This window comes from Heterodontus francisci, unplaced genomic scaffold (assembly GCF_036365525.1).
Source record: "Heterodontus francisci isolate sHetFra1 unplaced genomic scaffold, sHetFra1.hap1 HAP1_SCAFFOLD_157, whole genome shotgun sequence".
In the NCBI taxonomy this organism is placed as follows: domain Eukaryota; kingdom Metazoa; phylum Chordata; class Chondrichthyes; order Heterodontiformes; family Heterodontidae; genus Heterodontus; species Heterodontus francisci.
This window is the reverse complement of record NW_027140118.1, coordinates 3,630,526-3,702,614: the sequence shown is the minus strand read 5'-3', so window position 1 is coordinate 3,702,614 and position 72,089 is coordinate 3,630,526. Positions and strand designations below refer to the sequence as shown.

The following is a 72,089-nucleotide window of genomic DNA, read 5'->3' as shown; positions in this document are numbered from 1 at the left end:
ACTCTACATTTATCATCATGCCCAATTTAACAATTAACCAGAATATTACACCCTGTGTATTCGCGATGACAACTAATGTAACAAATGCCTGGACGTTCTATACTCCGTATTCATCATCATGCCCCATTTAGCAATTAACCAGAATTTTATACCCTTTGTATTCGGGATGACATCTAATTCAACACCTAATGGGAACATTTTGCACTCTGTATTAGATATGATGTCTAATTTAACAATTAACCAAAATATTATCCACTACTTAATATGAATTACATCTGATTTAACAATGCCCGGAACGTTTTCGTCTCTATATTATTTTGTATGTCCATTCAAACAATTAACATTAATATTATCCCCTGTGTGTTATGGATGGCATCTAATATAACAAATGCCTGGAACGTTTTACGCTCTATATTAGTTATCATGTCCATTTTAACAATGAACCTTAATATTATCCCCTGTGTGTTATGGATGACATCTAATATAATAAATGCCTGGAAAGTTTTACGCTCTATATTAATTATTATGTCCATTTTAATAATTAACCAGAATATTATCCCCTGTGTATTATGGATGACATTTAATTTCGCTATTAATTGGAACATTTGCACTCTCTATCGGTTATTTTGATTTGATTTAGAGATACAGCATTGAAACAGACCATTCGGCCCACCGAGTCTGTGCAGACCATTAACCACCCATTTATACTAATCATACACTAATCCCATATTCCTACCACATCCTCACCTGTCCCTATATTTCCCTACCACCTACCTATACTAGAGGCAATTTATAATGGCCACTTTACCTATCAACCTGCAAGACTTTTGGCTGTGGGAGGAAACCGGAGCACCCGGAGGAAACCCACGCAGACACAGGGAGAACTTACAAACTCCACACAGGCAGTACCCAAAATTGAACCCGGGTCGCTGGAGCTGTGAGGCTGCAGTGCTAACTACTGTGCCACTATGTGGAGTTTGCAAGTTCCCCCTGTGTCTGTGTGGGTTTTCTCTGGGTGCTCCGGTTACCTCCCACAAGCCAAAAGACTTGAAGGTTGGTAGTTAAATTTTCCATTATAAATTGCCCCTAGTATAGGTAGGTGGTAAGGAAATATAGGGACAGGTGGAGATGTGGTAGGAATATGGGATTAGTGTAGGATTAGTATAAATGGGTGGTTGATGGTCGGCATCTCGAAACTAAACTAAACTAATGTAACAATTAACCAGATTATCCCCTGTGTATTAGAGATGATATCTAATTTAAAAATTAACTGGAAAGTTTTACACTCTGTATTAGTTAGCTTGTCGAAGTTAACAATTAATCAGAATATTTTACACTGTGTATTAGACATGACATCAAATTTAACAATTAACTGGAACATTTTACACACTCTATTAGTTGTAATGTCTAATTTAACAATGAACAAGAATATCATCACCTGTGTCTTAGGGATGACATTAAATTTGACAATATATTAGAATTTTAAGCACTCTACACTAGTTATCCTGTGTAATTTAACAATTAACCAGAATATTACAACTTGTGAATTAGGGATGATATCAAATTTAACAATTAGCTGGAACATTTTACACTTTATATTTGTTATGATGCCTAATTTAACAGTTAACAGGAATATTCTACCCTGTGTATTAGGGATGGTGTCCTATCTAACAATTAACAGGAACAATTCATGTCCTATATTAGTTAACATTCCTCCTTTGACAACTAACGAGGATATTCACCCTCTGTATTAGGGATGACATCTAATTTAACAATTAGCTGCGACGTTGTACTCTCTAAATTAGATATCATGCATAATTTAACACTTAATCAGAATATTATAGCCTGTGTATTAGTGATGGCATTTAATCTAACAATTAACTGGAACAATTTATGCTCTATATTAGTTGTATTTCCCATTTGAGAATTAACCAGACTATAAGCTGTGTAATGGTAAGTTCATGTTGTTTAACAATTTGCTGACATGTTTTATACTCTATATTAATCATGTCTCTGTTGGAAGCTGCAGACGGAAGATCTCCAGAGGAGATGAGGTCAGTGACAGTCCCGGGGGAATCGGAAGAAGTGTCTGAGTGTTGGCACTGAGCGTCTGCAAGTTAGAGGTCAGTACACCGGACAATAACAGCACCAACATTATCTGCAGGCTTGATGACAATGTCGGGGTTAGAACTGAGACCGGCATGTTCAGAGCAGGGATAGTTTAGAGTGAGTGTGGGAGGCAGAGAAATTATGATGACGCGCTGACAGTTTTCAATGAAAAGATAAAGAGCTGTTAAGAGGCCAGAGGGAAGGGTCCAGGTAGAAGGTGCATGCTGGAGGCGGGTGAATGGGTCTTCTGGCCGGGGAAGGACTCCTGTGCAAAGAAGTGAGCATGGACGTCAAGGCAATGGAAGAAGAAGTTAATGTCGTGCCAAGCACGGAATTCATTGATGTGGGGGTGTAAGGTGATTAAACTGAATCCTTTGCTGAGTACCAAAAGTTCAGCACCAGAGAGGGGAAGGTCAGAGGGTATAGTGAATCCATGGAAAGGGGTCAGATCAGAAGGGGTTGGGTCAGAGGGAAGAGAAACGGAAGGAGGATCTGCAGGGGCATTAGTTCCCATCAGCTGTTGGAACTTGCGTTCCATAGCACATGAAAGGAAGAAAAAAGACTAATATTAATGCGTAGGATAAAACGAAGGATGAAATGAAACTGAGGAATAGAACAGCTTTGAGATAACGTGAGGTGGTGCTTCTGGAGAGAGAGGTCCAGTGTGTACATGCGGCGGGCACATGCAGAAATCCAGTGTGGATCTCAGGATGCGGCAAGAACAGCTGTCCGACGAACGTTGTATTTCTTAGAGATGCCTGTAATCCTGCTGGATTAAAAAAAAGGATGAAAATTCAGTTGGAATCCACGTGGAATAAGTCGGAGTTGGAGACAGTCACTGAGGAAGGAAATGTTAATGTGAAAACATGTTTTGGTAGACACTTTAGCAAGCAGCACGACGGAAATAGAAAGCAATGAAAGTGAACAAGGTAAAAGAGGCAAACGAAAATCCCGTCGGAGAGAAGAGCAGAACTTCTTCAATGTAATTCCTGGAAGAGAAGTGGCAGTGAATTAAACACTAAGTTAAAAGCAAAATGCATCAGATGCTGGAAATCTGAAATAAAAACAAGAAATTCTGGAAATACTCAGTGGGCCTGACAGCAGTGAGAAGCAGCGTTATTGTTTCAGGTCAGTGACCGATTTTCAGAACTGACAGATATTAGAAATGTAAAAGGTTTTAAGCAACTAAAACGGGGTGGGCAAGAGATAACAAAGGAGAAGGTGTTGATAGGACAGGGTCAGAGGCTAACTGACCATATTGTCATGGAACAAAGGCAAATAATGTGCTAATGGTGTGCTGACATACAAAGCGTGAGGACAAAGAGGGTGAAAATTGACTGTTGAGCAGAACGCACTCCAATCACTCACATTAAAAAAACAGTAGGTAAGCTTGGTAGAAACAAACTGAAAAACCTAAAATAAAGTAAACAAATAAAAAAGGAAAAAGAAAACAAAAGAAAATATAACCAAAAATACAAAGGGGGGCGTCATGCTCTGAAATGATTTAACTCCGTGTTCAAGCCGTCAGGCTGCAGTGTGCCGAATAGGTAAATGAGATGTTGTTCCACGATGTTCTTGTGTTGATGTTCGCTGGAACACTGCAGCAATCCCAGGACAGAGATGTGAGCATGAGGACAGGGGTGGTGTACTGAAATGACCAGCAACCGGAAGGTCGGGGTCATTCTTATGGACTGACTGGAGATGATCACCATGCCGAGCTGGTACAATGTGAATATGCTTGAACGAGCTCAGGATGCTGATCGCCCAGTCAAGCTGGGGCAGTGTGAATATGGGTCAACCAACCCAGGATACTGTTCACCATGTCGAGCTGGTGCAGTGTGAATATGGGTCAACCAGCTCAGGATATTGATCACTATGCCGAGCTGGTACAGTGTGAATATTGGTCAACCATCCCAGCATACTGATCACCATGCTGAGCTGGTACAGTGTGCATATGGGTCAACCAGCCCAGGATACTGATCACCATGTCGAGCTGGTGCAGTGTGAATATGGGTCAACCAGCCCAGCATACTGATCACTATGCCGACCTGGTACAGTGTGAATATTGGTGAACCATCCCAGCATACTGATCACCATGCTGAGCTGGTACAGTGTTTATATGGGTCACCCAGCCCAGGATACTGATCACCATGTCGAGCTGGTGCAGTGTGAATATGGCTCAACCAGCGCAGCATACTGATCACCATGCCGAGCTGGTACAGTGTGAATATGGGTCAACCATCCCAGCATACTGATCACCATGCTGAGCTGGTACAGTGTGTATATGGGTCAACCAGCCCAGGATACTGATCACCATGCTGCGCTAGTACAGTGTGTACATGGGTCAACCAGTATTGGATACTGATCACCATGCCGAGCTGGTACAGTGTGAATATGGGTCAACCAGCCCAGGATACTGATCACCATGCTGAGCTGGTACAGTGTTAACATGGGTCAACCAGCCCAGGATACTGATCACATGCAGAGCTGGTACAATGTGAATATGGGTCAACCATACCCAGGATACTGATCACTTTGCCGAGCTGGTACAGTGTGAATATGGGTCAACCAGCCCAGGATACTGATCACTATGCCGAGCTGGTACAGTGTGAATATGGGTCAACCAGCCCAGGATACTGATCACTATGCCGAGCTGGTACAGTGTGAATATGGGTCAACCAGCCCAGGATACTGATCACATGCCGAACTGGTACAATGTGAATATGGGTCAGCCATCCCAGGATATTGAGCACCATGTCGAGCTAGTGCAGTGTGGATATGGGTCAAACAGCCCAGCATTCTGATCACTATGCCGAGCTGGTACAGTGTGAATGTTGGTCAACCATCCCAGAATACTGATCACCATGCCGAGCTGGTTCAGTGTGAAGAAGCATCAACAAGCCCAGGATATGGCACTGATACCTTCCTTTATTAACAAACTTCCACTTTTGCCTTTTTTCCCCGAATGTCAGATATCCTTGAATTTTGAATTCCAAGTCTTGGTCAGTCTGCAAGCATCTCTCTGTGATTTCTCTCAAATCACATTCATTTATTTCTATTTGTGCTGTCAAATCATCTATCTTGTTGTAGATGCTGCGTCCATTCAGATAAAGAGCCTTAAGCTTAGACCTTTATCCCATTACTACTCATTTTGGTTCTAATCTCTGCTGCAATATTCTGCTGATATTTTCTGCTCCTTCCTGTCACACTTTGATTACTGTTCACCTCTTCACTACCCTGCATCTCTGATCTCTCATTTCCTTTTGATTGTTTTTAAAACTTCCCTTGAATTGAAACCCACCACCCCCGTCCCCCGCACTAATTAGTTTGAAATCGAATCTACAACCCTAGTTATACGTATGGGCATATGGGCAGGACACTGGTCCCAGCATTGTTCAAATGAACCCCGTCCCAACGGAACAACTCTCTCCTTCCCTAGAACTGGTACCAGAGCACCATGAATCGGAACCCATTTCTTCCACACCAATCTTTGAGCCATGCATTTACCTCTCTAATCTTATTTACCCTGCGCTATTTTCCACGTTGCTCAGGTAGTATTGAGGAGATTATTGCCTTTGTGGTTCTGCTTTTTAATTTAGCACGAGCTGCTCATAGTCCCTCAGCGGAACCTCTTTCCGAATCCTTCCTCTGTCGTTGGTACCTACATGGGCTACAATAACTGGATCCTTCCCCTTCCATTCCAAGTTCGTCTGAAGCCAAGAAGAGGTCTCCTCAACCTTGGCACCAGGTAGGCAACACAGCCTTCGGGACTCTCTATCTTTGCTGCAGAGAACAGTCCCTATTCCCCTAACCATCCTAACCCCTATTAGTACATTTCTCTTTTCTTACCCACTTGAATGGCGCTCTGAACCATGGTGCTGTGGTCAGTTCGCTCATCCTCCCGTCAGCCTGTGCCCTCGTCCACACTGGGAGCAGGAGCCTCATAACTATTGGATATGTCTCCTCCAAAGCTAAATTCTAGATCCCCATACTTGCCTCACTCGCAGTCACACCCTCCTGTCCCTAACTGCAGTCCAAAGTTGATGTAATTAATATAAGGGGCGCGACTGTCTCCGGAAGCACAGTGTCCAGGTAACTCTAACCCTCCCTGCTGTGTCACATTGTCCGCAACTCGGACTCCAGCTCATCAACTCTGAGCCGAATGTCCTCGACCAACACTTGTTACAGATGTGGTCACCGTGGATCGCACTAGTGTCCACCAGCTCCCACATAATACAGCTACAACACATCGCCTCCCCAGCTATCTCTATTCTAATTAATTAATTTGGATGTTAAATACTTTAAATGTGAATTTCTTAACTGTACTCATCATCTGTAATCACGTCTCATCATTTAAACCACTTGGCTAATCAAAACAGGCACGGATGAGATACCCACCAATCACCTACCTGTTTTTCTGAGATGACACACCTCAGCTCTGACAGGTGGAGAGAGGTAGAAGGGATTCTCTGCCACAGCTTTTTATCTCATGCCGCCGCTGCCCTTCTCACGCAGGTCCACTCTCCATGTGCAGTGAAAGCATGCGAAAGGATGACTTGATGTTCGCTGGTGTGATCATGGTCCAGGGAAATTGGGAAGATACGCCAGAGAGTTCGAGCTTAGGCGCCCCAAGGTTCTTTTCAGAAAACAACAACAGAGATTCCATTGTCAGCAGGTTTAATGACAATGTCATGGTTGAGAGAATGAAGTGTTGCAGATCACAGGGACATCGATCAGAGAGAGTAAAGGCGACGGGATTCATTTAATCATACCTGCCTCCATATTAACATAAACCTTAACTATTTTATTCCCTCCATGCCTCCTTAGATTAGATTTAGATTAGAGATGCAGCACTGAAACAGGCCCTTCGGCCCACCGAGTCTGTGCCGAACATCAACGACCTATTTATACTAATCCTACACGAATAGCATATTCCTACCAACCATCCCCACCTGTCCCGACATTTCCCTACCACCTACCTGTCCTAGTGACAATTTATAATGGCCAATTTACCTATCAACCTGCAAGTCTTTTGGCTTGTGGGAGGAAACCGGAGCACCCGGAGGAAACCCACGCAGACACAGGGAGAACTTGCAAACTCCGCTCAGGCAGTACCCGGAATCGAACCCGGGTCCCTGGAGCTGTGAGGCTGCGGTGCTCACCACTGCGCCACTATGCCGCTTTTCCCTGGTTCTGCCTTTGCTAAAAGTAATAATCTCAATCATTACATGGTTCTGAAGAAATCGCATTAACGTGCAAAGCTGGTGCTGTTTCTCTCTCCACAGATGATACCAGACCTGCTCAGTGTTTCCAGCATTATCTGATTTCAAGTCTGATAATGCTCGCCTTCTGCTGGTGGTTACAGGTGTTTCAGTCAGCCGACCAAAAACAAAAATCACCATCAGCTGGAGAGTCAGCACGATGTAGTCGTTCTCCCGACTGAGTAACAATTGCACACCACTGGTGACGAACTAAAATACTTAGAATTAAATTGCAAAAACACATTAATTTCTGATCAGATTCTCCTGCTCTACCGCCATACTCCGGGATAGTGCAGCACAGTAAAACAACATTGTATTGTATCTAGGAATTGGTGTATATTTAGAACTTGAATCATAATATTGGAATTAATATTGACAAAGACACACATTACAGCTAAAACATGGAATCAATGTTTTTATTAATTTTGCATTATTTCCATTGTACATCAACACTTACATTATAAACTGCAGTAATTTGTCCACATCGAGTAGATGGCGGTGGAGGAAGCCGATACAATAAATGCAGATAAAAGAGACAGACCATTTATTCTTCGACAGACGTATTCTAAACATTCTTTAATAGGATATGAACATGTGAAACGGTTACAGAACGAATTTCATACCAACTCTTTATTAATAAGCAATGGATTTAATCTCTGTATCAGTGTTGGTAATTACATGCGGAGGAATGTATCTCAGTATTTGTACAGACAGAGAAATGATCCGAAATCAATTCTGTTTGGTATTTTAATTAAACAGATTACACACACTTTCAGAGAAAATATGGAGAAAAGCCAAATTTGTTATTCCAACACCAAATAATCTGGTGACTGATGAACGCAAAGTGATGCTTTTATCGTGAAGTAAAGCACATTCAGCATGTTCACACTGTTGGAAATGTTCATGCCAATGTTTCAGATTTAACACAGAGTATTTTCCACCAGTCTGTGAGACACCTTTAGACATCATTTGCTGGATTTGAGGCTGACCTTTTAGCTGAAAGGATAACAGAAACGACTTGAGAGGGTTACAGCAATGCCAACCATCAAATAAACACATCAAATACAGTACATGTTCTCTGCTCAGAATATTTCAGTTTCAATAATCCTCCTATTTCAATAGTAAGTACACAGAATGTTCTCTGCGATACTTTAGAATCACTGACTGCTGAAAACACCAATCATTATCATATTAATATAAGAACCAGCCGGGACTGTACACTGTCAGCACAAATAAATGGAACAAATAATACAGCATTGGTCTTACCGGGTTTATGCAGATGTAAGATGTTGAACCGCACAGTCACTGCCCGTCATTGGTGGAATGTCTGCTGCTGTGAACGTGTCACAGTGAATATCCTCATTGTTTTCAGGATTGGAGGGAACCAGCAAAGCTGTTTCAGTGCGGGTCTGGGAGTTGCATACTATGGAGAGAAAGATGATGGATTAATTATTGAACTAAAAGTGAGTTCAGTGCGGGTCATCTGTATAAGTGTCAATGAGGTGATGGGGACTGGAATTTGAATGGTTTCCAGCTCCATTCACCGTGTTGTTATTTTCCCGCTGGGTGATAGCAGATGAAGTGGATCTGCTGAGCCCGAATCAGGGTGTTTAGATTGCGCACCTGAAGGATTTCCAGTGAATGTGTTCATAACAGAGATAACGTCAGGATGTATTTTCTAAAATAAGTCCAGCATTTACTTTTGTTCAGAGATACAGCACTGAAACAGGCCCTTTGGCCCACCCATTTTCGACTAATCCTACACTAATCCCATATTTCTACCACATCCCCACTTGTCCCTATATTTCCCTACCACCTACCCATACTAGGAGCAATTTATAATGGCCAATTTACCGACCAGCCTGCAAGTCTTTTGGCTGTGGGAGGAAACCGGAGCACCCGGAGAAAACCCACGCAGACACAAGGAAAACTTGCAAACGCCACACAGACAGTACCCAGAATTGAACCCGGGTTGTTGGAGCTGTGGCTGCGGTGCTAACCACTGCATCACTGTGCCGCCCCATTGAGGAGACTAATTTGCTTTAATCACAACATGAATTTAAATTAACCAGCAGTCTGTGAGATCGCCGATTGGAATGAAATTCAAAGTAGAAACAGAGAGATGGTGACTGTGGGAGTTTAACTCACTGAGAGTGGAGAGATCACCGCCGGCACTTGTCAGTGTGAAGAGATCATCAGGAACACTGTCCAGCAACAAGTGACCATCCTGAGTGTCAATGGCTCCAGTCTGAACATCATCATAATCACCGGGGACCAGACCTGAGAGGAAATAATGATTTTCACAAAAATCACATGGTAACACTGAATATTTAGAATGATATTGTTAGACGCCAATCTACTCAGGCTTGCCAGGTTTGACTGTGATCTTCAGCTGGAATGAGATTTGAGGCTGACGAATGGTAGGACCATGTCGTGCCGCGGCAGTTGAGTCATCATAGGCCCGTCATATATTTTAAACGGCAGCCAGCAATCGATTGAAAGACAGGAGCACTGTAGGACATTGGGTGGGAGGACTGACAACTGGTGTGTTTGTAAGATGGCAGCAGTCAGAGCAAGGGTGGAGCCCAGGTTTTCTCATGTCTCCCTGTACGTGTTCCTCCAAGCGGCAATGGCAGGAGGGAAGCGCTTTTCCCATCGGAACGGGTGGAGGAGGCCGGCTAGGCTGGCAGGCAGGGCCTGGCAGGAGATTGAGGAGGAGTTGAGCAGACGTGAGGTAGTCCCATGTAAGAGGCTTCAGTGCAGGAACAGGATCAATGCCCTGATGTAGTATGGCAAGGTGAGTGCAGTGCCTTACATTAAGCTGACAGCCTTAAATGTCACACAACATTAAAATGAAATTGGAGGAGGGGTGCCCCCACTCATTGGTTCAGATCCTCCTCCATCAGATCCTCCTCCAGCTCAGTGACCACCTCCCTGATATGGCACAATCTTCAGTGACACTGCTGCTCTGACATTTGCAGGAAGCAGAGCCTCTGATGGTAAACCCACTCGTGGGTAGCATCATCTGCACTCAAGAAGCTGCTTGCGTGCTACTGTGCTGCCCTGCTAATCCACACTCTGTTCCAGCCTCACGATTACTGTCCCTCTCTGGGTGCAGCAGACCAACCCTTGGGGACTGCTGTTCTCTCCATCTCTGATGCTCCTCCACAATGGGAGATCTCAAAACAGGAGTGGATGACACCTATTGTAAATTGCTGCACTCACTTCTCAAACCCTTCATTGTTTTCATTTTTTATACCTATCTTATAAGTCAGAGAGGATGCTCATTCTGAATACCTCTGTTGTGATCGCCAAGATCGGTCAGCCTCCAGATTGCCAATACCGTGATTCAATATCTCTCCCCCTCCCTCCAGTGCCACAATGCTTTTCACAGCCAAAACTGACCTTCCTCTGAACTTCCCCTTGGTTATCGATGGCGAGTCTCTGAAACTGTTAGTCTCGCCCGCCTTTCACTAAATTGTGAATAGTTTGGAAAATTGCCATGAATTTCCTGTTTTCTTTGCTCCGTTATCTGCCCAGTGTCTTAAAGTGGAGCCTCCACCCACGAGCTCGGTCGACTCGGGGAATATCACCTAACTGTGTAAGGACGTCAGGTTTCCTTTGCACCGCTATCCAGCGGCATTTTCACTCCCAGACTGTGGTCACTGTGTAACAAAATTCTGCCCTCCATTTAAAAGTCACGTGTATCCCATTGAATCACCCATCCAACATACACGCAAATTTCACATTGCACCGCCAAGACAACAGTGTCAGAAAACATCATGAACTGAAAGTTTCATTCCATTATACTACTGGATACAATCGGGATGATTTTGTAGAAATCCAAATTATTTCTCCATTTTTTTAAGCTAAACTCACTCAGCAAATCTCCATGTCTTCAGCAGCATCATTTTCGGGCGAGTGAGTTCTGATTGATTTAATTGTTGATTTTAGATATCAGACAGAGTGATGGATTAAAAAACGTGATGGTAACAAGTAAAAATGTACCCACCCCGAATTCTAGAGATGTTCCCTTCAGGATATTCTGATCCAGGATCCGTGTCACCCAAACTGTAACTGGTGTAATATTCAATCTGATTGAGGGACTCAATGGAATCAGTAACTGTTAAACACAAACATGGATGGTTATTGGAGAGATTGATTGGCACGTTCGAATAAATAACATAATACCGTCATCATCTGGTGACAATGTCCTGGGACTTTGTATCTGACGTGATTGTGGAAAATTCATCACAGGGACTGCAGTGGTTCAAGAGCAACTAGGGTTGGACCTTAAATGTTGGCTCATACAGCGAGCCGTTAAAACAATACGCAGTACAGCCGGTCGGTCAGATTTCAGACATCAGAGCAGAGACAATAGTGTAAAACATAGTCAGTGAGCACAGTTTCTTAATCCAAAATCCCTCCACCCTGTCTCTTTCCCTTTCAGAGTCTCAAACGGCAGGTGGTGGGGCTCCAAAACCGAGCCCCACCCCGGATAATGGGGTAGAAAAGTGTGCAAGGAGGGCAATAACGGATTTGAAATTCGAGTCATAGAGTCGCACAGCATAGAAACAGGCCCTTCGGCCCACAGCGTCCATGCCCACCATAATGCCTATCTATACTATTCCCCCTGCCTGTATTAATTCCACATCCCTCTATGCCTTGCTCATTCAAGTACCTGTCCAGATGCCTCTTAAATGTTACTACTGTTACACTCTCCACCACCTCCTCTGGCAGCTCATTCCAGATAAACACTATTCCTTGTGTGAAAAATTTTATCCCCTTTAAACCTCCTCCCTCTCACCTTAAATTAATGCCCTATAGTTTTAGTCACCCTTAACATGGGAAACAGACTCTGGCCAGTTAACCTATCTATGCCTCTCATCATTTTATATACCTCTATCATGTCCCCTCTCAGTCCCCTTCGGTCCAGGGAAAACAGACCCAGCCTATCCAATCTCTCTTTATTAATCAAGCGCTCCAAGCCAGGCAACAGCTTTGTGAATCTGTTCTGAACCCTCTCTAGCTTAATCACATCTTCCCTGTAGTGCAGCGACCAGAACTGCACACAGTACTCCTAGTGCAGCCTAACCAACGTTATGTGCAACTGTAACATGACGTCCCAACTTTTGTACTCAATGCCTCGGCCGATGAAGGCAAGCATGCCATTCGCCTTTTTCACCACCCTGTCTAACTGTATTGCTACTTTCAGAGAACTATGTACATGCACCCCAAGGTCTCTCTGCTCAACAACACTCCCAGGGCCCTGCCATTCACTGTTTATCTCCTTCCCTGGTTTAACTTTCCAAAATGCATCATTTCGCACTTGCCTGCGTTAAATATACCATTTGCCAATCACTTGCCCACTTTCCCAGTTGATCTATATCCTGTTGTAGCTTTAGATAACCTTCTTCACTGTCCACTATACCACCAATTTTGGTATCATCTGCAAACTTACTAATCATGCCCCCTGCATTCTCATCCAAGTCACCAATATGTATGACAGACAACAGAAGGCCCAGCACCGATCCCTGCGGCGCACCACTGGTCACAGGCCTCCAATCTGAAGAACAACAATCCACTACCACCCTCTGCCTCCGATCACTAAGCCAATTTTGTATCCAATGTGCTACCACACCCTGGATCCCATGTGTTCGAACCTTCCGGAACAACCTACCATGCAGGACCTTGTCAAAAGCCTTGCTAAAGTCCATGTAGACAACGTCCACCGCCCTGCCCTCGTCAATCCTCTTGGTCACCTCCTCAAAAAACTCAATCAAATTCGTAAGATATGTTTTCCCACGCAGAAAGCCATGGTGACTATCCCTAATCAGACCTTGCCTTTCCAAATGCATATAAATTCTGTCTCTCAGAATCCCTTCCAATAAATTCCTCACCACTGATGTAATGCTCACCGGCCTGTAGTTCCCTGGCTTATTCCTGCTACCCTTCTTAAATAAAGGCACAACATTAGCTCTCCTCCAGTCTTCCGGTACCTCACCCGTTGCTAATGATGATACAAAACTCTCTGCCAGGTCCCAGCAATCTCCTCCCATAGCCTCCTAGGATACACCTGGTCAGGCCCCGGAGATTTATCCAACTTAATGTGCTTCAAAACCTCCAACACCTCCTCCCTTGTAATGTTGATATGCTCCAGGATATCGCTGGTCCCTCCCTTGAACGCATTAGCTTCCGTGACGTTCTGCACGGTAAATACAGACGAAAAGTATTCATTTACGACCTACCCCATTTCCCGTGGCTCCACACATCGATTACCACACTGATCCTTATGGGGACCTACTCTCTCCCTAGCTACCCATTTACTCTTAATATACTTATTGAATCGTTTAGGATTCTCATTTATCTACCAAGGAAATCGTCTTTGTGTGTTTTGTTGTAACCTCAGAAATTTATCTCAATGGTTAAATCGCTCCTTAAATATATCACAGGACAAAGCTTTCATCGATTTTCTAGTGTTGTTGCCCCAGTATCATGAAGTGGAATTTGTAGATATTATGTTAAGCTTCAGAATACAAAGTGTCAGAATAAGTTTTTTTGTAGAAACCACTGATTTCAGGTAAGGAGTTCCTGATGGGAACGTGTTTCTGATCCAGAAATCCAGTCACCTCGAGAAATAAAATCTGAGTCAATGTGACTGTCTCCTCCTGAGAGCAGTGATGATTTATGGTCTAGTTTAAATGGAATAGAATTACATGAAAGTTACAAACAAACTGAAATCACGTTCTTTAACCATTCGCGATGGGTGGGAATCTTCCCAAACCCATTGCTCATCTTACTATACACACTGATATAGACACACTCGCACTGTGATAGGCCACCTTCACAGGGTGATAGTGAACGGATTTCTGGCAGTGTTCAGTCAGTAAACTGACCATTAAAATGGGGTATTTAAGTGGAAGTGACATTTGTTTAGACAAAATTCGGTATGAAATATAAAACACAGACCTGAACGCCGGATCTGATAGGAATCCTTGCCAGGTGGAATATTCTCAATCTCTTCATAAATTGCTTGGTATAAACCAGCCGGTGAACCCTTGCCACCAGTGACAGAACCTGTCAGATGAAGGGTAGGGAGATTAAAGTTTAGTTGCAAACCACGAGCGTTTAACAGTAAATTATCTGCGAACACATCCAAATCACAGAGATGCCGATAGTAAAGAGACAAAGCCAGGTATTGTGAATGCGGAGTAGTTTTGTTGTGCTTATTTTCGGATAAGTCTATGTATCTATTTTTTTTGCATTCTCATATATTTACCTGCAGCAGACTGGGGATAAATTCAATCAAGTTTGTTAGAAACGATCTCCCCCTGACAAAGCCATGCTGAGTTCCCCGATTAATGCCTGCCTGTCCAAGTGGAGATTAATCTTGTTCCTCAGGATTTTTTCCAATAGTTTCCGTACCACTGATGTTGGATTCACCAACCAGTAATTATCTGGTTTATCCCTTCTACCCCTCTTGAATAATGGTACCACATTCACTGTCCTCAGTCCTCTGGTACATCTCCTGTGATCAGACAGGATTTGAAAATCTGTGTCAAAGCCCCTGCTATCTCTTCCCTTGTCTCACGTAACAGTATGTGGCACATCCTCCCAGGGCGGTACTGTGGCGCAGTGGTTAGCACCGCAGCAACCCGGGTTCAATTAGATTAGATTAGAGATACAGCACTGAAACAGGCCCTTCGGCCCACCGAGTCTGTGCCGAACATCAACCACCCATCCACACTAATCCTACACTAATCCCATATTCCTACCAAACATCCCCACCTGTCCCTATATTTCCCTACCACCTACCTATACTAGTGACAATTTATAATGGCCAATTTACCTATCAACCTGCAAGTCTTTTGGCTTGTGGGAGAAAACCGGAGCACCCGGAGAAAACCCACGCAGACACAGGGAGAACTTGCAAACTCCACACAGGCAGTACCCGGAATCGAACCCGGGTCCCTGGAGCTGTGAGGCTGCGGTGCTAACCACTGCGCCACTGTGCCGCCCTTACCTGCGTACTGCCTGCGTGGAGTTTGCAAGTGCTCCCTGTGTCAGCGTGTGATTCCTCTGGGTGCTCCGGTTTCCTCCCACATGCCAAAGAATTTCAGGTTGACAGGTAAATTGGCCATTGTAAATTGCTCCTAGTTTAGGTAGGTGGCAGGGTAATATAGGGACAGGTGGGTATGTGGTAGGAATATGAAATTAGTGTAGGATTAGTATAAATGGGTGGTTGATGGTCGGCACAGACTTGGTGGGCCGAAGGGCCTGTTTCAGTGCTGTATTTCTAAACTAAGCTATCTCATCTGGGCCTGAGGATTTATCCATTTTAAGCCCACTAAAACATCTAATACTTCCTACCTTTCAATGTTAATTTATTCAAGTATATCACAATTCCCTTCCCTGATCTCTACACCAACATCATCCATCTCCATGGTGAACACAGATGAAAAGTAATAATTTAAAACCTAATCTATGTCATCCGGCTCCACACAGATGGCTACTTTGGTCCCTAATCGGCCCTACTCTTTCCCTGGTTATCCTCTTTCCATGAATATACTTTAAAAACTCCTTGGTATTGTCCTTTATCTTGCTCACAAGTGTTTTTGCATGCCCCCTCTTCGCTCTCCAAAGTCATTTTTTAAGTACGGCCTGTGCTTTCTATACTTTTTTAGGGCTTGCGCTATTTTCAGCGCTCTGAATCTGTCATAAACCTCCTTTTTATTCCTTATCTAATCCTCCATAACCCTTGACATCCAGGGTTCCCTTGGACTTGTTGCTCCTACCCTTCAACTTTACGGGAATATGTTGGCCCTGATCTCTCCTATTTCCTTTTTGAAGGTAAGAGCCCATGGGATCCAGGGCAATTTGGAAAATTGGATCCAAAGTTGGCTTAGTGCCGGAGGCAGAGGGTGACGGTCAAGGGTTATTTTTGCGATTGGAAGCCAGGGACCAGTGGTGTACTGCAGGGATCGGTGCTGGGGCCATTACTGTTTGTAATGTACATTAATGATTTAGACGTGGATATAGGAGGTATGTCAGTAAGACCGCAGATGACACGAACACTACTGGTGTCATAAACAGTGAGGAGGAAAGCCTTAGATTGCAGGACGATATAGATGGGCTGGTAAGATGGGCGAGGGAGTAGCAAATGGACTTTAATCCTAAGAAGTGTGAGGTGATACACTTTCGGAGGACCAACAAGGCAAGGGAGTATACAATGGATGGTAGGACCCTAGGAAGTACAAAGGGTCAGAGGGACCTTGGCGTACTTGTCCATAGATCACTTAAGGCAGCAGCACAGGGAGATAAGTTGGTTAGGAAGGCATATGGGATACTTGTATGTATTAGCTGAGTCATATAATATAAGAGCGGGGAGGTTATGATGGAGCTGTATAAAATTATAGTTAAGCCACAGCTGGAGTACTGTGTACAGTTCTGGTCACCACTCCAAAGGAAGGATGTGATTGCACTGGAGAGAGTGCAGAGGCGATTCACCAGGATGTTGCCTGGGCTGGAGCATTTCAGCTATGAAGAGTGACTGGATAGGCTAGAGTTGTTTTCTTTAGAGCAGAGAAGGCTGAGGTGGGACCTGATTGAGGTATACAAAATTGTGAAGGGCATTGATATGATAGATCGGAAGAAACATGCTCCCTTAGCGGCGGGGTCAGTAACCAGGGGGGATAGATTTCATGTAAGGGGCAGGTGTTTGAGAGGGGTATTGAGGAAGAAACTATTCACAAAGAGGATGATTGGAGACTGGAACACACTGCCAGAAGGGGTGGTAGAGGCAGTACCCCTCACAAAATTTAAGGTATTTAGATGAGCATTTGAAATGGGATAGCATGCAAAGCTAAGGGCCAAGTGCTGGGTAACGGGATTAGAATAGATAGGTGCTTGATGGCTGGCACAGACACGTTGGGCCGAAGGGAGTGTTTCTCTGCTGCATAACTCTATGACTCCATGACCTGATCTCGTGCTTGTGATCGTTTGCAAACTACTTCCAGTCTAGTCAAGTTACAAGGCTCGATCTTTTCAGCTTTATGATTGTCTTGTTACAGAGGCTGTTCTGGCCGGGTCCTTGGCAGAGATAACAGGTCTATGCTGTCCTAGCTATGGACTCTTTCTTATTCAGAGAGAGAAAGAGAGATTTTTCTATAAGAACTCTATATTATTATGAAAAGTGCTTTTTATTAAGAGGTCCATTTCTTATAATAAATCAGGAGTGGGTTAGATGGGTGAAATATGAGTGCAAGCGTTGTTTTGGAATGTCGAATCACCGCTGGTGAATACAGGAGGTCCTATACAAGTATCACTTGTCAAAATAACTGACAGGCCCGGTTAGACAACTCGCGATTGGATGCCCAGAGCCCGAATCTGAAGGGCAGGAATTGATACCCAATGGATGAAGGAAGATGAACAGTCAAATAAATAGCTGAATGCACAGCCCAAAAAATCAAATTATCTTCCTGATCCATTGTTACAATAAGTAAATTCTTCCAGAGTTTCATGTATTATGTGATGAACTCTCACAGTGAATGTGAACACTTCAAATCACTCTCCGTTTTGAATGTCACATTTTATTCATTCTGGAGCACCTTGAATGGAGAAAACCAGCAAAAACGACTGCAATGTATTTCTAACAAGGTCACCTGACAGTCCATAGAAAGCTGCATTGACCGAAAGTCTTGCAAGTATATGACATGAAATCTGCGATTTTCTGTTTGTTCCACGGTAAGATATGAGCCTCACCTCTTCTGATTGACTTTTTCTGTATAACCACCATCAGTGAGACCAACACACAGATTAGCAGGACTCCGAAGCAGACTGCAACTAGGATGGAAGTAGTTTTATATCCCTGTTCTTAATGACAAAAATAAAGAAAGGTTTAGCACAGACACAGTCCATCTTGTGTGATAAAATATTTGCAAGAAGTATTTAATAATTATATCCACTGCTTCCAGGCAATGAGTTGGGCTGAACATTCCCCATTATGTGGTGCACATTGCACCAGAGGAAAGTGTGAAACAATCTAAATTACAGAGACAGTGCCCCCATGTTTCTGATCAGTGCAGGACAGTTCAGGTACAGCCAGAAACTGGGATTAGCGGAATTTAAACTGGACCATTTGAAATATGCGGTGAGGCAACAAAATGTTCCAGTCAATGAAAACGTGCACATAGCATCTTCAGAAAATGACAACAATACCAATTCAACTAATACAAACTCCAATGCTAGCTGGACTATTAATAATGGTAAGTACCTGCAGATGTGGATGGGAAAGCAATTGGAGGCACATCGAACCCTATGGAATATATTGTACAAAAAGTTCAGGAGGATGAAATTTCAGCACTTTCCATTTAAACGATAAATACTGTTCTTAATTTCCCGAACTAATGAGTCAATTTAACAAAACAAGGTACCCTAACCCCACTCTCCAAACCCTGCCACCCTCACCGGAACAAATCACACTGGCATCTTCCTTGTGATCACAGTCAGATTGAGCCGGCGATGAGGAAGGACAGTCGGCCAGAGAAGATTCGCTTCCAGTGCACTTCACCTCATCCAGCCAGATAACACCGTCACCCTGAGAAAAAGTAGCTCCTCCGGGGGCCAATAGAGCGTGACCACAACCCAGCTGTCTGCAGACAACATTGGCATCGGACAAATCCCAGGAGTCATCACAAACCGTGCCCCAGCTGTTATTGCACAATATCTCCACTCTCCCAGAGCAGTTGGTGTTACCTCCAAACAGGCGCAACCAATGTCCAGAATCTGGCAAAGAGAATCAATTATTATTATTGATGTAGTATAAGACAGGAGTACAAGTCAGATAGTTGGTATAATAAAGAGGAAGTAGCACCTGGTGAAAGTACATGTTTACAATCATATTCTCTAATGCAGTCCTCTGATCGATGGAGCTGCTCCTCAGTTACTTTTGCTTCTGTTGTGAAGAGAAACATGCTGACTGTATCAGCCACCAATGTTTGAAATGACACTCACAGATTGAGACGTTTGTTGTGTTACCTGAACAAATAACACCAGCATCCTCCCTGTGTTCACAGTTGTGTTTCCCCCACGGTTCTGTTTGACACTGCCAAAGGAACGATTCGTGTGAAATACACTCCATCCCATCGAGCCAAATGGGTCCAGATCCTTCTCCGAATGACAGAGTGTAATAATCGATAGAACTGAGGGGACCGCACTGTAACTGTTTACAGATCACTTCTGCATCAGGTCCATCAAGTCTATCCGAGCACACTGTTCCCCAGGTGCCATTGTAGAACACTTCCACTCTCCCCTCACAGCGATGCTTCCCATTCACCAGCCGCAGCTCTTTGTGCTCTGTCAATGACACAATTGATATCCAGGTGTTTGGATTGATAACTCGTTGTATGTTCATACTGCACAGCTCAACACATGCTGCACCAGTTGTGTTCACTGATTTCCGGTAATTATTCAAGAAAAGCGAGAGAAAAACACCGGCAGCCCATAATGTATTAAAGAATAATCAACACGGATTGAACAACAGAAAGACAAACAACGTTACTGAATTGTTTTCAGACGTTACAGAAAGATAACGGGGATAATGCAGTCGATGCAACATGCACGTTTTTTTCAGAAGGCCTCCGACAAGGAACCACATCGTGAGATCATGACTGGGGTCAGAGCATGTGAAGTCAAGAGATCAGTGGAAGAATAGTATAAGACGAGCTACAAAGCACACTGTCGGGTTTAAATGTGGTAACCCAGAATGGCGGAAGGTGGGAAGTCGTGTTCCACAGGTCTGGGGTCACTGCTGCTCAATATTTACATAAACGATTTTGACTTAGACAAGGGAGACATGATTTCAAAATTTCAGATGACAGCAATTTGGGGATATAGTTAACACTAAGAACAACAAATACGAAATACGGAAGACGTTAGTAAAAGAGCCGAATGGGCAAACAATTGCCAAATGAGTTGAATACAGATAAGTCTAAGGTGGTCAGTGTTGACAGGAAGAATAAAGAGGCAACGTACTTCTTGTAAAATAAGGATTAAAATGATGTATAACAGCAAAGAGACCTCGGGATACAGGGGCACTAATCACTTATAAAGTGACAGAGACCGAAGCTAGTGATCATAAATATAGGATGATCATGAACAAATCTAATAAGATATTCAGGAGAATTATTTTTTTTAGCTCGGAGTGGTTTGAATTTTGAATTCCGAACACATGCAATTGTTGAAGTGATGAGCGTCGATGCCTTCAAGGTAAAGCTGTATAGGTACATGAAGAAGAAAGAAGTAGGCGGATATGCAAAGAGGGTTAGATGCAGTGATATGGGGCGATACTCGTGGGCAACATAAACACCACATTGACCAGTAAGGCCGAATGGCCAGATTCTGTGCTGTCCATTGTATGTAATTCGATGTCATATCTTCCCTGTGAAGCCATGTGCACAACACTACGGAAAATGGGCACATGGAAGCACCCTTACCTGAACACAAGATCCTCACATCTTCTTTATGAGAACAGTCGTGGTTACCCCACGATGCTGAGGGACATTCCCAGAGAAATGATTCGTTACCGAAACACTTCAGTTCATCCAACCAAACTGGCCCTGAGCCTCGTTCACAAGATGCCGGAAGTGCCAGGTCCAAGGCCTTTCCACAACCCAGCTGTTTGCAAACCACGTCAGCGTCCGCCAGATCCCAGGAATCATCACAGACTGAACCCCATATCCCATTGTCATAAATCTCCACTCGGCCAGTACATGGGCTTCCACCGTCAGACAGCCTTACCTGCACGTGGTCTGTTGGACAACAGTACAGGAGGATTATACTTTCAATAGACATTCACCTCATCACTCAATGCAACTCATTGCACCATCACCAGCTTTAAAACAAGACATGTTAAATGCGCCTGCGACAGGTAAATAAAGCTATAAAACAGAATATCTGTTTACACATGCTTCTTACACAGAATGTAATGAACAGAAATGTTTCAGATATCCTACTACATCTGGCTTTGACATGTTATGTTCTCCAGTTCCCATTTTATGTTTTGAATGCTGTGTACGTTGTTGTACAGGCGATCACTCACACGATTAACAATTAATTTATACCCATGTTATATTACTGTGTATGTTCGTTGTCCATGTATGTTACCCTTATCTGTTATCTTGGTCAAACATTTACTGTCATCTCCTATTGCCTTTATCTTGAATTGCAAGTGACTTGCATTTATCTAGCGCCATTAACGTAATGCAACATCCCAAGGCGCAGTACAGGAGTGATATCAAAGAAAATTTAACACAGAGCACCTAAGAATATATTAGGTCACATGACCAAAAGCTAAGTCAAAGAGTTTGTTTGTTATGGAGTATCTTGAAGCAGGGAAGAGAGGTTGACAGGCAGAGAGATTTAAGGAAGCAATTCTGGAGCGTGTGACCTTTGCAGCTAAAGGTACGGCCGCCATGGTGCGCAATTGAAATCAGGAATGCTCAAGAAGCCAGAACTGGGAGCTGCCAGTCTGGAGCCGATTGCAAAGAGAGGAGCTGCGAGGCCAGGAAGGGATTTGAAAACAAGGATGAGAAATTTAAAACCGCGCATTGCTGGGAAAAGTAGGTCAGTGAGCAGAGGGCAGATGCCTGAGTGGCAATTGGTCGAGACAGCAGAATTTGCAGAGGTTGGAACTAAGGAAGCCAGCCAGGAGTACATTAGAATTATCGAGTCTGGAGGGAAAAGGGCAATCGACAAGAATAGATCACGGCAAATTCGGGTGATGTCATGGAGGTGAAAATAGACAGTGTTAATGAAGATATGGAGATTTGGTAGGAGGCTCACCCCGGGATCAAATGTAACACCAAGATTACAAGCAGTCTGCCTGAGTCACAGACAGTTGGTGTGGCGAGAAATGGAGTTGGCAGCAAGGAAACATGCGATGGGCTCTGATGGTTTCTATCTTTTCAATACTGAGTTGGAGGAATTTTATGCTGATGCAGTACTGAATGTCAGACTGGAATTCTGACAGTGTACAGGCTGCGGAGGGCTCAAGAGAGCTGAATGTGAGGTAGAGTTGGATACAGTGAGATACATGTGGAAACTAAGGCTCAGTTTGTGGATATCACTGAAAGGCCGCATGTAAATGAGAAATGAGGTATCAATGGATAGATCCTTTGGTGACACTGTAGGTGACTTTGCAGGAGCGGGAAGAGAAGACATTGCCGGTAACTTTCTGACTATGACTGCACAGATAAGACTAGAACGAGCTGAGTGCAGTCCCACCCAGCCAGGGGATAATGGAGAGGGGTTGGAGAGGAATTTCATGATCAATCATATCAACATTTGTAGACAAGTCAAGAAATAGGAGGAGGAAACGTTTAGATTTGTTACAATCACTTAGGATGACATTTGTGACTTTGATAAGAGTTATTCTGGTCTTGTGGTGTGGATAGAAATCGGATTTGAGGAATTGGAACATGCAGTCCATAAAAGATGAGCATGGATTTGGGAGGCGACAACACATTCAAGGACGTTGGCGAGCAACGAACAGTTGGAGCTGGGGCAATAATTTGCATGGACAGGTGGTCAATGGTTTCTTTCTGAGGAGAGGCATGATGACTGCTGATTTGAAGGAGAGGGGGCTGAACATGAAGAGAGAAAGAGAGAATCGTTAATATTGTCAGCTGTCATGGGACCCAGGAAGGGAATGTCTCTGTTCAGTATCTTAGTAGAAATAAGGCGCACACAGCAAGACGTGGATTTCATCAACAGCATAGGTTCAGAGAGAGCGTGAAGGACTCTAGGAGAGAAACAAGAAAAGCGAATTCAGGGTGATGGTGCGGGGTGGGGTTGAACAACTGATAGGAAGTTAGGCCCGGTGGATTGGGGAAGAAAGGTAAGTTGTGGAGGCGACTGAACAGATATTTTTGAACTTTGTGACAAAAAGTCTAGGAGTCCTCTCATTTATTTTTGGAGTTCAGGGTGGACGAGGCAGGGGAGTGGTTCAGGGGGAAGATTTATGATGGAGAAGATATGCTGCGCGTTTCCTTTGCCTTCCTGGATGATCATTGTCTAACGGGTGGTTTTAGCAAAGAAGAGCAGGACCCGATGATGCTTTATGTGATTGATCCATTCAGGATTATATTACCAGATTGTTGGCCAGATGTCACCCAGCCTTTCTGTTTTTTTTTAAATTCTTTCATGGGGTGTGGGTGTTACTGGCAAGGCCAGAATTTCTTTTATCCACCCTATATATTACTTCCAATTCATACTGGAGAATGTAACGTCCACAAGTTCTACCCTTGAACATCAGTCTTGCAATATGCAGTATCTTCGTGTAGAACTATGTTCCAGGGTCGTGTTGATTATAACATTATCATAAATCGATGTAATATTAATTGCATAACAGAATCACTTACTTTTGTAAGGATGGGACTCTGTCTTTGACAATGAAGACATTTGAGTAATTTTAGAGATAAACCATACGTCTGAACAGGGAATATGCAGACCTCTCTGTCCAGACAGGCTGCTGCTATTATGTTCAATGAGCAGACGAAACTTGTGAGGCATATTATCAATTGCTATTGTCTGTAAAATATCAATGATCTAAACTAACAATTATATCAATATATGACTGTTGGAGTGAACAAAGAGGGCAGAAAACAGGATCTCTCTGCAAAATGTTGGACAGGATCAGGAAGTGTCATTGGACAATTGAACTCCAGATGTGTAGACCTCCTGGCTGAGCAGGAAACCAGTATTTAATCTGGACGAGACAAAAATGATTGGACTAATTGCGTCAGGCACTTTGGGGAATAAGAATCAGGATGTGACCCATCAGATGGAGAAGTAGAAGACACGGAGAAGACACATGGCTTCTGTAGGCGGACATAAATGTTGGGTGGAGCTGGACATCTACCTAACTAAAGAACAAGATGACATACTCTACTCTGTCCAGTGACTGAGTGTGTAGTAACCATTCGGCACTGTAAACTTCTGACGTGAAACGATGGAATGTATTGAATGCCGCTGTGTCCGAAAAAAATACTTACTGTAACCAATCGGTATTAAATCTGAATCATTAACTATCTCATATGTTGTAAGTTCCACTCTGTCATATTTAAATAAATGTTCGTTGGAACAACCCCAAACTATCATTAGCGAAATATCAGCACGGTTTTGTGAAGGGTAGGTCGTGCCTCACAAACCTTATTGAGTTTTTCTCGAAGGTGACCAAACAGGTGGATGAGGGTAAAGCAGTGGATGTGGTGTATATGGATTTCAGTAAGGCGTTTGATAAGGTTCCCCATGGTAGGCTATTGCAGAAAATACGGAAGTATGGGGTTGAAGGTGATTCAGAGCTTTCGATCAGAAATTGGCTAGCTGAAAGAAGACAGAGTGTGGTGGTTGATGGCAAATGTTCATCCTGGAGTTTAGTTACTAGTGGTGTACCGCAAGGATCTGTTTTGGTGCCACTGTTGTTTGTCATTTTTATAAATGACCTGGAAGAGGGTGTAGAAGGGTGGGTTAGTAAATTTCCGGATGACACGAAGGTCGGTGGAGTTGTGGATAGTGCCGAAGGATGTTGTAGGGTACAGAGGGACATAGATAGGCTGCAGAGCTGGGCTGAGAGATGGCAAATGGAGTTTAATGCGGAAAAGTGTGAGGTGATTCACTTTGGAAGGAGTAACAGGAATGCAGAGTACTGGGCTAATGGGAAGATTCTTGGTAGTGTAGATGAACAGAGAGATCTTGGTGTCCAGGTACATAATTCCCTGAAGGTTGCTACCCAGGTTAATAGGGCTGTTAAGAAGGCATATGGTGTGTTAGCTTTTATTAGTAGGGGGATCGAATTTCGGAGCCACGAGGTCATGCTGCAGCTGTACAAAACTCTGGTGAGACCGCACCTGGAGTATTGCGTGCAGTTCTGGTCACCGCATTATAGGAAGGATGTGGAAGCTTTGGAAAGTGTGCAGAGGAGATTTACTAGGATGTTGCCTGGTATGGAGGGAAGGTCTTACGAGGAAAGGCTGAGGGACTTGAGGTTGTTTTCGTTGGAGAGAAGGAGGAGGAGAGGTGACTTAATAGAGACATATAAGATAATCAGAGGGTTAGAGAGGGTGGATAGTGAGAGTCGTTTTCCTCAGATGGTGATGGCAAACACGAGGGGACATAGCTTTAAGTTGAGGGGTGATAGATATAGGACAGATGCCAGAGGTAGTTTCTTTACTCAGAGAGTAGTATGGGCGTGGAACGCTCTGCCTGCATCAGTAGTAGACTCGCCAACTTTAAGGGCATTTAAGTGGTCATTGGATAGACATTTGGATGAAAATGGAATAGTGTAGGTCAGATGGTTTCACAGGTCGGCGCAACATCGAGGGCCGAAGGGCCTGTATTGCGCTGAAATATTCTGATTCTAATTCTAAAAAAAAAACATCGGTCGAGGCTTTCATTCTGCACAATACAACTTCCCCAGAACATATGCCTGCATTGACATGCTGCACAATGGAACTTTCAAGCATCTGGTCCAAAACATCTGTCTACTTTTATACAGAGCCTAATGAAACTTACACCAGAACAACTCCCACACAGCTACCTGCACTTATATACTGCACAATGGAACTGATTGCAAGCTCGACGCCGGATTTGATACCACAGCTGAGAGTCCAATTCTGTATTCTATTTATCACAAAATAGAGATCTTTCACCTCTATCATCATTCACCTCCCTTCCTGCCGCAGCCCATCTGCTGCTGAAATGCTCACCCATGCTTTGTTGTCTGTGGAACAGCATATTTCAATGTTCTCCCGGGTGATAACCCATCCTGCATCCTCCAGAAACATCAGCTCATCCAAAGCTTTGTCGCCTGCCCTCCATTAAGCCCCTCTCAGGAACGTCACTGCACTCACTGGTATCCCTGCTGCCAATGCATCGAGTTTTCAATTATGATCTTCATGTTCAGACACCTTCATGCTCTCCCCCTGCCATCAGTATAACCTCCTCCAGCCTGAATCATTTCGAGAGCTCTGCATTTATCTGAATCCAGCTTCTTGTACATCTCCAACTTCCATCCCCCACAACTTTCAGTCTAGCCTTTAACCATCTTACCACCCAGATGAGAATTTCCACCCCAAACATCTCTGTGTCTCCGCCTCTTCAAATCCAACCATCTGACTAAAGATTTAGTCACCCACTCTAACATCTCTTTGTCTGGCTCTGTGTCAGTTTTCTGTCCGATTACATTCCTGATAAACTCTTTGTGATGGATGTGTTTATTGAAAGCTCTGTAAGAAAAAAGTTCTTGTTGTTTAATTGTGTCCGTGTTCTCTCTCCCTGCACACCACCCCATCCATCCCCAGCTCCCCCACCGCCCACCATCCTCATCCCCTGACCCCAAATGAAATTACTGGTTTGAGACACCCAGGAACAAGTAACCTGTATTATCACTTTTCTCAGCAGATTAGACATTTCACTTCTTTGTTATTGTAAAAGCAGTGAAGAATTTGTTTACCTGAACACAGGACCCCAACATCCATACAGTCAGTGAGAGACGAATTCAATGTGAACAAACTGCAGTTCTGGAGCTGCAATTCATTTCCTCCACATTGGACATCATTCACCCAGATGGGTCCTTCACTCTTTCCGTCCTTTGAATAGTTATAAGCGGCTGTCGCTTCACCACAGCCCAGCTGTGTACAGACCACGTTGGCATCATTCAGGGTCCAGAGTCTGTCCTGTAATCTCCTCCAGCTGCCGGTGTAGTAAATCTCCACTCGCCCATCACACCAGCTTCCCCCGTTAGTCAGCCTTAGTGACCAATTTTCATCTACAATATGAAACACAATGGTGAAATTGAAGCATAATTCACTGCCACCAGAAAAGATATTAATTTTGATGGTTACTATTTCTGTCATCATTGTTCAGAAGGCTTGTCGGCAGATGTTGTTCACCATTACCTTTTCTCAGTAAATACATTTTGGAGACATACCAAGTAGCTTCCGCTGACTAAACTGGGGGCCAAGGGTAAAATGAACTGGGGTTGAGCGCGGCACATTCCGGCAATGGATAAGTGATGAGACCGAAGGGTGGTGCAGGGGCTTTAAATAGCTCCTGACAGATGACAGTTCCTTTCATCCCATATAGAGAGAAACAGACAAGTTTACGTTGCCACAATGCTTCCGATGACATCTCAAGTCGCCTCACAGGCAATGAAGCACTTTTGATTTGTAGTCACTAATGCTGACAGGTGACTGACCTGAGGGACTGAAGGTTGTCCTCCTGTCCACATGTACTGTTATGTCCTGCTCTCGCCCTGTACTTGAAGCATCATCAACGTTTCTTCCAATTTCTCCCCCTCATTTTCACATAGTCCATCTTCAACTCTTCCATTCCCTTCCACAACATCTCTGTCTCTGATTCTGGGGACTCTCACAGTTATCTTGTCTATGATTCCTCACACCACGAATACTAGAATGACTCTATCACATTCTTCCACTTTCTCCATCTGCATTGTATCTGTCTGGTGATGCAACCGATCATACCAGTGCTTCCAGATATGTCTTCCTTTTTCCACATCCGAGGACTATCCTCACCTCCTCATCCACCCACCATGGTTGACAGGGCCCCATCACGTCCATTCCATTTCCCATACTTCTGCTTTAACCCTTTCCCCCCTCGCAGAACCATGATAGGATTCTGCTTCTCCTCATCTTCCACTCCATCAGCTTCCATATTCAACAGATGATCTTCCACCATTTACACCACCTTTAATGTGATACCACTACCAAGCACATCTTCCCCTTCCCTCAACATTTTTCATTCTAAAGGGACCATTCCCTCTGTGACACTCTTCGCACTCTTCAATCATTCTCAGCAACCCTTCCCACAGGAACTTCCCAGGCAAGCGCAGAAGATGCAACCACTGCCTTGTTACCTCCACCTTTCTCACCGTCCAAGTCGACAAACATTGCTTCCAAGTTAAACAACGATTTGCTCGTACTGCTTTCTCTTTTGTATACTGTATTTACTGTATTGACTGATTATGATGCTTCTCCTTTACATTGGCACAGCAAACACAGTTGAGTGATTACTTTGCAGAACACCTTTGTTTAGTCTGCAAGCTTTACCTTTATCTTCCAGTTGCCTGTCATTTTCATTGTATACTCCACTCCCACTCTGACCTCTCCCTCCTTTTTCTCCTACACAGTTCCAATGAAGGCTAACATAAGTTTGAGAAATAGCAAATTAAAAGCAAAATACTGCAGATGCTGGAAATCTGAAATAAAAACAAGAAATGCTGGAAATACTCCGCAGGTCTGGCAGCATCTGTGGAGAGAGAAGCAGAGTTAACGTTTCAGATCAGTGACCCGCCTTCACAACTGACAAATATTAGAAACGTAAAAGGTTATAAGCAAGTTAAGTGGGGGTGGGGCAAGAGATAACAAAGGAGAAGGTTTAGATAGGATGAGGTTACAGAATAGCTGACCAGAATGACATCGAGCAAAGATGTGTTAATGGTGTGTTGAAAGACAAAGCATTAGTACAGAAAGGGTTTTAACGGAATGAAAATTGAACAGCCACAAGTACAAACATAAAAAAACAGTGGGTAAACCAACTGAACAAACTAAGATGAAATAATATAAAAACAAAAAAAAAATAAAAAGGGAAAAGAAAAAACAACTAAAAATAAAAGTAAAATGGAGGGCCCGTCATGCTCTGAAATTATTGAACTCAATGTTCAGTCCGGCAGGCTGTGGAGTGCCTGATCAGTAAATGAGATGCTGTTCCTCGAGCTTGCGTTGATGTTCACTGGAACATTGCAGTAATCCCAGGACAGAGATGTGAGCATGGGAGCAGGGGGAGTGATGAAATGGCAAGCAACTTGAAGCTCAGGGTCCTGCTTGAGGACTGTTGGAGGTGTTCACAAATCAGTCACGCAGTCTGCGTTTGGTCTCCCCAGTGTCGAGGAAACCACATTGTGAGCAGCGAAGACATTATAGTACATTGAAATAAGTACAAGTAAATCGCTGTTTCATATGTAAGGGGTGTTTGGGGCCTGGAATAGTGAGGAGAGAGGAGGTAAATGGGCAGGCATTACACCTTCTGCGATTGCAGGGGCAGGTGCCGTGGGAAGGGGATGAGGTGGTGGGGTAGCGGAGGAGTGGACCAGGGTGTCACGGAGGGAACGATCCCTTCAGAATGCTGACAGGGGAAGGGAGGGGAAGATGCATTTGTTAGTGGCATCACGCTGGAGGTGGCGGAAATGGCGGAAGATGATCCTTTGGATATGGTGGCTGATGGAGTGGAAAGTGAGGACAAGGGGAACCCTGTCACGGTTCTGGGAGGGATGGAAAGGGGAGAGGGTAAAGGTGCAGGAAACGGGCCAGACACGGTTGAGGGCCCTGAAAGCCACAGTGGTTGTAAGGACCTCCTATCAGGACTCCATTCCATTCTCCCAGTTTCTCCGTCTCCGTCGCATCTGCTCTGATGATGCTACCTTCCATGACAGCGTTTCTGATGTGTCTTCCTTTTTCCTCAACCGAGGATTCCACCCCCACCCCCCCCCCACTGCGATTTGCTTGTACTTCTTTCAATGTCATATACTGCATTCGCAAAAAAAAACGACTTGAGAGGGTTACAGCAATGCTAACCATCAAACAAATACTCCAAATGTATGATCTCTTCAGAATATTCCTGCTTTAATAAGCCTCCTATTTCTTTATTAAGTATAGAAAATGTACCCTGATACTCTCTTCAATCATTCTCAACATCCCTTCCCACAGGAACTTCCCATGAAAGCGCAGGAGTTCCAACCACTGCCCTGTTACCTCCACCTTTCTCACCATCCAAGCCCCAAAACACTGCTTCCAAGTGAAACAACGATTTACTTGTACTGCTTACTCTTTCGTATACTGTATTTACTGTATTGACGGATCATGATGCGTCTCCTTTACATTGGCAGACCAAACACAGTGGAGTGATTACTTTGCAGAACACCTTTGTTCAGTCTGCAAGCTTTACCTTTAGCTTCCAGTTGCCTGTCATTTTCATTGTGTACCACACTCCCACTCTGACCTCTCTCTCCTCTTTCTCCTACACAGTTCCAATGCAGGATAACATAAGTTTGAGAAACAGCACTTCCTCTTTCCACTAGACTCTTTACAGCATTTTAGAATGAACACTGAGTTCAGCAATTTCAGATCATATTCCCTCCCCCTTTTTTCTTTATTGGACGATATTTGTCTTCCAATTTGCACCTCCTCTAGAAATGTGCTTTTTACTTGGCCCATTCCAACATATTTTTGTTGTGCATTGTCCGTTTTACCATTTCATCTCTCCTGTCTTTCACCACACCACGGAGCGTTCCTTTCATTCTTTCCTTGTTTTCCCCTTTCTTTAAAAAAACTGCTAAATCTCGAAGTTCTGATGAAAGATCCACAAACTGAAAGGTTGATACTCTTTCTCTCACCATAGATGCTGCCGGAACTGCTGAGTATTTCCAGCACTTACTGTTTTTATTACCTATATTTTAAGTTGTGAAACGTGGGAGCACTTTTGCATTGAGCAATGTCCCACATACAGTGATCAGATAACTGAGCAGATATTCTGTTATATGAGGGTGCTGGCTGAGAGATAAATGTAATCCCGGAAACTGGGCGAATTTAAATTTACATCATGTTTGTGACATTTTCAAAGACATAGCACATTGGTGAAATAACGAATTACGTCATTCAATATCATTTTATTGCAATCGGTGTTGTGGAACTTAAAATATATCTCACACTATGTATCTTGCAACAAGTTCACAGTGTTTTCTATTGAACAGCTGATCTTTGCAGAGAATTCCATGATCATTCATATTTGAACTGCCTACATTGATAACAGTTTCAATGCTCGAGCAACATATCCATTCCATGGCAGTGGTCCTGGGAGCATCTTGCTGATTCTATAGCCCATGAAAAATGCCCCAGATTTACCCAGAAATAGATATTATATGACGCGAAGTACTACCAACTTTTCATTGTATGTATTAAATGTTTACTGGAGTGAAGCTTTGATTCATTTGTAATTTAATTCAGACCAATAAACCCACAAACACATCTCAGAATCTTAGTGACAAAGGAAGCATGGGATCAGCAAAACTAGTGAATCAGAGACTTGTGGAAATAGTCAATGATGCTTGAAAGCAGAATTGACTGAGATGACTCACCCGCACAGATGACACTTGCATCGTTTTCATGTGAGAAGCTAAACTGTTCCCAGGATGAAACAGGACAATCCCACAATCGCGTCTCGTTCCCCAGACACCTGTAATTTTCCTTCCACACTGCACCAGTACCCTTTCCAAAGCGGGCTCCTCCTGGGATTGAGTTTACTGTCCCACACTGTAAGTGCTCACAGACCACTTTGGCGTCTTCCATATCAAAGTAAAGGTCACACAGCGTCCCCCACTGGTGTCCATGTAGCACCTCCACCCGACCGGAGCATCTGTCCATCCCACCAACCAATCGAAGTTCAGATTTTCCTGTATTGAAAACAAATACAAATCCAAATAATTTCTAAATCATCCTCTGCACAGAAACAGCAAAATAGAAAATGGGTAAAAAAAAAAAGTAGAATTTTATCTACACGATTATCCAGCCATACTTTACACAAATTATCGATCAAATTGCAATTAGAATTACTACAGCAACACAAAAGTAAAATACTGCGGCTGTTGGAGATCTGAAATGAAATAGAAAATGCTGGAAATACTGAGCAGGGCTAGCAGCAACTGTGGCGAGAACAAGAGAGTTATGTTTCAGGTCTGTGTCCTTTCCTCACAAAAATTACTACAGGACCTCTTTAAGAAGTTTGCTGAATACTCAAAAGTTAACAATTCTTCTTTCAAACGCTGATCAATTCTTGGTCTTTATCTCTTGGTGCTTTGAATATAAAACTCAGAAGGATGTGATGTTTCTGTTGTATCTGTTGTCGCTTTTGTGCACCGCACTTCACAAAACCATTGGCTTTGGAGGTGGTGCTGGACAGAGTCACTGGAATGACAACAATGCTTAAAGCATTACATTATGAAGACAAGTTGCATAAACTTTGTTTACAGTAGATTGCGTTTAGAATGATTAGACATTATCGAGTTGACGTGTATAAAATGTTTAAGGGGTTTGATAGATGCGCTGGAGAAGATCAGGAGAACAAATACAAAACAAGGCCATTTAGGAGCTGCTTTTCTTCATGAGGGATGTGGACATCACTGGCAGTTTTTGTTCAAGTTTATTTGCCATTGAAACCGTTGTCAGAACCTTCTTCTTGAACTGAAATTGACTGCCTGGGCAATGTTCTTCTGCAAGTTCTGAGGTCGGTCGAGTTAAGTCAAAGGTTTTAGGCATAGTGTGTACCTTTAGCTGCATGTGTTATAAACAGAGTGGGAAGTGTAGAATTTGGTAATTAGTGTGTAAGACTGAAATCTAGCCTTAACATTTAGAATTTAACTTGTAATATAAAAAAGCTGCAAGGCAGTTCATGTTAGCAGTTAATCGTGCAAGTCAAGTTCGCAGTAAGCAGTCAATCAGCTGTGATTGTCTGATCTGGGGTAATTACTGTCAGCTGGAAACGGTCTAAACTGTTGCAACTTGAATGAGCCTGCAAAGGCATATAACATTAGACTTCATTGCAAGTGGGTTTGAGTGCAGGAACAGGGATGTCTTACTTCAGGGCCTTGGTGAGACCACATCTGGAGTACTGTGTGCAGTTTTGTTCTCCTTATCTGAGAAAGGATGCCCTTGCCATGGACAGAGTGCAAAGAAGATTTACTAGGCTGGTTTCCAGGATGGCAGGATTTACGTATGAGGAGAGATTGGGTCCACTGGGCCTATATTCACTAGAGTTTAGAAGAACGAGATAGAGCCACATAGAAACCTATAAAATTCGAACAGGACGAGGCAGGCTCGATGCAGGGAAGATGTTCCCGATGGCTGGAGAGTCCAGAACCAGGTGTCACAGTCTCAGGATATGGGGTATGCTATTTAGAACCGAGATGAGGAGAAATGTCTTCACTCAGTGGGTGGTGAACCTGCGGAATTCTCTACCGCAGAAGGCAGGGGAGGCCAAACAATTACATATTTTCAAGAAGGAGATGGATATCTATCTTAATGCCAAAGGGATCAAGGGGTATGGGGACGAAACGAAACAGGGTAATGATTTTGATGATCAAACATGTTTTTTAATGGCTTGGCAGGCCCGAAGGGCCGACTGGCCTATGCCAACTCCTAGTCCTATTTTCTGTGTTTCTATTTTTAGTCTTCTAGTAAGGCAGAGTGTTACCACAGATTGCAATGTTAACTGAATACATTATGAAAATAGTGGGAAGTTAGAGTTTGCTCAGAGTAAGAATTCGGTGTACAGGGGGAAAAGGAGTTTTTTTTTCATTCGTTCACAGGGAGTGGAGGTTTTTGGCTAGGCCAGCATTTATTACCCAACCCGAATTGCCCTTGCAACGATGGTGCTGAGCCGCCTTCTTGTACTGCTGCAGTGCATGCGCTGTCAGTACACCCACAGTGCTGTTAGGAAGGGAGTTCCAGGATTTGACCCAGCTACGGTGATGAAACGTTGATATAGTTCCAAATCAGGATGGTGTGCGGCTTGGAGGGGAACCTGCAAATGGTGCTTCTACCATCCATCTGCTGTCCTTGTCCTTCTAAGTGGCAGAGGGCGTGGGTTTATAAGGAGGTGCTTTCTTTTGTCTGTTAAGCTTCAGTAAGTGAGTGGAGTCACCGATTTAACAGGGCGCCACGGCCAGCAGCAGCAGAGAGGCAGAGACAAGACAAATAGAGGGGAAGCAGTTGTCAGGTCAGAGTATGAGGGGACGTGGATAATTTGCAAATAAGTACTAAGTTAATTGGTGAGTGCTTAGTGTTTCGGCGTTAGCTACCCAGTAAAATAGCTTTAAAGCTAAAATGCATCTACACATAATTTTACCTTTTAAATAAAGACAGCCTATGTTCTCGCAGAGCAGTTATTTTTTTCTGGATATAGGATTTTGTGGATAACGGAATTATCCCGAGGGAGCATGTCCATAGTAGATGTCTCCACCTGGAAACTCTCTGGCACAGGGTCATAGAGCTGGAGTGGGAATTGGAGATACTCCAAAACATACAGCAGCAAAAGGAGTATTGGACAGTTTGCTGCAGATTTTAGTCACATCTTGTAGAGAGGTGCAGGGTCAGAATGAGGCTGTTGCAGTTTATAGTGCACAGCAATGGAAATCCAGATTTGTTGGTGAACGAGGATATGCAGAAAATGAATCTATCCAACAGGAACAATGTACTGGCTATTTGTGAGGATAAGGATGAAGACTGTCAGAAGGGCAGCCAGAATGTTGACCGGGATACGTTGGAACAGGAGGCTGTGCAAAAGGTGGAGGAGTGGAGCATAATGTGATACTTTTAAGTAGTTCAATCATTAGGGTTTTAGGAGTCCCAAACAGTATTTGCCCAACTTGTGCGAAGTGAGGGATATCTCAAATCAGATTGCGAGAATGCAGGGGAAATATCCAGTCGTTGTGGACCATGCAAGGACCAACAGCATAGGAAAGAAAAGGCAAGAGTTTCTTTTCAGAGAGTACCTGGTGCTGAACTATAAAAGAAGATCTCAAGGATTATAATCTCTGGATTATTATACAAGCCGCTTGCTCATTTGAATGGGGAGTGGGGGGTGGGGGATTAGGGAGGTCAACACGTGGTTGAAGGTGTTGATTTTGGAAAGAGGTGTTACTTTTCATGGTACCCACCACTTGTACTGGGATATTAAACAACTGTTCTGTTGGAATGCGCTTCACCTGAAATGGGTTGGGATCAGGGTCCTAGAATAAAGGATAAATAAGGTTGTTATAGGAATCTTAAACTAGTAAGTGGGTGAAGGGAAGCTGGTGGGGGCTGGCTGAGGGGGTAGAGCAAAGTTGGAAATCTAACGTAAATAGGCAATACCGGGAGAGGAAAAACTAAAACATGCAATATCTGAGTAAGACAATTTTACAGCTTTACAACACTTGAATCTGCTCTGAAAACAGCTGTTGCTTTCTTGACAAAACAGTTGCCAGAAATACTGGCAGACCTCGACGTTTTGGGCAGTGTACTCTGTCCATTGTCTGGAGAAACAAGTGGAACTGGTGGAAGCGATCGGTTTATATGTCGTGGAGAATGGGAATATGGACAGGATCTTAGGTTATTACATGTTCTTGTTCTGGCTGCTATTGGTCTGTTAATTATATTCCGTGAAAGGTCGGTACATGTCATTGTGCTTGCTGCTGTTTGGTCAGCTACAGTGTATCGTGGCAGGTCAATCCATACTGTTGTTCTGCTCGTGGTATGTTGGCTGCAGAGCAGGGGATGGTGTGTCTCTTGAGGAGAGACAATCAGATATCCACTGAGGAGCAGGCCACTGTTAGGGGGACGTTGTGGTGTTTGTAGATCTCCATAGCTTCCCTGATGCAATGAATGAGACAAGCCTGCCATCGTCAAGTAAGCTCAACTCAATGACCACCGCATTGAATGGTCCAATTCCAAACTCACCTCATCTATTATGGACTGGTGTGCAAGACACAGTAACATCATAAGTATAAAAGAAAACAAAAACATGGAAAAATAGGGAAAAGAGACCAGATTCTCGTGAATGGCAGATGTACAAAGAATAGCAAAGGGTGACAAAATAGATCGCAAGAGCTACAAAACTTTTACAATAACTTCTAAAATAGGTTGTAAGTAAGAGCAATGTAGCCTCATTAAAATGACAATGGTGATATTATAAATGAAAATAAGGAAATGGCGGGAATTATACATAATTACTTTGCATCAGTATGGACGTGGACGTCACTTTTCTTAAGGTTCCTTGTTGCCACAGTTGACCAAAAGCTGCCTTGACGTCGAGGACAGTCACTTTCATCTAACCTCTGGAATTCAGCTCTTTTTTCCATTTTTGGACAAAGGGTGCAATGAGGCCTGAAGCTGAGTGGTCCGACAAACCCAAACTGAGCATCAGTGAGTAGTTTATTGGTAAGTACTGCTTGATAGCGCTGTAAACAACACCTTCCATCACTTTGTTAATGATTGATAGCAAACTGCTGAGACAGTAATTAGAAAGTTGCAATTGTCACACTGCTATTTAAAGAAGGTTAGCGAGTGAATCGAGGGAATTATAGATTGGTTCACCTAACAGCTGTTGTCAGGAAATTACGAGAGTGTACATTTAAAGATGGAGTGTCTGATCACCTTGAGAAGTTACAGCCAATCAGAGAGAGGCAACATGCATTTGTAAAAGGTAGATCATGCCTGATGAACCTGATCAATTGTTTTGTGGAGGACAGGGGAACCTCAATGGATGTTATTCAGATGGACTTCCAGAAAGCAAACAACAAAATCCCTCATAACCGATTGTTGGCTGAAGTTGCAGCTCATAGGATGTAGGGCAAATTATTGACTACATAGGACGTGAGCTAAGTGGCAGGAGACAGACAGCAGGGATAATGGGCAGATCATCTAACTAGCAGGATGTGATAGCGCCGTCCCACAGGAACTTCCACTATTTATTAATGATTTAGATGACTGGATAGAAAGCCATATATAACTGACATATTCAATGTTGCCATTGAAAAAAAATCAACGATATTGTAATTATGCATATTTTAAGCATAAATTTGCAACAAGAAAAAAATAGATTAAGTGACTGTGTGAAGCTATTACAATATTGGCAAGTGTGAGGTGTCCAATTTGGAATTTAAAATGTTCCAGTATTTTCGAAATGGTGAAAAAACGGAAAATAGACTTCAGGGTCATGGGCAAGGACAGGAAAAAAACAGCAAATGGAATGCTGGGCTTTATATCTAGAGGAACGGAATACAAGGGGCTAGAAATGATGCGACAGCTAAAAAAAATCCTGATCAGGTCACATCTACAGTAGTGTTCAGCTGTATGCAAACTAAAAAGTACTTTGGGCAGTTAGAACTGTGCAAGAAGTATTGTGCGACAAGAACTGATGCTGGGAGTACTATTGATCATATTTTGCATAAATGATTTCGACTCAGGGAGGGACGTACAATTCCAATATTCATTAATGACATGTACTTGGGACAATGGTTAATACTAAGGCAGATTGTGATAAAAAAACATGACGTTAACGAAATTGTAAATGAATTCTAATGCAGATAAATGTTCACTTACAGATTAGGGGAGGAAGACTGAGAACACATTTTCCTTGGACAATGATAATCTAAATTGTGTCGAGGAGCAATGGGATTCAGGGGTACAGATAGAAAAATGAATACAATAGCAATACGGGTTAACAAAGCTACAGAAAATGCAAAAACATTGAGGATTATTTTCAGAGAGATACGTTGAAAGGGGAGTCATACCCAGCACAAGCAAAGATTTGCTGTTGATGGGAGTCGGTTGATTGGGTGCGAACTGGTCAGTGTTTCCCCGCTTTTCTAGGCAGTATGCAACTGGGCAATTTTCCACCGTATCAGTTGGATCCTAGTGCTGTAACTGTACTGGATCAGCTGGCCTCCAGTTGTTGCTAGTTTTAGAGCACTGATCGTCAGCCCTGCAACTGGAGTGTTATCGGGCCCCTAGTTCTTATGTGCAGTGTGCTCAGCCGCTTCTTAATGTTGTGCACTGTAAATTTCGGAATGGACCGAAAAATAGAAAGCATTTGCACAGCAGTAGCTCATTGGCATGGATTGTCACGCACTACTTCTCACCTTTTGCCAGTCTGAATAACTACATTTAACCCACACTTTGTTGACTGTTTTGTAGCCAGTTTTCTACAGTCTGTCATGATCACCCTTCACATTATGCAATTAATTACCTTGAAACCACATTCACAGTTTTAGGTTTAAAAACTGGACAGACAGTTTGTGACCAGCAAGATGCAACAGTCAGCATATAATCATAGAATGTTTACAACACAGAAGGAGGACATTCAGCCCGTTGTGTCCATGCTGGTTATCGGCAAGAGCTCCTCAGCTGGTCCTATGCTTCTGCCCTTTCCCCATAGCAATGCAAAGATTTTCTCTTCAGGTGCTTGTCCAATTCCACATTGAAAGCCACAATTGAATCTGTCTCCATCAGACTCGCAGGTAGAACATTCCAGCTCCTAACCACTCGCTGTGTAAATAACGTATTCCTCATGTCACGGTTGGTTCTTTTCCCATCCACCTTATAACAGTGTTCTCTGGTTATTGACCTTTCTGACAAGAGGAACAGTTTCCCTCTATCTACTCTGTCTATTCCCCTCATGATTTTGAACACCTCTATCAAATTTCCTCGCAGCCTTCTCTGTTCTCAGGAGAGCGACCACAGTTTCTACAAACTATCATTTTAACAGAAGTCTTTCATCCCTTCAACCTTCCTTGTAAATCCTTTCTGCACCCATTCTATGGCATTCACATTCTTCTAATGCGCCATGCCCAGAATTGTACACAATATGCCAGTTGAGGTGAAGCCAGTGTTCCACAAAAGTTCATAATAACTTCCTTACTTTTTTACATTATACCGCTACTGAAAAAGGCCAACATCCCATTGACTATTAACCAATTTCTCAACCTGCCCTGCTACCTTCAACGATTTGATCAGAAATACTCCCAGGTGACTCTTGGCTGCAGCCACTTTCTAATTGTACCCTTGAAAGGAGACTGGCAGCAAGCATTAAAAGAAATCCCAAAGTATTCTATAGACAGAGAAATAGTAAAGGGGTGACAAAAGGAGGAGTGGAGTCGATGAGGGATCAGAAAGAGGATTTACATATGGAGGTAGCGGGTATAGTTCAGGTATTATCTAAATTCTCAAGGCCTGTCTTTGCCAGGGAAGAAGATGCACCCCGGACAATGGTTACAGAGGAGGTAATTCAGATACTGGAGGGGTTTAAATTAATAAAGAGGATGTATCAGATATACCCTGTTAATAAGAACATACGTATGAACACACAAATTAGGAGCAGGAGGTGGACACTCGACTCGTCGAGCCTGCTCCACCATTCAATACGTTCATGGCTGAACTGATTACTCCACATTTCCACTGACCCCCGATAACCTTCCACCCCCTTGGTTATCAAGAATCAAACTACCGCTGCCTTAAAAAAATTCAAACACACTTCTTCCACTGCCTTTTGAGGAAGAGAATTCCAAAGAGTCACAAACCACTGAGAAAAAAATTCTCCTCATCTCTGTCTTAAATGGGAGACCCTTATTTTTAAACAGTGACCCCTAGTTCTTGCTTCTCCAACAAGGGGAAACATCTTTTCCACAACCACCCTGTCAAGACCTCTCAGGATATTATATGTTACAATCATGTCACCTCTTCCTCTTGTAAATTCCAGCGGAAGCAAGCCTAGCCTGTCAAATCTTTCCTTGTATAGCAGGTCACTCATTCCAGATATTAGTCGAGTAAACCTTCGCTGTACTACCTCCAACGCATTTACATCAGTCCTTAAATAAGGAGACCAGTTTGGTACACAATATTCCAGATGTGGTCTCACCAATACCCTGTGTCGCTGAAGCATAGCCTCCCTACTTTTGTATTCAATTCCACTCGCGATAAATGATGACATTTTCCTAGCTTTTTAAATTACTTGTTGTACCTGCATACTAACGTTTTGCGTTTCATACACGAAGACACCCATATCTCTCTGTATCTCAGAGCTCTGCAATCTCTCACCATTTAGATAATATGCTTCCCTTCTATTCATACTCCCAAAGTGGACAATTTCCCAGTTTCCTACATTATACTCCATTTGCCAGGTCTTTGCCCACTCACTTAACCTATCTATATCCCTTTGCAGACTCCTTATGTCCTCTTCTGAAGTTACATTCTTACCTATCTTTGTGTCATTAGCAAATTTAGCAAGCATACCGTCGGTCCCTGCATCTAAGTCCTTTCTATAAATTGTGAAACGTTGAGGCCCCAGCACAGATCCCTATGGCACACCACTCGTTACATCTTGTCAACCAAAAAAATGACCCATTTATGCCTACTCTCTGTTTCCTGTGAACGAACCAATCTTCCATCCATGTTAATACGTTACCCCCTACACCATGAACTTTTATTTTCTGCAATAGCCTTTGATGTGGCACCTTCTCAAATGCCTTCTGGAAATCTAAGTACAATACATCTACCAGTTCCCCTTTACCAACAGCACATGTAACTCCCTCAAAGAACTCCAATCTATTGGTTACACATGATCTTCCTTTCACAAATCCATGTTGACTATGCCTGATTACCTTGAATGTTTCTAAATGCCCTGCCATAACATCTTTAATAATAGCTTGTAACATTTTCCCTAAGGCAGGTGTTAAACGAATTGGCCTATAGTTTCTTGCTTGCTGTTTCCCTCCCTTTCTGACTAAAGGAGTTGCATTCGTTATTTTCCAATCTAAATAAACCTTCCCCGAATCTAGGGAATGTTGGAAAATTCAAATTAACGCATCAACTACCTCACTTGCCACTTCTTTTAACACCCTAGGATGAAGTCCATCAGGTCCCCGGGACTTGTCAGCCTGCAGCTCCAACAATTTGCTCAGTACCTTTTCCCTGGTGTTTGCAATTTTCTTGAGTTCCTCCGTCCCTTCTATTTCCCGACTTACAGCTAAAACTGGGATGTTACTTTTGTACTCAATAGTGAAGACCGATGCCAAATATCTGTTCAATAAATCTGTCATCTCCTTATTTTCCATTATTAACTCCCCAGACTCACATTTTATAAGTTCAACGCTCACGTAGTTACCTCTTTTCTTTTTTTTAATGTATATATATTTATATATATAAAAACTCTTACTATCTGTCCTTATATATCTATCTAGCCTGCTCTCGTCCTCCAATGCTACCTGACTTATCAATGTTTTTGTCATCCTTTGTTTTTTAAAAATATTCTGTTCAATCTTTTGACCTGCCTCCCATCTTTGCGCAATTACAAGCTTTTTCTTTAAGTATGATACGACCTTTGGCTGTTATACTTAACCACGGATGGTGGGACCCACTCTTGAAATGTTTCTTTCTCGTTGAAATATGAGAAATTGTGTATTCTGAAATATTCCCTTAAATGTCTGCCACTGAAACTCTATTGACCTATCCCGTAACCTGATTTGCCAGTTCACTTTCGCTAGCTCTACATTCATGTCCTCATAATTGCCCTTATTTAAGTTTAAAATATTAGTCTTGGACCCACTCTACTCTCCCTCAAACTGAATGTAAAATTCAATCATATCATGATCGCTGCTACCAAGGGGCACCTTAGCTGTGCGGTCATTAATTATTCCGACCTCATTGCACAATACCAGGTCTAGTATATCCTACTTTCTGGTTGGCTCCACAAGGTATTGTTCCAAGAAATTATCCCGAGAATATTCTATGCAGTCCTCATCTAGGCTATCTCTGCCCATCTGACTTTTCCAGTCTAAATTTAGGCGAAAATCTGCCCCTAATTATCACTGTACCTTTCTGACAGGCTGCCATTCATTTATTCATTTACAACCCGCCCCACAGTGTGGTTAATGTCAGGTGGTCTGTACACCACTTCTGACAAGCAAATTCTTGCCTTAATGATTTTTCATCTCTACCCGAACAGCTTTTACATCCTGGTCTCCTGATCTTAGGTCATCCCTCACCATTGTGCTAATACCATAATTAATTAACAGAGCTACCCCTCCACCTGTTCCTAGCTTCCTGCCCTTCCTAAATGCCATGTATCCTTCAATCTTCAGGTCCCTGTCTATATATATAAGTGAATTAGACCTTGGTGTACAGGGCACAATTTCAAAGTTTGCAGATGATACAAAACTTGGAAGCATTGTGAACTGTGAGGAGGATAGTACAGATCTTCAAACGGACATTGGCAAGTTGGTGGAATGGGCAGGCAGTTGGCAGATGAAGTTCAATGCAGAGAAATGTGAAGTGATTCATTTAGGACGGACTGACATGAAGATAAAATATAAAATGAAGGGTTCAATTCTAAAGGGGTTACAGGAGCAGAGGGACCTTGGTTTAATAGTGCATAAGTCATTGACGGTGGCAGGCTAGGTTGAGAGAGCGTGCAATAAAGCATACACGGCCCTGGACTTTATTAATAGGTGCATAGAGTGAAAGAGCAAGGAAGTTATGTTGAACTTGTATGAGACACTAGTTCGTCCTCAGCTTGAGTAATGCATCCAGTTCTGGGCGCCGCACTTGAGGGAAGATGTGAGGGCATTGGAGAGAATACAGAGACGTTTCATGAGAAACATCAAGGTTCCAGGGATGAGGAATTTCAGTTATGAAGATAAATTGGAGAAGTTTGGATTGTTTTCCTTGGAGAAGAGAAGGCTGAGAGGTGAATAGACAGAGGTATTCAAAATAATGAGGATTCTGAATGGAGTTCGTAGAGAGAAACTGTTTCCACTGGTGAAAGGATCGAGAAGGAAATGGCACCGATTTAATGCATTTGGTAAGATCAGCTGAAGTGACATGCGAAAAACGTTTTTCATGCAGCGAGTGTTTAAGATCTGGAATGTTTGTCTGAGAACGTGGTGCAAGCAGGTTCCATTGCAGCATTAAAAATGGAACTAGACAGTTCTATGAAAAGGAAGAATGTGCAGAGTTATGGAGTGAAGGCCGGCGAATAGAACTGAGTGAATTTCTCTTTCAGAGAGCCCATGCAGTCATGATGGGCCGATTAGTCCCCTTCTGCACTGTAACAGTTCAGTGCTTCTGTGATATTGCCTCTCCTCCGTTTTCCAACCAAAATGCATCAGTTCACACTTCTCTGCAAGAAATTTCATCTGCAACCTGTCCGCCCACTTCACCAGCCTCGCTTTATCCTCTTGAAGACTATTGCAATCCTCCTTACTGGCCATGTTTTCAGGCAAACGCGCCTCTTTCCTTCCATTAGTTCAACGGTGTTGAATTTAATCGTTGCAGCTACTTCCTGAACTATCTTAGCTCCTTTGTTTAATATTCTGTGCATTTTACTTTCTCAGTATTTCCTAAAATTTAAAAGACAATGCGCAGGCAGCGGTGGGATCTTAACGCGCAGTTTCCTCTTGTGATACCCACAATAACTGCGGACTCATTACTTCAGCTCCCCGAGGCTGAGAAACCTGCCTCCCTCCCTCCCCTGCTCCCCAGTCTCAGCTTCACAATCTGTGTAATACATCAGATCTGAGGCCAAGCGATGATTGCAGGCGGACAGCCGGTCTGACAGTGCATGTCAGGTAGCGGCTGCTGGGTTGATGAATGGAGAGTTGGATTGAGGTTGTGACATTTCCAGCCGTTCAGATAATTCACTGCGGATCAAGGGAAAATCTCAATGGAAACTGCTCTGTCTGCATTGTAAATGTGCTGAGTATCAGGTATTTGCTGCTGCCGGTGGATAATGTTTAATAAATATGGTGCTAATGATATAATTTTAAACAGTGATCCGAACATTAACATTAATTCTAACCGGAGATTACTGGAATTATTAACATCTGACTTTCCAGGTACTGACCATCCCGGATTGTTTTACTTTTGCTTCTTCCCAGATTCTATCAGCCGCGGTGGGAGACGGGAGACTGAGAAAGATTTTTACCTGAGCAGATGGCACCGGCATCATAGGAGTGTGGGTAGGAATAGTGATCCCATTGAGCTGACTCACAGTCCCGCAGAGCGGCCTCGGTCCCGCTGCACTTCACACTCAACGTCACAATGGGTCCGGACCCTTCCCCAAAGTGAGCCCAGCTTGGTGCAGAGACCGCAGTTCCGCAGCCCAGCTCCCAACACACAACAGCGGCGTCCTGCAGGTCCCAGTACGAGCCATACACAGTCCCCCACTGTCCCCTGTAGTGTATCTCCACTCTCCCAGCGCACCGACTGCCCCCATTCGCCAGTCTCAGCTTCACCATCTCTGTAAAATATCAGAAATATCATCAAGCGGTTATAGTGTGTTAAACCCACAGGTTCCCAGCGCACCGACTGCCCCCATTCACCAGTATCAGCTTCACCATCTCTGTAAAACATCAGAAATATCATCAAGCGCTTATAGTGTGTTAAACCCACAAGTTCCCAGCGCACCGACTGCCCCCATTCACCAGTCTCAGCTTCACCATCTCTGTAAAATATCAAAAATATCAGCAGGCGGTTAGAGTGTGTTAAACCCACAGGTTCCCAGCATACGAACCCTCCCCATTCACCAGGCATGAATTGATAGGAACATCAGTCTGCACTCAGAACCCTAATAAAACCCGAAGTAAATATTACACATAAAAGAAAAAGGAAACTGAAATACTAATAAACGGTGCAAACGAGCAGGGAACCAGGAGACAGCCGGATATTCCCACCAACACAACTGCTCCAATGGGAACGAGGTGGCGACAGGCTCAGAGTCGAATTAACCGGCAGAAGTGGGGAGATGGGCGTGGCTGTAATGATCTCATATTTAAGTGCTCAGTACTGATTGGGCGAACACAGTGAGATCCCAGCACCACGAAAGAGCAGGGGAAATTGCCCCCTCACCCAACACAGCCAATAAAGATAGGGCTGGATGATGATGTGATCAGGATGTCAGCACAGATTGGTGAGGTGGACCTTTGGACCGGCAACAATGTCAGTGGAGGTGATTCTTCACACTCTGCTCTTCAGAGACCCTTAATTATTGTCCCACCACATGAAGACAGCAGTCATCTCTTAGCTAGGTAACAGTGTGAGTGGAGCTGATTATTCTCACTCTGCTCTGCAGAGACCCTCAGTTACTGTCTCTCCACATGAAGGCAGCAGCCATCTGTCAGCTAGAATTAAAGATCTTTACTATCACAATGAGCGACACACTCCCTTTCTGAGTAGCAACAGGGCAACGTGATCAAAAAGGTGCTGCGACTGTCGCCCAAACTTAATATTTAATGGGATGGGTTGGAGCAGAGAGATAGCAGATAGTGTGAAAAAAAAGGCGATTACCTGACGGGCCAGCCTTACTGTTCCCAGTTCTGCCTGAAATGAGAAGTTAACAATTAGAGTTCACTGGGAAAAGAAATGAATGAAACTGTCAGAAAGAAAAGACACAAATGCAACTAACTGCAGGGTCATTATTCCCAACACTTTGCGGAAGAAATTATAAGGGATATGTGATTTCATTCCTTAAAACAGAAAATACAGTTTCTGCATCAAATTAATATTGGTAATGGGCCTAAATGTATCCAGAATTGTTTTCACATATACACACACTGACACCCGGATACACTCTTCCCTTGTGGCGGTGGGTGGGCCTTATGTAATACCAGTGTGAAGGTGCCTGAGAAGGCGGTGGTGATGATCCTCTCCCTTATAGAATTTTACAATGAAACAGCACAGAGGGATGCCATTCGGCCCTTGGTGCCTATGCTGTCTCTTTGTCAGTGCAGTCTAATTAGTCCCACTCCCTTTCCCCATCGCCCTGTAAATGTGTGCTGATGGTGCTCTGACCATTGATGACCTGTGCAGGTGCCCTGAGAAGAGAGTGGTGATGGATCTGCTTTTCAACTCACTGGTGATGGCACGCTCAGTGAATTCAGTATTCTGATCTAAAGTTCGAGAAGGAATGGGAACATTTAAATTCTATTAAAGATTTTCCGATCCTGTGGTAGATTCCGATGCCTTTTAATTTACTGCAAAGTCTTCCACCTGTAACTTTCAAAGTTTCTATAAAGGTTTAATTGGGCCTTTCTGCTGTTCAATAAAATATATAGCTTCCTCAAACAAAACAAAACAAGATGAAGGATCTGTCAGTCTCCTAACTCCCTGCTGACTGTGTCTTACTAAGTTGCTGCTGTTCCGATTCTCTTGTCACCTGCCTCGCCGACGTGCCCTATTCTTTTACCCGTTAATGATGTTCGATCAATGGTCCTCCCGTTTACTGGTTAAGTGTTTATGCTTTTTAAAAATGCAGTCTGTCGGTTGACTCTCCCAATCCCCCTGATGACAATTTGTCTCACAGATCTCCAGGTGTTTTTCTATTAACACATTATATACGATGGAGGGTGTATTGAGCTGCTCCCCATCTCGCTGATCGCAATGTGTCTCACAGATCTCTAGGTGTTTTTTTAATTCTCAACATTACATACTATAGAGGGTGTGTTGACCTGCTCCCAATCCCCCTGATCACAATGTGTCTCACAGATCTCCAGGTGTTTTTACGATTCTCAACATTATCTACTATAGACGGTGTGTTCATCTGTACCAATCCCCCTGATCACAATTTGTCTCACAGCTCTCCGGGTTTTTTTTCTATTCACAACGTTATATACTGCAGACAGTGTGTTGACCTGCTCCCCAACTCCCTGGTGAAAATATATCTCCCATGTATTGTTGTCTCTTTGTATACTCTGGTGATATATTATTGCCAACGGGACACCAATTCCTGTCCTCAGCTGTGCCTTCTGAGGAATCTTGAATGTGTTACATTTTCCCAACTATTATCTCATTGGTCTCTTTATGCTCCTAATTCGATAATGTAAATAGTGTGTGACTTCCTCCCAGTAGGAACCTTAGCATTCCTACCAACTTTTCGTGATAATAGTCAGTTCCCATACATCCCCTTTTCCAGTGACCCAATGACAGACGAGGGGGAATAATCTTTCAGTATTTACTGATAAACGGTTCCAATCTCAGTGTTTCTGTAGAGTCCGTGAATCTTCTTCAATCCATTCAGTCATTTCACCTACTCTTCATGCATTTATCATTTCAGCCTGTAACCACCCATGTAACACTGGACTTTTTTTTCCAGATAATCCAGTGGTTCAAGGAGAAAACCCACGAGCACCTTCTTAGGGAAACTAGGGATAGAGTACACATGGGTGCAGAACAATATCGCCAACATGACGATAGTGCTTCAAGAAAACACCCCGCCATCCCATCTGGCTAAGTAGGGTTGTTCTGTAAATTCTGGCTAGCCAGCGAGCTCATATCCCGAAAATGAATCTAAACAATCTATAACCGAGATTCCCATATTTGTCTATTCGACCAGTTTATTTCTTACCATCTCAGATAAATGTTCAGTCGTTCCCCTTTCTCAATCATTACTATATTTCCATTTATCTGCACTACTCATATCTGCTGACTCCTCCATTTGGCTCTCTTATCCTTCCTCACAATTTGTAACCGCTCTCATTATTTTTCTTGAAAATGTTTGAATGCATTTCTTTGTGTACCGTTTTCCAAATCACCTCCACATACAGGGAATATACCCATTATTCCCAAACTCTTCTGGTCGGCCTCCATCCCGAGGTAAACTTCAACTGATCTAAAACTCTGCTGCTGTTATCCTGGCTCGGACAGTCCCGCTCACCCGTTTCCCCAGCTCTCACCGACAAGTGGTAACTCCCGCTTCCCACACCTCAGATTTCGGCGGTCGCACCATTACCTTCCTGATGTTTAGACTAATGGGTTTGGTGCAAAACTGTTAAGTTATTTTAACATTTTATACTTATGTCAACTTGCTATTGTACCGTATTACTACAAACAGTAACATGGAAATATTAATTATAAATAACAATCAACTCAAAGGAGGTGAACTGAAACGGGATAAACGTGGGATATACAAAGACCAAAATTTAAACTCTTGAATGTGTCACAAAACCAGGGATGGAGTGGTTTAGGGATTACAAAATACAGTCAGTACAAAGAGTTTATCAGTACATGCTTGTCACGGCAGATTATTAGGTGGGTGAAGAATCAAAATAATTATATTTAATCAAACTATTTTAGTTCCAATTTGAACTACTTCCACAATTAGGTGAGCTCTTGTAGATTTCAGAAGCAAATTAATTGATAGAATTACAGTTATTATAGCTTGCACTCACAAGCAAAGCACTGGACAGAAGAAACTCATATCAAACAATCCGGATTCTGTGCGTCAATAGCATTATCTGTAAGTTTTAGCAATCACTATCCATAACACATCAGCTAGTGTCTGAAGAAACGTTGCCACGGTTAGAAATAACCAAACACGCATCAAAAATTTACAGTACCGAGACAATTTGTTCTGGGCCCTGTCTATTGAATTGAAATATGCAAACGAATTCAGGGTTTCTTCCACAGGTGATCAGAGTATGGGACATGTGGAAGGACATTAAAGAATTTAATAGGATTAGGATTAGGCCATACTGCCTACGCAGCCTACTCCGGCATTCAGTAAAATCATGGCTGATCTCCTGCCCCAGATCTACTTTCCCACCTTTACCCAGAGACTGGGAAACAACTCCAGATCTTTCATTAAACACTGCATCGCACCATATAAAAAGTATGGGGCATGTGGAAAGAGATTCAGAAACGCGTCTGGATATTAAATATTACATCAAATGTATGAATCATATAGAAAGAGACTGAGAAACACTAATTATTACACAACACCGTGCACCTAAATGTATGAAATAGAAAGCATGATTTAATGTGAAAAGGCTTTGTTTTGAAGATTGTCGGTGACTAAATAAAACTGTTCATACGTCAAATCCCCTGAAAACAGTAGCATCATTTCTGGAGGGTGTAATTGATAACTCTAATAATAATCAGTACAAATGTAGCAATATTGATTGCACCTCCTGTTAATATATTATACAATATTCATTGTCCTTTCTGAACGTTCCAAATTCTGTAAGAACTATTTAATCTAATTCTCTGTATCACACGGCACTTTACTGAGAAATTCTGGGGACAGATATCTCAATGTGGGATGAGTCGGCTAGATGCAGATCGCAGTATACTGCAGTTCTGACTCCCATACACTCGATTTTAACACTGAGCAATTTCTACTTCCAGGAGTCTCGTTTTAAACGCCTCATTAGAATCTTAACTCCAGTCTTCAGCGTCTGTACGACAGCCATAGGAAACAATATAAAACCAACTCTTGCGGCATTTATGTTCAATTTTGGTACTAAAACTGAATTTAACTCAATTCTCCTCTGGAAACACAATTAAATGTTAATCAGATGACAAATATTAGATCCGCTTTTGCTGTCAGCGACAAAAGTGGATAACAGTTGCCTATTTGAATTTGATGAACTTAAAATCAAACAGGACAAAATGTATTTAATGACAAATTTATAAATTAAGGAAACAGTTTCAATATTCACTTTATACGATCTCAATAAATGACAAATTAAAATAAATATGCACATTTCGTATAAATTGATTTTGATCTGGGGCCAATTGCTAAAAAAAAAAGATTCAGGGAGTCAGATAGATTTCATACTTTCTCTTTGTTCTTTGGCTTGCAGAAAATACTCTTAAATGACCTTCAAATTCAGGATTTTAGAATACAATCCATTTTACAAAAACAAAAGACAATTCATCATGGAGGTATGCAATAACATTTAGGGAGAGTTTTCCTGTCGTGAACCAGCATTTGTTGTCGATAGACATTGACAAATGTAACCAAACCCGCACCGGAAACAATGAGAAACTGAATCGAATCATCCACTGAAAAACTCTGCAAAAATATCGAGCAGGTGGAAGGAGACTATTCAAGATATCTCATTAAACAATTCGCGGTGTTTTACATAAAAGGAGCATGTGGAAGGATACTTTGCCACAATTATTATTACTTTACACTGTACATATGAATATGTGAAATAAGTTGAGAATTTACAATGCAAAGTGCTACAGTTGCAAGGTCATCATTAAGAAAACAATAATAAATGGAAAATCCTCCGGAGATTTTGGAATGTTCAGTAACATTATCTTTTGGAGAGGCACGTCACAATTACAGTAATAACTAATGCTAATTGAAACAATATTGGTTCTGCCTCCAGTTAATATTATACAATATGATAAGATCATGTACAACACTCTAACCTGGAACAAACTATTTAAATTATTTCAGTTCCATTCAGTATGTCGCATAGGGTCAGACAACACTTCTACTGTGAAATACCTGGGACAGAAATACCCGTGTGGGTTCATTCGGCAGTAGATTTAGCTTTGACTGCTGTTCTATAATCCCTGCATTACCATCGACCCCACACCCCAAACCGCGAGACCTTCTACTCTCTCAGTGATCACGTTCTACTGCTAGATTGCTGTGTTTAAATCATCTGCTTCGAATTTCAACACCAGTCAGTTGTGTCGGTACAAGAGCATCAGAGGATCAAATAAAACAAATTGCCACGGTATTTGTTTTCTATTTTGGATTTAAATCAAAGTTTTACACATGCCCCACCTGGGGATTTAGACGACGTGTTAATCAGACACAAGCTATTATAAAACAATGTTTTCTGATAGCAAAAGAATGAATAATTGTTCCCTATTTAAGACTGACGGAATGTAAAATCAAACCATCAGCTCAAGCTCCGTATTCAATGTGAATTCTACAAATGTGATAAACTATTTCAATATTCTCTTCATATGATAGCAAAGAATAACATTGTTTTATGTCATAAAGCATGCCTGCTTTTAAAAATGATTCTGAGCAACTAACGATTGGGGAAAAGGATACAGGGATTCAACCTGCTTCATTGTTTATATTTTCTGTGGCTTGAATAAAGTTTTCTTTAAATAATCCACAAAACAGGATTTTACTCTCCAATTATTGCATATTCATGGAAATATAATTCGTTAAATACAGAAAGTATCTGATAACACTGGGACTACGTTGTCCTGTCAGTAAACCAATAAAGTATTTTTATAGACAGAGATTAATAAATGGAACCAAACACACACGGGAAATAGTGAGAAACAGAATTGAATCATCAATGGAATAACACAACAAACATCGAGCCGTTGGAACAATAATAAAGAACAATATCGCTAACTCTTTACACACAACATGACACTGTGTGAAAATATGTGATTGGGAAAATTGAACTATCTTTAGGCACTGTACAAAAATGAGGAAATAGTAGAATTAATTTAATATAAAAGATATTGATCTTGAAGATCATCACTAACTGGTCAATAATACAGAGCAAATTCCCCTACGATTTAGGAACTTTCAGTAACATCATTTTTTGCAGAGTGCTCGTGAAAATTATACTAACAATAAAAACGAATTGAAAAACATTGGTTCCATCTCCAGTTGAGTGCTTATTATAGAATGAATATAACACTTCAACACTGAACAAATTACTTTAAAACATTTAGTTTCATGAACTGTATCACTAGGACAGCAGACAGCACTTGTATTGAGAAATATCTGTGACAGGAATGTGTGTGGCAGTTCATGTGGGCAGTTGATGTAGTTTTGACTGATGTTCAACACTCAGTGAAATAACTTACACACAGACCTCGAAACACTCTATTCAAACAAAGACGGCACTCTGCTTCTATCAGACGCGCTTTAAATAATCAGATTAGAATTTCAATTCCAGCTGGCTGTGTCAGTATAAGAAACACAGGGGGAAATATAAAACAAACTCCCGCAGTCTTTGTGTTCGATACAAATTCAACTGGGAATTCAAAATACCCGTTAATTCGATGTAAAATATTCCAAACTCGTTTCATGTAACCAAAACAATATTACTGTCAGCAGTAGCTCACTCTGGCCTCTGAGTAAGGAGATGGTGGGTTCAAGTCTAATTCCAGAGACTTGAGCACAAAATCTGGGCTGCCACTCCAATGCAGTACTGAGGGTGTGCTGCACTGCCCAAGTGCTTTCCATCGGAGGAGAAGTTAAACCGAGGCTCCGTCAGCCCTTTCAGGTACACTATTTGGAGGAAGGGCAGGGGAATTATCCCTAGTGCTCTGGCGAATGTTGATCCCTCAATCAACATCACACACACAAAAAAAGTATTCTGGTCATTATCACATTGCTGTTTGTCGGCGCTTGCTGTGTGTAAATTAGCAGCCACGTTTCCTATATTACAGTATGGACAACACTACAAAACAATATCGAATTGACAGCAAAGCCCTTTGGGACGTCCTGACGTCGTAAAATGCGCTATATAAGCGCAAGGCATTTTTATATAAATGGAGGTTTATTCCTATTTGTAGTTGAAAGAACTTAAAATTGAAACATTCAATCCAAAATTTGTAGTAAATGAAACTACTACAAATTATATTACACAGTATCCATTTCATACCATCCCAATGAATGACAACTGAAAATAAAATAGATCCGTTTTACGTAAATTGATCTCAGACACTGACATATTCTATTCTAACAGCGAAGTGTCTCTTTTTCTAACAGACCCTGCTTAAATCGACCCATGAGATTTTAAACGCCAGTCTGCTCTGTACGAGCGGCTGGTAGAAGGCAATAAACAAGTGCCAATATTTCATTAAACTCTACACAAGAAAATTAAAATGTATAAAGCATTATTTACTTTCCACATCTCCTGAATGGGTTCTGTATTAAAGATGATAATTAGATTAATAATATACATCTTGTAATAATAATCAGTGTATCAGTAAATAACATAATGCATTCAAAAATCTGTAACTTACAGTTCAAAAGCTGCAGTAGAGACAGGGTCAGGAAGGTTTGCATCATGGTTCTGGCGCTGGGTACAGCGATGAGAACAGAACATTACCCGAACGCAGTTCTCAGACACTAAGAGCTCCTTACAGCAGCTTCTGAAACTTTGGCTGTTGTGGAAATTAATTCTTTGAGAGACGTTTCTGCAGAAACCAATGTTTCCTTCCAAATAACCAATAGATTTTGACTTGTGTGAACCGTGAATTACAAGCTGGTAAAATACACCAATGAGACGAAATGTGACCATTAATGGATAAAATGAACCCAGGTTCCAACTACCAGCCTATCCTGCGAGGATAATGACGTGTGACAGTGTGAAAAGTAAATGAATCACTGATCTGGCGTCCAGATCATAGATTCATAGATGCACAGGAAAGGCCATTCGGCTACTTTAGTCAGAGTCGTCCCTTTGAAACAGCTATCTAATTTGTTGTCACATATGTAGCTTTTTCTCGTAACCCTGCAAATTATTCCATTGCAAGCACTTGTTTAATTGCCTTCATAAATTCCTCTGGAATCTGAATTCATCACTCTTTCGGGTCTTGCTTTCCAGATCTAAACAAGCCTCAGTGTGAAGAAATGTCTCTTCACTACCTTTCTAGTTATTCTGCAGGTTCTACAGAAGGTGTCGGACCCAGGCCCATCTCTGGAACTGCAGAGAAGAGGTAGCTGAGGCAGGGTCACCAGAGCAAGTACGCAAGGCCCCGGTGAGAGCGCCTGGGTGGTTTTCTTGTGGTGCAGGAGGAGGGCGGTCCCGGGGAATGAACTGGTTCCTGGTGGGGGTGCTCTGTGCGTCACACATTGGCCATGAAGGAGGCAACGCCCCACCCCACCCACAAGGCCACAGGGAGAATGCTTCGTTTTACAAGGTGTCCTCTCCATATGGTGGAGGACATCGCTGCTGGTAAGATCCCAGCGGGGGTGGAATGATCCCATAATTGTCCCTTAATTGGCCACTGAAGATCCTCAATCTGCCATTGGGGGAGAAGGCTGTTGTAGGCCTATCCTGCTCCAGGATCACTGGAAGACGGTGAGGCGATGGGATCTCCATTCTGCCAAATCCCTTGTCACATACCACATTTCTCCGTGCCCCCTCTCCACCCCTCTCAGCTTCCAATCACGCCTCTGGGGGCCAGTAAAATCATGGCCATGATCTCTGATGACAAACGTATTCATGAGAGGAAATAATTTCCTCATTCTTACTCTACCATAACCCCTCATTATTTTGAACTCTGTTAGATCTGGGATGGCGGGACTGACGTATGAGGAGAGATTGAGTCGGTTAGGATTATATTTGCTGGAGTTCAGAAGAGTGAGGAGGGATCTCATTGAAGCGTACAAAATTCTAACAGGACTTGACAGGGTAGATGCAAGAAGGATGTTCCCGATGTTGGGGGAGTCCAGAACCAGGGGTCACAGTCTAAGGATACAGGTAAGCCTTTCAGGACAGAGTTAAGGAGAAATTTCTTCACCCAGAGAGTGGTGAGCCTGTGGAACTCGTTACCACTGAAAGCAGTTGAGGCCAAAACATTGTATGATTTTCAAGAAGGAGTGAGATACAGCTCTTGGGTCTAAAGGGTTCAAAGGGTATGGGGCGAAAGCGGGAACAGGTTACAGAGTTGGATGATCATCCATGATCATAATGAATGGCGGAGCAGGTTCGAAGGGCCAATTGGCCTACTCCTGCTCCTATTTTCTATGTTTCTATCCCACTGAACTTTCCCTGCTCCAATAAGAAAAATCCAAGCTCCTGAATTCTCTCCATGTAAATGAATTCCCTCACCCGTGGTGCCTTCTTGATAATCCTCATTTGTACGTTTTGCAGGGCCTTGAAATTCTTCCAAGGTATTCATGCCCGGAATTGTACATAGCACGCCAGCTGAGTCATAACAATTGATCAATCAAGTAGTAGCTTGATGCCCGTTATGTTTGAATTCAATAAGCCCATTTTCAAAGCAAATATCTCGTACATTTTCTCAATCAGCTTCTCTACTTGCCCTGCAATCCTTAAAGATTCATGAACATGCATTCCCCTGTCCCTCTGTTCTTGCACCTCCTGAAAATGGTACTATTTATGTTATATTGACATGATGTTTTCACAATGAACATCACTTCTGACTTGACCACAATAAGTTGCATCGACCGTTGATTTGCCATTTTCAGCAGACTGTCTACCCTGAAGTCTGCTATTATAATATTCACGATTTAATGCAGAGCCATGTTTTTCACCATCCACAAATGTAAAAATTATACATTCTAAACCCAAGTCTATGTAATTTGCATGTCGAAGGAAAAAACAGTAGTCTTAAAACCAACCCCCGGGCAACAGCCACTCTCGCCTGTCAGAAGAACATCCATTCACCACTGTTCTCTACCTTCTATCTCTTACCCAATCGACTGCTCGAGCTGACATCGTCCCTTTAATAATATGCATTCTCATTTTCTGAATAAGTCTGTTATGAGGTACTTCGTCAGCATTGGATCCCAAATACACAAGGCCTGCTTCAGTCTCTTACTTGATTAAAGAACTCAATCAGTTAAGTTACACACGATTGGCCTTTTATAAATCCGAGATGTTTTTCTCATCTTACCTCATGCTTCTGCAAGTGAGAATTAATTTTGTCCTTGATGAAGGCCTCTAGTAGATCTCTCAACTTTCACTGTGGTTAGACAGATTAGCGTGTAGTCACATGGTTTACCCTCTCCTCTCGTTTTGAAAAGGAGTCTAACGTTTGCCAAATTCCAGTCCTTTGGCCCCAGTGCGATATACAAGGAGGATTGAAACATTGTGGTCAGACCTGATCTTATCTCTACCCAGCTTCCTTTATCTCCCAGAATGCTTCCCATCTGGACCAGGGGTGTTGTCGACATTTAGTGACAAACTGTTTTAGCAACGCGTTCCCATCTATTTTATCCTATGCAGGATATCTACATCCCTCTCCTCGATTGGGACATTAATTTCAGCCTCTTCTTTTTTGAAGCCAGTTGCAAATTACTCATTCTGTACCTCAGTCACGACCTCTGCCTCGACAGGAACATTTATTTGCTTCTCCATAATCGGCTGCACCATTCCTTTATTTTTACTTGTATATGTTTTACAAGATTTCTGATCCCCTTTACTGTCAGCTGTTAATCTTTTCTATGCTTTCCCTTTGTCCTTCTTGTATTCTTTTCCAATTCTCCCTGTACACTCTGCTTTCTATTTGGTTTGAGATTATATTCTTGAATTGGAATTTGTACTGAATCCCTCCTTTCTCTTTTCCTTTAACTGACAATTCATTTTTCATCCAGAGAGTGCAGCATTTAATTCCCCATCTTCACCTCTCGACTTGAGTATTCCAATGCATTCCTGGCCAACCTCCCTGTTTGCATCCTCAGTCATCCTGAGGACATCCAAACCTCTGCTGCCTATATACAACTCTCGCCAGGAGACGTTCATCCATCACCTCTGCAATCGCATTAGCTTCTGGTCATGCACCTTAACAATATTGAAATTCCCACGTTTATTTTATAATCTCCCCATGAGCTCTTCTCTCCCTATCTCTGTAATCTCTTTCAGCCCTATCAGATATTTGTCCTCCTTCAATTCCGGATACCTGAGCATTCCCAAATTTAATCGCTCCACCGCTGGTGGTCTTATTTGCATCTGCCTAGATCCGAAATTCTGGAATTCTCTCCATAAACCTCTGCCTCTCTACATCTTTTTCCTCATTTAAGATGCTGCTTAAAACTTACCACCTTGACGAAGCATTTGGTCATCTGCCATTATATCTGTTAACGCTGCTCGCTATCAAATTGTGTTTGATAATATGACTTGGAAATTTTAACTATGTAAGGACACCTCATCAATAAGAAGTTGTTGATCTTGTTTTCCACCTTCTCCTTTACTCTTCTCCAGTTAGAAGTGTGCTTTAGAATGAAGTGTATTTAGCTCTCGGTGGCTGAAAGGGCCTTTGAACCTTTCCATTCCAGTTCCACTATTATTCCTTCCATCCTTCCTTAACTGTAATGAAGTTGCCCTTACCCTCAACTTTCACTCCACCAGACTCTACATTCAATGAAATATCCTCCATCACTTCTGCCAACTTCACCACAATGCTCCCACCAGACATCCTCTACTCCATTTTCAGCATTCTGAAGGTACAGCTTGACCCACTGTTCCTTCACTCAAAACACCCACTACTCTTCCAATGTCACCTTCCCATGCAAGTGTTGGTGATGCATGACCTGCCCTTTTACCTTCTCTCCTTCAACTGTCAGGACCACAAACAGTGATTTATTTGCATTTTTGTCTTTGTTTAATCAATGTATTAATTCTTAACAATTGTCCTCCACACCATGGAGATGAAGCATACCTTCTGCAATTACTTTGCTGAGTACTTCCTTTAAGTCCCTTAGCTTCCATTCACATGCCATTATAATTCGCTGTCCCACTCACAGCTGACCTCTCTGTACTCAGCCTCCTACATTGTTCCAATTTTTCTGACTCAGCATCAACTTCAAAAATAAACACGTGGGAACTACTGCCACCATTTGTTTTTGACAGCAGGTTCTGGTAATGATTCTGTTCTTCATTTAATCGCGACTGCCTTCCACCCCATCACAGTTTCTCTCTTTATCTCCTTCCTCTGTTCCCATTTTCCCTGCCTCTGTCCTTACTGAAACACTGTTACAGCACAAACTTTTCCTGTTCAGAAGAAAATTCTCTTTCTCAAAATGCTGCCTCGCCTACTAAGTAGTTCCAACATTTTCAGTTCATGATTTAGATTTCCAGCATCTGCAGAATTTTGACTTTTTAAAGAAGTTGATGTCATAGAGAAATGTGGTGATGTTGCAATTGAATGTAAATACATACACACAATAGATAAATAACTTCGGAGAGAGTGGCACATGGGAATATGATGGGATCAGGAAAGTAATCTTCTTCGGCACACACTTGGTCAAATGTTGACTTGTTGCCCAGGGTAGTCACCTCGATTGCCATGACCACCATTACGAGCAATACAGCAATCACTGTTTTTCTGCTCAGTTTTGCTGTATTTGCCCACTGTGGAACAGCAGAGTGTATCTGAGACATTCCTCTCAAAACTGCTGCACTCCATATCAGGACTGTGCAGCTTTATTGGGAAAACTGCCAAATATTTGAGGAAATGTGATCTCTAATTGAGACTGTCGAGAGACACAGAACACACTGAGACACTGAGTGGTCATCATAAGTTGTGAATGTTCACCATCGTTGAACTACAGGGAGGGATGTGATGTGTTTCCTCTAAAACAAAGGAATCTGTTTTCTGGAAGGTTATCACTTGGAATCAGGAACGGCTTTCCATTGCTGAAATATGTGAAAAGCAGCTCACAGTCTGCAGAGCCTCAGAACAGTCACTGTGTGTTTTTCTGTTCTGTTGAACTGAGAGGAAGCACCTGGCATTGCGGTGATTTCTCTGCTTCCGTTTTTCTTGCCTGCTGCTCTGTAATGTCAAGAAACTGCAGCAGCATATTAAAACTCGGAATTTGAAATTACGTTGTTTAAAATCCAGAAGGCCAAAGTATCGGGGGAAGCATTTCTGGGCAATATCATTAATTCATTGGAAATATTTGACAGCTTAGTGTCTGCAAATAAACGTAATTCATCACAAAAACTGAATCACAGCACAGAATATCTGTAATCTGTGTACAATTTCCAAATGTATAACACACAATATCAACGGGCCATGATAAATCACTCTGAGTCCAAATCAATCAGCAAAGTCAGATACACCAATGCATCAATTCTCGCTGTGGTTTTAATTTAAAATAGAAGAACCCATGAGATGTTGAGGCTGTTGCCTGTATAGGTTCATGAAGCAGGAATACTGTTAACAATCAAATACAATCAGGAGGATTGAGCCTGTGTTAATGTAAAGTGTTAACTCGCTGTGGTCCGATCACTGGAAATGCAGCCTGTGTCAATGTCAGTAGTTAACTTGCCGTGATTCAATTCAAAGAGGGGATCTGAAGGTGGACAGTGGTTTCAATAAACTAGCCACTGTGCCCCAATAAATAACATTTAATGTCAGCCTGATTTCTCTGGGAGCGAAAGTAGACCTGGGTAATGAAAAGAGTCTGAAGAACTAAAACAGATCAATAAATGAACACAGCTGAGCAGCCACCATAGAATTATCACAGGTAGAAAGTGTTCAAATGATTAATTCCTCCGGATCTCACATAGAATGAAACAAAAACTCCCCAGAAATGGACATTTAATAAAGGAATTCCACAAACTGCATTGTCAATCTAGACAAAAATGATTTGAAACAAGGTAAATCCCCCATAACACTGCCACACACTCTTTTGTTTCTGAGGATATGTCCAGTACTTTCCCAATATTATGGACTTGTCCCCCTGAGGTGTGTTTTGCAGAAATCACAGACTGACAATTTCATTATGAGCCAAGGGTTGTCAGAGAAACTTGAAACACACGCACAGAATGGTGGGGATTGGAGATATTTGGGTCAATCTCTTGTTTCTGTGAGGAGCTGATCAATCCTGTAAACAGTGGCACTTACACATGAACATACTGAGAAATGGTAGCACTAACCAAGGAACTTGCAGTAAACACTGATACTCAGCAAAGAACCTTGATAAATTATGTTATACATGCAAGATCTCCTCAGACATTTTAAATACTTAAGAGAATGCAGTATGAAAGTCGAGATCTGAGGATCTCTCTGCCAATACTGTCATTTTCTGGGGTCCCTGTTAATAATGTGACACGCAGGCAACCAAATAAACACTGATCTCAAATCAGAAAGTGCTAGAAATACTCAGCAGATCTGACAGCATCTGTGGAAACAGTTAGCATTTCAAGTCTGTGACCTTTCATCAGAACTGGAAAAGGTTAGAAATGTAACTGTTTTTTTCACAAAGTAAAAAGAAGGCGGCAAGAAGAAATAAAATTTAGATGTATGATAGGATGGAGGGCAGGAGAGATTTTTTGTTGTGACTATTCATTCATGGGGAGTGGGCGTCCCTGGCGAGACCAGCATTTATTGACCATACTCGATTGCCTTTGCGATGGTGTGAATTGCCTTCTTTAATTGCTGCAGTCCTTGGGGTGTAGGTACACCCAACAGTGCTGTAAGGAAGGGAGTGCAAGAACTTTAATCCAGCGACAGTGAAGGAACGACGGTCTTTTTCTTAGTCAGGATGGGGAATGGCTTGGAGGGGAATATTAAGGTGGTGGTGTTCATATGCATCTGCTGCCCTTGTTCTTCTCGGTCATATGGGTAGCGGCTTTGGTATGTGCTTGGTGTGTTGCCGCAGTGCACCTTGTTCTTGATACACGCTGCTTCCACTGTGTGTCGGTGGTGGAGGGAGTGAATGTTGGAAGTTGTGAATAGGGTGCCAATCAAGCGGACTGCTTTCCTGGATGGTGTCGAGCTTCTTGAGTGTTGTTGGAACAGCACCCATCCAGGCAAGGGGAGAGTATTCCATCATACTCCTGACATGTGCCTTGCAGATGATGGACAGGCACTGGGGAGACAGGATATGAGTTACTTGTGGCAGAATTCCTTAACAGCTGACTTGTGTCTGTAGCCACAGCGTTTACCTGGCTGGTCCCGTTCAGTTTCTGGTCAACGTTTACCCACTGGGTATTTATAGTGGGGGATCAACCTTTCTAATACCAGTGAGCATCAAGGGGAAATGGTTAGATTACCTCTTGTTTGAGATGGTCGCTGACAAGCACTTGTCTGGTGCAAATGTTACTTGCAACTCATTAGCACAAGGCTTGATGTGGTCCATGTGTTGCTGCATATGAACATAGGCTGCTTTTGTATATTATGAGTCGCAAATGGTGCTGAATATTGTGCAATCATCAGCAAATATCCCTACTTCTGGCCTTATAATGGAGGGATGGTCATTGATGAAGCAGCTGAAGATGGTTGAGCCGAGCACACTGCCCTGAGGAACTCATGCACTGATGTCCTAGGGCTGACATAATTGAACTCCAACAACCACAACCAACTTCCTTTGTGCTAGATACTACTCTAAGTGGAGAGCTTTCCCTCTGATGTCCTTCGGTTCCAGTTTTGCTGTGGCTTCTTAATGCCATACTCAGTCAAATGTTGCCGTGATGTCAAGAGCAGTCACGCTCCCTTCATCTCTCGCATTCAGCTCTTTTGCCCATGTTTGGACCAAGGCTGTAATGAGATCAGGAGCTGAGTGGCCCGGCGGAAACTAAACTGAGCGTCAGTGAGCTGGTTATTGCTGAGCAAGTGCCGCTTGAAAACACGATTGATCACCCCTCCCATCTCTTTGCTGATGGTCGAGAGTAGACTGATTAGGCGACAATTGGCCAGGTTGGATTTGTCCTGCTTTTTGTGCACAGGACATACCTGGGCAACTTTCCACATCGCCAGATAGATGTCAATTTAGTAGCTGTAATGCAACAGCCTGGTTCAGCGTATGGCTAGCTCTGGAACACAAGTTATCAGTACTATTGCCAGAATATTGTCAGGGTCCAGAGAATTTACAGTATCCGGTGCCTTCGACTATTTCTTGATATCAGGTGGAATAAATAAGATTGGCTGAAGACTGACATCTGGGATGCTGGCGACCTCAGCAGGAGGCCGAGATGGATCATCCAATCTGCACTTCTGGCTGAAGATGGATGTATATATTGCAGCCTTGTCTCTTGCACTGATGTGCTGGGCTCCACTCTTAGTGAGGATGTGGATATTTGTGGAACCTCTTCCTCCTGTTAGTTGATCATTTGTCCTCCACCATTCGTGACTGGATACGGCAGGACTGCAAATCAGTTTCAGTGTTATTGGACCTGCACTCATCCAGGTAAGTGAGTGGGGACAGTATCAATAATTACTTTTTAACTGTTAGCTTGTAGGTATAAGAGCGTACACAAAGCTTGTGGGAGGGGGAGGAGGAGTTTTATATGAACTGTGGAAAAAATGGAGTTCATCGACCAAAGGATTTACCTGTTTTCTCGACAAGTTATTTTATCTGATGTGTCATCTTGCTGGAAACCTTGCCTGATTTAACAGGCTGAATTTTTCAAGCTTTTTGGAGATGGCCTGGGAGTCAGGACGGCTGGCAATACGAGTAGGGCAGGCATCGGGTTGGGAGCTGATCTGTGTGTTGTGGAATTGTTTAACTCTGTCTATCACATGTTGCTTCCTCTGCTGGGCATGCAAGTAGTTCTGTGTTGTAGCTTCACCAGGCTGACACCTCATTTTTAGGTATGCTTGGTGCTGCTTCTGGGAAGCCCTCCTACACTCTCATTGAACCAGGGTTGATCCTGCGGCTTGGTGGTAATGGTAGAGTGGGGGATGTGCCGTGCCATGAAGTTACACATTGTGTTGAATATAATTCTGCTGTTGCTTAAGGCACAAAGCGCCTCATGGATTCCCAGTTTTGAGTTGCTACATTAGTTTGCAATCTATGCCATATAGCATGGTGGCAGTGCCAGACAGCACAATGGTGGGTATACCTCAATGTAATGACAGGACTTCGTCTCCAGAGGGACTGTGCGGTGGTCAGTCATAGAGTCATAGAGTCATACAGCACAGAAACAGGTCCTTCGGCCCAACGTGTCTGTGCCAGCCATCAAGCACCTAACTATTCTAATTCCATTTTCCAGCACTTGGCCCGGACCATTGTATGCTATGGCGTTTCAAATGCTCATCTACATAATTCTTAAATGTCGTGAGGGTTCCTGCCTCCACCACATCTTCAGACAGTGCATTCCAGACTCCAACGAGTTCAAATTCGTTCCCTCAAATCCCCTCTAAACTCCCTGCCCCTTACTTTAAATCTATGCCCCCTGGTTATTGATCCCTCAGCTAAAGGAATAAGTTTCTTCCCATTTAACCTATAAATGCCCTCAGAATATTGTATACCTCAATCACGTCCCCCCACAGCCTTCTCTGCTCTATGGAAAACAACCCTAGCCTTTTCAGTCTCTCTTCATATCTGAAATGCCCCAGCACAGGCAACATCCTGGTGAATCCCCTCTGCAATCTCTCCAGTACTATCACATCCTTCCGATAGTGTGGAGACTGGAACTGTACACAGCACCCTAACTGATGCCTAACTTACATTTTATACAGCTCCATCATAACCTCCCTGCTCTTATATTCCATGCTTCAGCTAAAAAAAGCAAGTATCCCATGTGCCTTCCGAACCACCTTATCGACCTTTGCTGCTGCCTTCAGTGATCGATGGACAAGTACACCAAGGTCCCTCTGATCATCTATTTCCTAGGGTCCTACCATCCATTTTATAGTTCCTTGCCTTGTTAGCCCTCCTATGCATCACCTTTTCAGGATTAAACTCCATTTGCCACTGCTCCGTCCACCTCACCAGCACATCTATATCGTCCTGTCATCTAAGGCTTTCCTCTTTCATTATTTACAATGTCATCAATTTTAGTGCCATTTGCAAGCTTACTAATCATATTTCCTATATTCACGTCTGAATCATTACTCTACACTACAAACAACAAGGGTACCAGCACCAATCCCTGCGGTACAACACTGGTCTCACGCCTGCACTCCCAAAAACAACCCTCGGCCATAAGCCTCTGCCTCCTGCCACTAAGCCAAATTTGGATCAAATTTGCCAAATTACCCTGGAACCCATGGGCTCTTACCTTCTTCACCAATCTCCTATGCGGGATCTTATCAAAAGCCTTACTGAAGTTCATGTAGACTACATAATCTGCTGGACCCTCATCTACACATCTAGTCACCTCCTCAAAAAATGTCAATCAAGTTTGTTGGACAGGAAAATCCTCTGACAAAGCCATGCTATCTATCACTGATTAATCTCTGCCTCTCCAAGTGAAGATTAATCCTGTCCCTCAGAATTTTTTTCCCAATAGTTTCCATACTACTGATGTAATTATCTGTTAGATCCCTGCTCCCCTTCTTGAATAATGGTACCACATTCAGTGGCCTCCTGGCAACCCTCCTGTTTCCAGAGAGAATTTTAAAATTTGTGTCAGGGCATCTGCTATCTCCTCCCTTGCCTTACATAACAGCCTGGGATGCATCTCGTCTGGTCCTGGGGATTTATCCACGTTAAATCCCACTAAAACAGCTAATACTTCCTCCGTTACAATGCTAATCTGTACAAGTATATCACAATCCCCCTCCCTGATCTCTATGCCTACATCCAACTTCTCCATAGTCAAAACAGATGTGAAGTAATCATTTAAAACCATACCTATGTCCTCCGGCTCTACACACAGATTGACACTTTGGTCCCTAATGGGCCTAATCTTTCTCTAGTTATCCTCTCGCTCTGAATATCCTTAAAAAACGCCTTGGGGCTTTCCTTTATCTTGCCCAGCAGTGTTTTTTATGTCCCCTCTTCGCTCTCCCAATTATTTTTTTAAGTACACCCCCTTGCACATTCTGTAGGCTCGAGGGGCCGAATGGCCTACTCCTGATCCTATTTTCTATGTTTCTATTCTCCTCCATGGCTTCCACTGTTTTCAGCGCTCGAAATATGCCACAAGACCCCTTTTTTCCTCATCCAATCCTTGAGATCCTTTGACATCCAGAGTTCCCTGGACTTGTTAGACCTACCCTTCATCTTTACGGGTACGTGCTGGCTCTGAACTCTCACTATTTCCTCCTTGAATGACTCCCAATGATCTGATGTAGACTTACCTTCAAGTAGGTGCTCCCAGTCCACTTTAGCCAGATCCTGTTTTTCATATTGATATTTGCCTTCCCCCATTCGGTACTTTTATTTTCGGTCCCTCCTGACCTTTTTCCATAGCTACCTTAAATCTTACAGAGTTATGACCACTAAGCCCGAAATGCTCCCCCACTGATACTTCTACTACTTGTCCTGCTTCATTCCCTAGGATTAGGTCCAGTGCTGCCCTTTGTCTTGTCGGACGTTCTACATACTGGCTCAAAAAATTCTCCGATATGCATTTTTAAGAATTCTGCCCCCATTAAGCCTTTTGCACAAAGAATATCCCAGTTAATATTGGGGGAACATGAACTCCCCTACTATAGCCCTATCAGTGTTACACCACCCTCAGATTTGCCTACGTATCTGCTCTCTATCTCTCTCTGACTGTTTGGAGGCCTGTAGTACACTCCCAGCCAAGTAATTCCCCTTTTTCTGCTTTGAATTTCTACCCATATGCCCTCATTTGAGGATCCCTCTGAGATATCATCGCTCCTTACTGCAGTAATTGACTCTTTGATCAACAGTGCCTCCTCTTTTACCCCCTCTTCTGTCTCACCTGAAGATTCTATACCCTTGAATACTGAGCTGCCAGTCCTGCCCTTCCCACAAATATGTTTCTGTGATTGCATTAATATCATAATCCCATGTGTTAATTAACGCCCTCAAATCATCTGCCTTGCTAGAAAGACTCCTCGCATTAAAAAGATAGATGCAATCCATCCTTGCATTATTCACTCGTGCCTTAACAGGTCTGTATTTGCTCTACCTTCCAAACTGACTTAGATTTTCTTCTTTATTTGACTGTGCATCACCCCGACTGTACCTCCAGTCTTATACCATTGCGCTGCCAAATTAGTTTAACCCCAACAGCCCCCCTCCCACCACAACAGCACTAGCAAATCTACCAGCAAGGATGTTGATAAAACACACACACAGGCAAACACACACTGATCAGACCCCAGGCACTGAGCGAGACAGATATACAACCAAATACACAGACTGACAAAGAGAATCACACACACATACACCGATCATACCCCAGATTCTGAGCCAATCAGATATACACACACACACACACGGAGGGAGGGGAACTTTTGCAAAGAGTCAGAGGAGGGATGATCAAAGACAAGGACAAAAGACAGTAAGGGGGATAGGAAAAATGAAAGGCAGAGAATTCAAGGGCCAGAATTAAACAAGGCCGCAGTGAAAAATAGTGGAAAGGGGCAAAATAATGTTAAAAAGACAAGCCTTAAGGCTGTGTGCCTTAACGCGTGGAACATTCAAAATATAGTGGATGAATGAATCGCGCAAATAGATATAAACGAGTATGATACAGTCGGGATGATGGAGACATGGCTGCAAGGTGATCAGGGATGGGAAATGAACATCCAAGGGTATTCAGTGTTTTGGAAGGACAGACAAAAAGCAAAAGGCTTTCGAGTTGCATTGCTGGTTAAAGAGGTTTTTAATGCAATAATGAGGAAGGATATTAGCTCTGACGATATGGAATGTGTATGGGAAGAGCTGAGAAAATCTAAGGAGCAGAAAAGGATAGTGGGGTTGCATATGGATCCCCAAACTGTAGTGGTGATGTTCGGATTGGCATTAAACAGGAAATTAGAGACGCATGCAATACAGGAACATTTGTATTTTCTGGTGTCTTTAATCAGCCTATCGAGTGGGCAAATCAAATTTGTCACAATACCGTAGAGGAGGAATTCTTGGAGTATATACGGAATGGTTTTCTGGACCAATACGTTGAGGAACCAACTGGAGAAGAGGCCATCCTAGACTAGGTATTGTGTAATGACAGAGGAATAATTGACAATCTGGTTGTGCGAGACCCCATGGGGAAGAACGACCATAATATGATGGAATTCTACATCAAGATGGGGAGTGACATAGTTGACTCTGAGACGAGGGCCCTGAATCTTAGTAAAGGAAGCTATGAAGGTATGAGGTGTGAGTTGGCTGTGATGGATTGGGAAACGTTACGTAAAGGGATGATGGTGGAAAGGCAAAGGCAAACATTCAAAGTGCGCATGGATGGACTGCAACAATTGTTTATTTCTGTCTGGTGCAAAAGTAAAACGGGAAAGGTAGCCAATCAATGGCTTGCAAGGGAAATTAGAGAAAGCATTAGATCCACGGAAGATGCAGATATATTCGCTGGAAAAAAAACAACAAACCTTAGGATTGGGAGCAGTTTAGAATTCAGCAAAGGAGGATCAAGGGATTGATTAAGAAGGGGAAAATAGAGTACGAGAGCAAGCTTGTGGGGAACATAAAAACTGACTGTAAAGGTTTCTATAGGTATGTGAAGATAAAAGGTTGAGTGAAGACAAATGGAGGTCCCTTACAGTCAGAAACAGGTAATCTATGATGGGGAACAAAGAAATGGCTGACGAACTAAATGTATACTTTGGTTCTGTCTTCACAAAGGAGGACACTAATATCGTACCAGAAATGTTAGGGAACGCAGGGCTTAGTGGAAGATGGGAACTGAAGGAAATCGGTATTAGTAGAGAAATGGTGTTGGGAAATTGGTGGGATTGAAGGCTGATACATTCCCAGGGCCTGATGGTCTGAATCCCAGAGTACTTAAGGAAGTGCCTAGACATGGTGGATGCATTGGAGGTCACCTTCCAAGATTCTGTAGATTTGGGAGCAGTTCCTACAGATTGGAGGCTAGCTAATGGAACTCCACTATTGAAAAAGGGAGGTCTAGAGAAAGCAGGGTATTATAGACCAGTCAGCCTGACATCGGTAGTGGGGAAAATTCTAGATTCCATTATTGAAGATTTTATAGCAGAGCACTTGGAGAACAGTGGTAGAATCGGCCAGAGTCAGCATGGATTTACGAAAGGGAAATCATGCTTGACAAATCTACTAGAATTCTCCAAGGATGTAACTAGTAGAGATGATGAGGGGGAGCCAGTGTATGTGGTTTATTTGGACTTTCAGAAGACATTTGAAAAAGTCCCACATAAAAGATTAGCAAGTAAAATTAAAGCGCATGTGATTGGGGGTATTGTATTGCGATGGGCAGAAAATTGGTTGGCAGACAGCAAAAAAGGAGTAGGGATAAATGGGTCTTTTTCCGAGTGGCAGGCAGTGACTAGTGGGGTACCTCAGGGATCGGTACGAGGACCCCAGCTATTCACAATATATATTTATGATTTAGATGAGGGAACTAAATGTAATATCTCCAAATTTGCAGATGACACAAAACTGGGTGAGAGTTGATTGAGTGGGCAAATGCATGGTGGATGCAGTATAATGTGGATAAATGTGAGGTTATCCACTTTGGCAGCAAAAACAGGACGGCAGATTATTATCTGAATGGCTATAAACTGAGAGAGGGGATTATGAAATGAGTCCTGTGTGTTCTCGTACATCAGTCGCTGAAGGCAAGCATGCAGGTCCAACAGGTGATAAAAACTGCAAATTGTATGTTGGCCTTCATAGCGAGAGGATTCCAGTACAGGAACAGGGATGTCTTGCTGCAATTATACAGGGGCTTGGTGAGACCACACCTGGAATATTGTGTGCTGGTTTGGTCTTCCTTTCTGAGGAAGAATGTTCTTGCTATCGAGGGAGTGCAGCGAAAGATTACCAGATTGATTCCTGGGATGGCGGGACTGACGTATGAGGAGAGATTGAGTGGGTTAAGATTATATTCGCTGGAGTTCAGAAGATTGAGGGGGAATTTCATAGAAACCAATAAAATTCTAACAGCGCTTGACAAGGTAGATATAGGAATGATGTTCCCGATGGTGGGGGAGTCCAGAACCAGGGGTCATCGTCTAAGTATACGGGGTTAACCTTTCAGGACTGAAAGGAGGAGAAATTTCTTCACCCAGAGAGTGGTGAGCCTGTGGAATTCGCTACCACAGAAAGCAGTAGGTTTTCAAGAAGGAATTAGATAGAGCTCTTGGGTTTAAGGGGTTCAAAGCATATGGGGCAAACGCGGGAACAGGTTACTGAATTAGGTGATCAGCCAAGTTCATATTGAATGGCGGAGCAGGCTCGAAGGGCCGAATGGCCTACTCCTGCTCCTACACACATACACACACCGATCACACCACAAGCGCTGAGCCAGATAGATATACACACACACTCATTCACTGATCAGACTCCAGTCACTGAGCTAGAGCGATATACAAACACACACTCACAAAGAGAAACAGACAGACACAAACACACAGCATACACACACATACACTAACACACACACACACACGCACATGCACACATCGATCAGACCACAAGTACTGAGCCAGACAGGTGTACACATGCACACACGCACACACAAACACATACAAGCAAACACACACAAGCACTGATCAGACTCCAGGCACTGAGCTGGAGCGATATACAACTAAATGTACACAAACTGAGACAGACACCACACACCCACAGACACACAACAATCAGACCCGCAGCACTGAGGCAGACAGTTATCCAAACACTTAGACACAAACAGAGAAAGACACAAACATACACACCCCGATCAGACCACAAGCACTGAGTCAGACAGGTATACATACACACACACAAACAGACACAAGCACTGATCAGACCCCAGGCACTGAGCAGGAGCGATATACAAATAAATGCACACAAAGAGAGAAAGACACTACACACCCACAGACACACACCAATCAGAGCCCCGGAACTGAGGCAGACAGTTAGACAAACACTTAGGCACAAACAGAGACAGACACACACACACACACACACTGATCAGACCCCATGCACTGAGCTAGACTGATATACAAGCACAGACACACACCACACGCCCACAGATGCACACCGATCAGACCTCAGGCACTGAGCCAGACAGATATACAAACAGACACACGCACGCATACACACTCACGCATACACACACACACACATGCACACACACACACACACACAAACATAGACAGACAGACAAATACTCACCATACACACACCAATCAGACCATAGGCACTGAGCCAGACAGATATGGAAACAGATACACATAGACACAGAGAGAGAGACACACACCGAACAGACCCCCAGCTATGAGCCAGACAGATATACAAATATACATATGTAAACAGAGATAGACAGATGCAAACAACACACACACACACAGACACGCGCGCACACACACACACGCGCACACACACACACAATCGCACCAATCAGAACCCAGGCTCTGAGCCAGACAGATCTGCAAGCACACAGAAACAAACAGAGACAGACTCACACACAAACACGCACACACACACACCGATCAGAACTCAGGCAATGAGCCAGACAGATATACCAACACATAGGGCCTGTACTGCGCTGTAATGTTCTATGTTCTATAGTGTAGGTCAGATGGTTTCACAGGTCGGCGCAACATCGAGGGCCGGATGGCCTGTACTGCGCTGTAATGTTCTATGTTCACACACACACACACACACACACACACACACACACACACACACACACACACTCACACACACACACACACACACACACTCACACACACACACACACACACACACACACAAACATGCACCAACCCACACAGGCCAGATTTGATTAAAGCCTAACCTGCTGCTGTTGGGGCATTGATTTCTACAATCCCTTCCAGCCTCGAAAAATAGAGAGGCAGCATTGACAGATTTAGTGGTTCGAATGGAGAGGAGCTTTGGTCGGATCACTGATGTCCTTAAGTTTTCTGTCATGCTGATCAGTGAGAGATAATGTTCAGCCCCATGGGTGCAGACTGGTGCTATGGGAGATGCAGACGGTGTCCTCTTTCAAGAGGGAAGTGCATCTACGCCCTTGACAGACCCTCGTTCGATGCCCATGCAGGCACCACCAAGTTAGTCGAGATGCACCAACCTGCATTCAGTCGCCACTCTCGGTCGCACTGCCGAAAATGCAGGTTGTAAGTATCTGCAGTGCCATTTTTACAACTGCAGCAAGCGTCCACCACGCTAAAGTCAAAGGGGCAGCTCTAGAATTAAAAAACACAAAGCCTTCAAGGAAACACTGTTGGGTGGCACATGAATGAATATTCATTTGAGTGCAATTTGTTAACATAATATTAGTCAAATGTTTATCCATGTCAATTTGTGAAGATTGTTTTGTTAATATCTTTAGGGCCATCACAGCATGTGAAGGAATTTCTCTGTCCAAGTACAGTGGAGATCTGAGCTAAATATAAGAGAAGAATGATGTTCGTGGATCACTGGGTGCAGGGATGAGAGGAAGGAGTGTGGGTAATCATTAGTTCTCAGACATCTCTTGTTACTCGCTGTATCACCGTGTAATGCCAGGCACCACATGGTCAGCTCTCGGTGTGGTCTCCAATTCGGCCTGCACGATGACAGTGCAGTGACTGGCTCGACAGAGCCATCCCTCAGTGTGGTCTCCAGGTCTGGCTGCTGACACAGGACAGTAGGATGGAAATATGAAATATCTGTCAAAGAGGAGGAGTGCTCTTGTCATCCCCCACTGTGGTCGGAAAGAGGAAGGTTGATCCCAGGGTAACTGCTCCTGTTATGTGTCGATAAGGGATCCCCACACCGAGCATGAACCCACACCTCCTGCAATTCACCTTGCGCATCCATTATAATACCCGCTATTCAAAAACACAGGAGCGCTTTTCAGGCTGAAAAGTGCCAATAGAAAGTTGACGTGTTCATTGTCGCCTCAACCAATCTACCTATCTATCCTCAGTTTGGTCTCTGCAAAGCAGACTGTACTGTGAGTAACGAATACCATGTAACTCAGTTGGAAGAAGTACAATTATATACCTGTTTCATCAAGAAGGAATGTTTGGGAGACTCTCTGTGAAAAGGGAGGAGAGAAAAGTATGTGGCATCATTCGACAGTTGCATGAGATGTTTATATGGGAACAGGAGTGATTCTGGGATTGACAGAGGATTAAACTAGAGCTTCACAGAGGGAGTAGTGCCTTTGGATTGTTTAAAGGGGAGGGGAGGGAATTTTGCATTTGATGGTCGAAATTGCAGAAAACTGTTGAATGTGTCGGTGTTGCTGTGGCAAGTGAGGACAAGGCGAACCGGATCATGGCTCTGGTGGTGGCGAGGAGGGATGAGGGTGGAATTGCAGGTTATGTGCCTAAAGAAGGGAACCCTTCAGTTGAACAAAGACAGAAGCCAATTCGGAAACAATGACGTGGAAGGTGGCATCGTTGGTACTGATTTAACAGAGACGTAGATGCCTGGAGAACAAATTATTGACCTGGCACGAAGCAGGATGTGGGAGTTCGGGGAGCATATCAAGGGAGGTCACTAAGTTGGTGGCTATAAATAGACATTGTGAGCTACCTACCTGTCCTCAGTTATGGCGATAGGAATTCGAGGAATCGAATTTGAGATGGGTCGTGTAAAGGGACGGTAGGGTTGGCAGATCGAAGCAAATTTAATTCCTTTCAGTTGAGAACGAGGTCAGGAAAGGACACTGAAACAGTCATCAGTGTAGCTAAACAAGATGCCATGGGCTGGTGGGAGATAAAGGTGTCAAATGAATGGATGGCGTGGCGAGAGATAGCGAAGCAGAGAGGCTGCACGTCCTGGTAAGAGGTCCAG

At 43.1% G+C, this 72,089-nt stretch overlaps 1 protein-coding gene and 1 long non-coding RNA gene across 2 annotated transcripts; both read right to left on the bottom strand.

The window, feature by feature from the left end:
- Nucleotides 1-8,305: 8,305 nt before the first annotated feature.
- Nucleotides 8,306-9,635, bottom strand: LOC137358873 (uncharacterized). The gene is made up of 3 exons (XR_010971343.1): nucleotides 9,519-9,635; nucleotides 8,637-8,793; nucleotides 8,306-8,366 (listed from the first exon to the last, which is right to left on the bottom strand). It is a non-coding gene; the product is annotated as an uncharacterized lncRNA (long non-coding RNA).
- Nucleotides 9,636-20,229: 10,594 nt separating this feature from the next.
- LOC137358866 (deleted in malignant brain tumors 1 protein-like) lies at nucleotides 20,230-52,846 on the bottom strand. Its single transcript, XM_068025083.1, has 7 exons — nucleotides 52,772-52,846; nucleotides 45,317-45,349; nucleotides 43,956-44,270; nucleotides 31,579-31,893; nucleotides 26,881-27,195; nucleotides 20,870-21,178; nucleotides 20,230-20,270 (listed from the first exon to the last, which is right to left on the bottom strand). The coding sequence occupies exons 1-7, from the start codon at nucleotides 52,815-52,817 to the stop codon at nucleotides 20,230-20,232; spliced, it is 1,374 nt and encodes a 457-aa protein (XP_067881184.1). The 5' UTR covers nucleotides 52,818-52,846.
- Between the last annotated feature and the right edge of the window lie 19,243 nt (nucleotides 52,847-72,089).

Excerpts from the sequence above, each read along its gene's own strand:
- LOC137358866 (XM_068025083.1), bottom strand. The coding sequence starts at position 52,817 with ATGATGCAAACCTTCCTGACCCTGTCTCTACTGCAGCTTTTGAACT. Across the intron at positions 44,271-45,316 it reads CAGTAAGGCTGGCCCGTCAG|AGATGGTGAAGCTGAGACTG; the intron begins GTAATCGCCTTT and ends GATATTTTACAG. Across the intron at positions 31,894-43,955 it reads TGCCGGTGCCATCTGCTCAG|GAAAATCTGAACTTCGATTG; the intron begins GTAAAAATCTTT and ends TTTTCAATACAG.